Source organism: Spermophilus citellus, assembly GCF_964194105.1.
Source record: "Spermophilus citellus genome assembly, chromosome: 2".
Classification (NCBI taxonomy): domain Eukaryota; kingdom Metazoa; phylum Chordata; class Mammalia; order Rodentia; family Sciuridae; genus Spermophilus; species Spermophilus citellus.
The window spans coordinates 257,778,648-257,844,667 of record NC_138183.1 but is presented as its reverse complement, the minus strand read 5'-3'; the positions used below and the strand labels follow the sequence as shown (position 1 = coordinate 257,844,667).

The 66,020-nt window shown below is 58.4% G+C and overlaps 5 protein-coding genes across 28 annotated transcripts in view; 3 read left to right on the top strand and 2 right to left on the bottom strand.

The window, feature by feature from the left end:
• The window catches only part of CRACR2B (calcium release activated channel regulator 2B), a 6,217-nt gene extending 3,970 nt beyond the window's left edge, over positions 1-2,247 (top strand). For 3 of the 11 annotated variants that reach the window (XM_081282399.1, XM_081282400.1, XM_081282396.1), the window contains exons 5-11: positions 1-136; positions 311-457; positions 552-645; positions 881-973; positions 1,139-1,305; positions 1,470-1,541; positions 1,814-2,247. The exon at positions 1-136 is cut by the window's left edge and continues 26 nt beyond it. In XM_081282399.1, the coding sequence (XP_081138525.1) occupies positions 1-136; positions 311-457; positions 552-645; positions 881-973; positions 1,139-1,305; positions 1,470-1,541; positions 1,814-1,997 (893 nt within the window). In that variant the 3' untranslated portion in view covers positions 1,998-2,247. Of the gene's footprint in view, positions 137-310; positions 458-551; positions 646-880; positions 974-1,138; positions 1,306-1,469; positions 1,565-1,813 lie in introns of all 11 variants that reach the window. The other 8 variants (XM_081282403.1, XM_081282402.1, XM_081282401.1 and 5 more) reach the window with 8 other exon arrangements.
• Positions 2,248-2,939: 692 nt separating this feature from the next.
• CD151 (CD151 molecule (Raph blood group)) lies at positions 2,940-7,293 on the top strand. 5 transcript variants are annotated; one of them, XM_081282407.1, is made up of 9 exons: positions 2,940-3,067; positions 4,164-4,225; positions 4,806-4,943; positions 5,072-5,263; positions 5,556-5,630; positions 5,964-6,068; positions 6,151-6,309; positions 6,428-6,514; positions 6,599-7,293. In XM_081282407.1, exons 3-9 carry the CDS (start codon positions 4,860-4,862, stop codon positions 6,656-6,658), a joined length of 762 nt encoding a protein of 253 aa, XP_081138533.1. In that variant the 5' UTR covers positions 2,940-3,067; positions 4,164-4,225; positions 4,806-4,859; the 3' UTR covers positions 6,659-7,293. The 5 variants fall into 5 exon arrangements, with proteins under 5 accessions (XP_081138533.1, XP_081138534.1, XP_081138537.1 ...); XM_081282408.1 differs by having other exon boundaries at positions 2,990-3,067; positions 4,853-4,943; XM_081282411.1 differs by lacking the exon at positions 2,940-3,067 and adding an exon at positions 3,099-3,645.
• Positions 7,294-8,436: 1,143 nt separating this feature from the next.
• POLR2L (RNA polymerase II, I and III subunit L) lies at positions 8,437-11,054 on the bottom strand. The gene is made up of 2 exons (XM_081282418.1): positions 10,744-11,054; positions 8,437-8,836 (listed from the first exon to the last, which is right to left on the bottom strand). The coding sequence occupies exons 1-2, from the start codon at positions 10,836-10,838 to the stop codon at positions 8,728-8,730; spliced, it is 204 nt and encodes a 67-aa protein (XP_081138544.1). The 5' UTR covers positions 10,839-11,054; the 3' UTR covers positions 8,437-8,727.
• A 106-nt stretch (positions 11,055-11,160) lies between these two features.
• TSPAN4 (tetraspanin 4) lies at positions 11,161-28,178 on the top strand. Of its 6 annotated transcripts, XM_081282415.1 has the most exons (11): positions 11,161-11,696; positions 12,116-12,227; positions 12,502-12,561; positions 14,738-14,805; positions 17,696-17,775; positions 19,714-19,866; positions 24,737-24,928; positions 25,517-25,591; positions 26,508-26,840; positions 26,912-26,995; positions 27,702-28,178. In XM_081282415.1, the coding sequence occupies exons 5-11, from the start codon at positions 17,713-17,715 to the stop codon at positions 27,768-27,770; spliced, it is 969 nt and encodes a 322-aa protein (XP_081138541.1). In that variant the 5' UTR covers positions 11,161-11,696; positions 12,116-12,227; positions 12,502-12,561; positions 14,738-14,805; positions 17,696-17,712; the 3' UTR covers positions 27,771-28,178. The 6 variants fall into 6 exon arrangements, with proteins under 6 accessions (XP_081138541.1, XP_081138540.1, XP_081138539.1 ...); XM_081282414.1 differs by lacking the exon at positions 12,502-12,561; XM_081282413.1 differs by lacking the exons at positions 11,161-11,696; positions 12,502-12,561 and having other exon boundaries at positions 11,755-12,227.
• Positions 28,179-29,700: 1,522 nt separating this feature from the next.
• CHID1 (chitinase domain containing 1) lies at positions 29,701-64,496 on the bottom strand. 5 transcript variants are annotated; one of them, XM_081282393.1, is made up of 14 exons: positions 64,382-64,480; positions 59,355-59,400; positions 57,716-57,868; positions 56,239-56,388; positions 55,620-55,752; positions 54,792-54,857; positions 53,814-53,920; positions 52,858-52,919; positions 49,645-49,737; positions 41,455-41,556; positions 40,577-40,732; positions 30,316-30,496; positions 30,096-30,138; positions 29,701-29,882 (listed from the first exon to the last, which is right to left on the bottom strand). In XM_081282393.1, the coding sequence occupies exons 3-14, from the start codon at positions 57,824-57,826 to the stop codon at positions 29,746-29,748; spliced, it is 1,341 nt and encodes a 446-aa protein (XP_081138519.1). In that variant the 5' UTR covers positions 57,827-57,868; positions 59,355-59,400; positions 64,382-64,480; the 3' UTR covers positions 29,701-29,745. The 5 variants fall into 5 exon arrangements, with proteins under 5 accessions (XP_081138519.1, XP_081138517.1, XP_081138520.1 ...); XM_081282391.1 differs by lacking the exon at positions 59,355-59,400 and having other exon boundaries at positions 64,382-64,496; XM_081282394.1 differs by lacking the exon at positions 59,355-59,400 and having other exon boundaries at positions 30,316-30,396; positions 64,382-64,496.
• Positions 64,497-66,020: the final 1,524 nt, after the last annotated feature.

Genomic DNA, 66,020 nt, shown 5'->3' with positions numbered 1-66,020 from the left:
CATCTGTCAGCCGGCCAGGCGTGATTTCCCGCAGAATTTGCATTCCAGGACAAAGCAGTCTCAGCTTCCGGGAGGGGAGGCACTGGGCATGTGGCTACCCACATGCTGGGCTGTCCACATACAGTGACACTTCATGGTACCCAGCCACAGAACCCGGGCAGGATGAGAGCACTCACACCTGAATGGAATGCGTTGCATGGGTCAAACTCCTGGGTTTCGGGGGTCTCCAGGGATCACCTGGTAGGCAGAGGGGAGCTACCCCTGCCCTCGCGCACCAGCCTGGGCCTCAGTCTGCACTTGCCTGATTCAGGCAGCCGGCTGTGAGGGCACTGTGGGCCCGGCTGCAGCGCGAGAGACCAGAGCTGCTGGGTTCTTTCGAGGAAGTTCTGATGCGAGCGTCGGCCTGCCTAGAAGAGGCAGCCAGGGAGCGCGAGGGCCTGGAGCAGGCACTGAGGCGGTGAGAGTGGGGCCGATGCGGTTCTGGGGCCCCAGTACAGGGGTAGAGGCAGGGCCGGCACGTTCTCAAGGCTGTCTCATCCTGGGCTCCAAAGGCGGGAAAGCGAGCATGAGAGGGAAGTGCGTGGCCTCTATGAGGAGCTGGAGCAGCAACTCCGGGAGCAGCGGCAGCGTGGCAGGCAGAGCCAGGTGTGGCTCCTCTCAGCCTAGCTAGCCTCCCTGGCTCCGCCTTCCTCAAACTGGTCCCTCCTCGAGGGTTCCCCAACTGCGGGTACAGGCTGCCCCAGCGCAGGGTGCCCTGTTTCTCCTCTCCCAGCGGCCCCACCAGCCTTCACCCTTCCATGGCCCACCCTGGCCCCATCCCACCCCTCCGCTGCCTCTTCTTCGAGGCCAGAGAAGGCTTAGATGCCCCGGTGTGTTCCAGAACCTACCCCTGGAGAAGCGAAGGGGGCATCTGGAGCTGGAGCTGCAGAGCCGCGAGCAGGAGCTGGAGAGTGCTGGCTTGCGGCAGCTGGAGGTAAGCAGTTGGACCCCAAATCAAGCCCCATCCCACAGTCTCCCCTGCAGTCCCAGTTTCCTCAAGGGTGCTCTTGTGTCTCAGTGCTGCCAACCCTAGAGATGTTGGGGGTGAGGGGCAAGTGAGGGATCTGGGGGCCTTCACCAGCCCACACCATTTCCCCAGCTGGAACGGCAGCTACAGGCCCGGGCTGCAGAGCAGCTGGAGGCACAGGCCCAGAACACCCAGCTGCGGCAGGCTTGTGAAGCACTGCATGCACAGCTGGAGGGGGTGCAGGAGCAGTTGCACAGACTGGAGGGTGATGCTCGGGGCCGCCAGGAGCAAACACAACGGTACAGGGCTGGCTGGTTGGGGCCTTGGCTTGCTAGGCTCAGGTTGGGCCACTTATATCCCCATGCCAAGATCTAGTGCTGCCCCCAGGGTCTGGGGAGTAGGGGTGGAGGGAGGGACTTCTGGGAGGGCCCTGCCTGCATGGGTCACCATTTCCTACCCACAGAGACGTGGTTGCAGTCTCCAGGAACATGCAGAAAGAGAAACTCAGCCTCCTACGGCAACTAGAGCTGCTCAGGTGCAGTCGGGCCTAGGCCAGTGGTAGGAAAAGGGCTCAATAGAGCTTCGGAGGGGTATCCAAGCTCCCAAATATTCTTGGCCTCCACCTCATCCCACTGGGAGGAGTCCCTCCTCATGTCTACTCTCCCTCCCTCCAGCATCCCTACGTCCCCCAGGCACCTCTCTTCTGGTTTGAGGGGAGCCAGAACCCACCTTCCCACCTTGGGTTGCTCCCTCCTTAAGATCTTAGATTGCTTAGGGTTCTCAGCTCTCCCACTTCCCCCTCTCTAGGGAGCTGAATACCCGGCTTCGAGACCTACGAGATGAGAGAGAGACCTGTGAGGCCAGACTGCTCAGAAGCAGCCACAAGAAGGCTCTGGCCACAGCCCGCTTGCCTGGGCCCATCTGCTGCTGCTGTTGCAGCTGGGCTAGGCCCCCCAGACGTGGGTCTGGCCACCTTCCCAGTGCTCGATAACCAGCTCCAAGTGACTCCTTTGGGCATTACCTGGAGGAGCTGCCCCTTGAAGGCTACTTGTCCTGGGAGGAGGCCTACCGTTCAGGGTGTGGGCTCTAGCCCACAAAGACATGCAGGAACTAACCTGTGGGTGGTAAAGGTCTCAAGGGACTCATGTGCCCCTGCCAGGTGTGCCCTTGCCAATACTTATCCTGTTCCCTTGTCTATCCAGCAAGGGAAAAACAAACAAAACAAACAAAAACTGCTATAACGTCCACTGCGTGTGTTCTTCTTGGTTTTCTGTGTCTGGGAGATGCAGCATATGTGTGCTTCACAATGAGGCGTCCTTGGCACACCATGACATGTGAGAGGTACACAGAAGACACACGACCCTGCTCTTTTGGGGCTGTGGGTCCCCGAGAGCTTGAATGTGTCCTTGGCCATGCTTCAAGCCCCTTTTCGTTTCTTTTCTTTGAGAGAGAGAGAGAGAGAGAGAATTTTAATATTTCTTAGTTTTCGGCGGACACAACATCTTTGTTGGTATGTGGTGCTGAGGATTGAACCTGGGCCACACGCATGCCAGGCGAGCGCACTACCGCTTGAGCCACCTCCCCAGCCCTGAGCAGCCCCCTTTTCACCAGGGAGTTGAGTGGCTTCCTACCAGCCCAGCTGGTCTGCCAGGTCATGGGCCCACTCCGCTAGAACCTCCAGGCTGGGCCAGCATCTGTAAAACCGAGTGGTTCCCGAGGGAGAAATGGGGGTTGGGCCTGGGGACTCCAGGGGGGAGTCTGGCGGGCCGCCCCCACCTCCCGCCTCCCGCCTCCCGCCCCTCGCCCAGCTCCTCTCTCGGGGTCGGGCTGGTCGGGCTCTGAGTGTCCCGGAGCCGCGGCTCACCGGGCCCGCCCCCGATGCCCGGTCAGCACCGCCGCCTCCCGCCCGCCGAAATGCGTCCGGACCTGCCCGGCGTCGGCCGGCTGTGGGCGTGGCCGCAGGCGGGGCGGGGCCTGGCCGGCCTGCGGCCGCGCATTCTCCGCACTGGGAGCCGCCGCCCCCGCAGCCACCGCCCGGGCCCGGACTCCGTCGCGTGGTCGGTGAGTGTGCGGCGGAGCCGGCCCGCCCGAGCGGGGCCCAGGGCGCCCCAGGCCCTTTGTGCTTCTGTGCCGGAGGCCGCCGCTGGCGCCCGGGGGGCCGCGTCCGCCGGACACCTACGCAGCCGGTTCCCAGGCCCCTTCCGGAGGGGGGTCGCTGGCGTGCGCCGGGCGAGGGAGGGCGCCTCCGGGGTTCTAGGACAGGCACGGCAGTCCCGGTGTGCAAGGACACAAAACGTGCAGCCCGAAAGCCCTACTCCTGGTCCCTGGACCGCGGTCTCCTTCCCTCGGCTCGCCCACCGCCCGGCGCAAGTGGGCGGGGCCAGTGGTCGCGCCTGGGCTGGGGGCGTGGACGGCAGCGACTTCTTGGCCGTGACGCGAGGATTCCTCCCGGTCGGCTGGGGCCGAGTCCCGGCTCCCCGAGTGTGGCGGGACTTCGAGGGCCGGGGGAAGTCCCAGGCCGGGTTAGAGCAGCCCTGGCCGGCCGCAGGAACTGTTTCCGCTGGCCCCGGCCCCGCGCCGGCCCTTTCTCAGGAGGTTCAACAGGCACTCCTGGGAGGAGGGGCCGCTGCCCTCTGCCGGTGCGGGCGGCGTCAGCCCAGAATCAGCCGCCCCAGGAAGCAGGGGTCCCCAGAGCCCGGCCCAGGGCTGGCACGGCTGCTGGGGTTGTTTACACCACTCTCCAGGGACAGAGCCTGTGTTTGGGCCCCAGCTCAGTGGCGCTTTGTGTCACCGTCCCACAGCTCAGAGGTGGAAGTCTGTTGACACCTCCGCCAAACCCAGGGGTGGAGATCGGTGGCTCTCTCCGTCCGCAGCTGCTGCTGCCTGGTCGGGGAGGGGCAGTGACCGGTACGGAGCTAAGGCCCAGGGTGGGGCACCTGGAGACCTGAAGTTCCTCTCAGGACCAGACTGCCCAGAAACGTCCTCTGCCCTCACATCCCACCCCGCCCCTTCCCAGACCAAAATACTGGGCCTGATCTCCTCCCTCTGCCCCTGGAGTAGATCTGACCCACTATCTGAGCCGCCAGGAAGAGTCTGGGCAGGATCCTGCAGTGAGGGCAAACCTGTGACCTGTGACCTGTTCTCTGCTCCTCTCTAGCTCGGCGTCCTGGGGAACTTCTGTACACCTGTCCTATAGAGGAGTCATTCCCAGACAGCCTGGTGAGTGCTGGGCGGGGCAGAGACTGCAGGTAGTGTCTGGAAATTTGGCAGTGGTGCCCAGCTGCTGTCTAAACCCCAGGCTCTCCCTGTGCAGATACTGGTGTGAGCAGGGCAGGTGTGCCTGGGCCTCTAGGGAGGAACATGGCCACTTCTCTGTTCCTTCATTCTCCCTGTCCTGATGGGAGCAGAGGCTGTGCAGAGCACCTCTGTCAGGGCTGAGTTCCCGGATCCTTGACTGCCTCTGGGGACTTATCTCTAAGTGTTAGGTTCCTGCCAGTCAGTCTGTGACGTGGAGCCCGGGAATGCTGGGGGAGGGGTCAGCTGGGGCCTCCTCCCCTGGCTGCCAGCAGGGGTGAGTCAGTGAGTGATGGGCTGGGTTTCTCTGCTGCCCATGGGGTCTGCCTTGGCTGCTTGAGGGTCAAGTCTTCTGAGCTGTGATCCAGGAAGTGATTCATGCCCTGGTTGCCAGGGAGGCTCCTCCCCAGGCCTCCCAGGACAGGTGGCTGGATCAGCCTCAGCTGGGCCTGTGCCTCTCAGTGCCTTCTCCCTCATCCCCACTGGCGCGTGGCCACCCTCCTAGTCAGGGCCTGATGCTGCAGGCCCTCTGACCCCTTCACGCCTCCCCAGCCCCAAGATGGGTGAATTCAACGAGAAGAAGGCGACATGTGGCACTGTCTGCCTCAAGTACCTGCTGTTCACCTACAACTGCTGCTTCTGGGTGAGTTGGGTGCTGTGCTGCCCACCCAGCACTCCCTGGGCCTTGAAGGCACCTGAGCCCTGGCCTAGGGGCTCAACTGGGGCTCTCAGACTTGGGCTAGGTGTGGTGACTGGTGCACATGCCTACAGCTGGCTGGACTGGCTGTCATGGCAGTGGGCATCTGGACGCTGGCCCTCAAGAGTGACTACATCAGCCTACTGGCCTCAAGCACCTACCTGGCTACTGCCTACATCCTGGTGGTGGCTGGTGTTGTCGTCATGGTGACCGGTGTCCTGGGCTGCTGTGCCACCTTCAAGGAGCGGCGGAACCTCCTGCGCCTGGTCAGCGGGGCATGGCAGCATTCTCGTGGGGTGGTGGGCACAGGGTCCTGGCCAGGGGCTCCTCTCTATAGTCTCCTGGGACCGTCTCTGGGGCCCTGATGGTTTAGTGGCACTGTGGGCTGGCTCTGCTGTGCTGGCAGGGGGCCACAGCCCCCACCCCCAGCTAGACTGAGACACCAGCTCCACCAGGAATGCTGGGGAGCCTGGTGCCTGGCCCACACCTACTGCTTGGAGCTGGTAGGTGCCCTGCTCTGTGGTGCCTGGTGCTGAGCCCCTCACTGGGTCCCCCCAGTACTTCATCCTGCTCCTCCTCATCTTTCTGCTGGAGATCATTGCTGGTGTCCTGGCCTACGTCTACTACCGGCAGGTGAGAGGGGCGTGGATAGGCCTTGGGAGACATGTGTCATCTCTACCCCTGCTATTCCAGCACTGACCAACTTGCCATTAGGTCCTGGAGGCAGGGTTTAGGTTTTTAGGGAAGGGTGGCCACAGGGGCAGGTGACCTGCCTGCAGTGCCCAAGGTGTCCAGGTATCCGGAGATTCCCTTCTACCCATGACCCCTTCTAACATGATACCCGTGTTCCTCCAGCCAGCTGCTGTTGAGACCCTAGTGCTTCCCTTGCATCCTGGGGCCTTTGTCCTGTCCTGGGGTCTCTCAGCTCTCTACCTTTGAGGTCTTAACTGACACTCCCTCCCTCAGCTGAACACAGAACTCAAGGAGAACCTGAAGGACACCATGACCAAGCAGTACCACCAGCCAGGCCATGAGGGTGTGACCAGTGCTGTGGATAAGCTGCAGCAGGAGGTGGGTGTTGCCTGCAGGGGATGTGCCTGTGCCCTTGGGGCTGTCCCTGGCAGGCCCCCGAGCTCAGCTCTTCTTGCTGTAGTTTCACTGCTGTGGCAGCAACAACTCCCAAGACTGGCGTGACAGCGAGTGGATCCGCTCGGGTGAGGCTGGTGGCCGTGTGGTCCCCGACAGCTGCTGCAAGACGGTGGTACCTGGCTGTGGGCAGCGGGATCACGCCTCCAACATCTACAAGGTGGAGGTGGGTCACTGTGAGCAAGGGGCTGGCCTGGTGCAGGGTGGTGGGGTTGTTGGGCCACACCTAGGACACGTCTGTGGGGAGCTGGCAGGGCTCACCTTGAGTACCCCCACTCTGACAGGGTGGCTGCATCACCAAGCTGGAAACCTTCATCCAAGAGCACCTGAGGGTCATCGGGGCCGTGGGCATCGGCATCGCTTGTGTGCAGGTTTGGGCATAAGGGCGACTACGGGGAGCTGGGGGAGGGCTGCTAGCCTGAGGTGCTGTCTCATGCCTGCCTGACCATCTGCAGGTCTTTGGCATGGTCTTCACGTGCTGCTTATACAGGAGCCTCAAGTTGGAGCACTACTGACCACCAGGGTTTGGCCTGGCTACTCGCCTCCTGCTGCATCCCACCTAACTACTGAGCTGACTACTGAAGGCCAGGACAGAGCCCATCTTCATGTCTGTGCCCTGCATGCCACCACCATCACCTCTGCTGACCCCACCCTGGGGGTGGCTTCAAGTGCCTTTTTCCTGAGGTGTGGGGCAGGGTCCCTCCCCCAGCATAGGGAAGATATGGTTAGTCTACCTGTGTGGGGCTTGGGGCCCAGGCCTGGCAGGTAGGACGAGACCTAGGTTCTGGTAAGAGTACCCCCTCCTCGATGCCTGGGTAAGTCTGGGAAGAACCTAGGCCCACCCTCTACACCATGGGTGGTCAGAGGCAGGTGGTAGGGGCCCTGCTGAAGGTGCCAAGAGGTACAGGGGCTGCAGGGCGGGACCAGGAGCCCTTTGTGCTGCCCTGAGAGCTGTAAGGCCCAATCAGCCAGAGCCTGGCTTAACTCCTGCCACTGCTCTTTAACATCGCGTTCACAAAGTGTGCTGCATCCCAGTTAGAACATCCCTGCGAGAGTAGGGTATTACTGGTTTTATCCACTGCTGTATCCCAAATGCCTATAACCATTTCTGCCACATAATAGGTGCTCAATAAATGTTTGTTGAACAGCTGGGTCAGCTTACTGTTAGCGACAGGATAATCCTGTCCTCAGTGCTCTTATGTCCAGAGAGTGGAGACACCTACCTGCTGTGTCCAGAGGGCAGGAGCCAAGAGCCTCATACCCAGGGTCCAGGGTGGCCAGTGTGTTCCTGGAACACACTGGAAGGGGAAGCCCAATGGTAAGAACCCCTTCAGGAGGAAACAGAAGCAGACTGTGTGGCCTGAGTCTTGCCTTCTGGCCACTTGGGGGAGCTTGGAGGTAGAGGCTAAGGATCAAGTCAGGCCTACTGGGATCAGAGGGCAGGAGAGGCCCAGGTCTGGCAGAATGTAGGGGGATGCTCCTCCACTATTGGGGCCACCCTAGCTCCTGTCCCTAAGGTCCCCAGAGGCCCTCATGTCAGATGTCTGGGTAGCTAATGACTGACCCAGAAGGAGACGCTTAAAGAGCTGCTTCCCATACCTCTGCAATCACATACCCTTAGCCCAGACTGGCTGAGGCATCTACCTGTCTTAGCTCAGCCTGGACTGATGACCAGAAGCCCCTGGAGCACCAAGTGCCAACATCTGGGTGCTGGGAACTTCCTCAGAGCCCCCTACGCCAGCTGTGGACGTTGGGTGCTGTCCCTCCCCTGGCTTTTGGTGGAGCCTGAGAAATTCTGGAGCAGAACCTCAGGTGCAGGCAGCACAGGGCCAGGCAGCCATGACTGTAGCAGACACTGTCTAGGTTGGTTGACAATAAAACACCCCCTCCCACAGGCCAGAAAACCTGGTTCTTTAGATTCTGGGAGGTGATAGGGTCTCTGTGCCTGGAATGTCAGGGTGGAACACCAGGTCCCCCGAGCTCTCTTGGGTGTCAGGCTATGGGAAGCTCTCCCTCCTCCTGGGCATCAAGGAAGGAATCCACCCCCACCCACCTGGAACAGGAAGGAGGAGAGGCACCAGGTGTGTGACTATTGGAAGGCTTGTGGGTCTGACTTGCCTAGTGGTCAAAGGGGCCAGGGCCCAGCCAGCCAAGGGCTCCGCGCAGTGTAAGAGGGTGGGCTGAGTCTTCACACAGGCAGGAGACAATGACAAAGGGACCTCCCCAAGCCAGGCCAATCAGCATGACACCTGGGTAATTCTTTTTTTTTTTTAAAGAGAGAGTGAGAGAGGAGAGAGAGAATTTTTTTTTAATATTTATTTTTTAGTTTTCGGCGGACACAACATCTTTGTTTGTATGTGGTGCTAAGGATCAAACCCGGGCCGCACGCATGCCAGGCGAGCGCGCTACCGCTTGAGCCACATCCCCAGCCCCCTGGGTAATTCTTAAGACCTTTACTGAACTTTCCTTCCAGCATGGGGGGCATGTGGCTGAGGCCACGCATTGTTGCCACCCAGACACCTCAGCTTGATGAACTTGGCGTGACACTGTCCATATCAGTAGAGCAGGAATGCAGCTCCAGTGGCTACTTCTCCAGTGGTGCGTAGTTGAGCAACTTCTCAATCAGGTCCACGTGTGCCAGCAGCATTCGGCGGCAACAGTAGCGCTTCAGGCCCAGGGCATCCAGGGCGTCCCTGTGCCAAGGGGAGGAGTGGTGAGACTGTGGTCCCCACAGGTCTGGAGCCACAGCCAACCTCTCTGGGCACTGGTGCCTGCTCATTTTACCCTCCTGCTAAACAAGGTGGACAGCTCCACCTGGACTGGAGCTGAGACCTTGCAGCAGGATCCAAATGGGCCTCTTCTCCCACCTACTCAGAGGTCACACCCACTCCACCTTTACCTGCCTTCTGCCTGTTTCTAAAGCTGGTACCCAGGACTGAGGCAGCTCCTGGGGCTTCTGAACAGCTGGGGGGGAGCTTTGTGGACCAAGGCCCTAACCAAGGTGCCAACTCCTCATCTAGCTCAGGCCCCACAGGGCAGGTTCTGCGCAAGACAGAGATCAGTGGCCCTGTCGAGCTCTGCGCATCCTGGCAATAAACTGTGGAATCTCTCCCCAGCCCTGCTCCCCAAGTAAGAGAGAAACTACCTCCTCAGGAACCCCGCTCTCCCATTTCACAGCCCAATACAGTTTCCCCAGGACTTAGTCATTCTCAGGCTTTGGAAAACTTCCCACACCACTGGCTTCAATGCACAGAGATGGCAGCTTGGGAAGGGGCAGGCCTCCGCCATACTTCCATGCTGGTCACTCTAGCAAGCTTTTCAGCCTGCACACTGACTCTTGTATGACATGCAGGCACAGTGAGCCCCAGGGCTGTACAGGAGACCACAAGGTGGCAGGTGGTCAGACTCTGCCGCAAAAGTCAGGGATGGCAGTTAAGGACTCAGGAAAAAAAATCTGTTTTGCATCTTAATGGATCAGCAAGGTTTACAGGACAAGAAGTGGGCTCAACAGAGAAAGAAATCTTTGCTGCAGATGAAAAGGTGCTTGTGACCTACAGGGAGATACCTAAAAGTCCCCAAGACACCTACTGCTCACCCCGCAGAGGGCAACACTCTCCAGAGAGGAGATGGACCGCTGTTCTGAGAGAGCCAGAACCTTGAAATCCTGACAGGAGCTTCGGTCGCCCCGCCCCGCCCCCTCCCGCCCGTTCTCCCCCACAGGCCCCTCTGCCCGGGTCGCTGACCCCGCCTGCCTCTCCCCTCTCTCCCGGTCTCCGGCCACACCGCCCCGCTCTCCCCCGGTCTCCGGCCACACCGCCCCGCTCTCCCCCGGTCGCCGCCCCCTCTCTCCGGGTCGCCGGCCACACCGCCCCGCTCTCCCCCGGCCGCCGCCCCCCGCCCCGCTCTCCCCCGGCCGCCGCCCCCCGCCCCGCTCTCCCCCGGCCGCCGCCCCCCGCCCCGCTCTCCCCCGGCCGCCGCCCCCCGCCCCGCTCTCCCCCGGTCGCCGGCCACACCGCCCCGCTCTCCGCCGGTCTCCGGCCACACCGCCCCGCTCTCCCCCGGTCGCCGCCCCCTCTCTCCGGGTCGCCGGCCACACCGCCCCGCTCTCCCCCGGTCGCCGGCCACACCGCCCCGCTCTCCCCCGGTCGCCGCCCCCCGCCCCGCTCTCCCCCGGCCGCCGCCCCCCGCCCCGCTCTCCCCCGGCCGCCGCCCCCCGCCCCGCTCTCCCCCGGTCGCCGGCCACACCGCCCCGCTCTCCGCCGGTCTCCGGCCACACCGCCCCGCTCTCCCCCGGTCGCCGCCCCCTCTCTCCGGGTCGCCGGCCACACCGCCCCGCTCTCCCCCGGTCGCCGGCCACACCGCCCCGCTCTCCCCCGGTCGCCGCCCCCCGCCCCGCTCTCCCCCGGCCGCCGCCCCGCTCTCCCCCGGTCTCCGGCCACACCGCCCCGCTCTCCCCCGGTCGCCGCCCCCTCTCTCCGGGTCGCCGGCCACACCGCCCCCTCTCCCCCGGTCGCCGGCCACACCGCCCCGCTCTCCCCCGGCCGCCGCCCCCCGCCCCGCTCTCCCCCGGCCGCCGCCCCCCGGGCGCCCCGCGCCTCACCCCTCGGTGTACTCGGCCTGCAGCAGTCCCAGGTAGGCCTCCCACTTGTTGCCCACGATCTTGCCGCAGGTGAAGCAGCGCACGGGGATGATCATGGCGGCGGCTGGCGGGCGGGCGGCGCGGCGGTCCTGCAGGTCCCGCCCCGGGCGCGTCCACTGCACGGGGCCCCGCCCCGCCCAGCCCCGAGCCTTCGCCCGCCCCCACGGCCCTGGCGCTCTCCGCCACCGTCCCCGTCCCAGCTGCGACAAGTTATCCCCGCGCGCCAGCGGCTTCTGGGGCCCGCGCGTCCGAAGCAGTAGCACGTGGCGTCCCCGCACGCCACAGTGGTACCTTCCGGCGCTACGGCGTCCCAGTGCGGCCGTAAAGGCTGCGGCGGCGGCGGTTCGCGTTTCTCGTGCCCGCATGACTGACAGCTGCTCGGCGGGAGCGGCGTCGAGCGGGAGACTGCGCGCTCAGGTACGGCGCCGGCTGCAGGCCGGGTCCCGCGTGCTCGAGCTCACCCGGGAGTGTGACTCCAGCCCCACGCGTGGGTCACGACCAGTGGCCGGCCCGGACCAGGGGTTGCCCGACGGCGCGCGGCCCCGCCGGTCTTCCCGCGGCCCCGCCACGCAGCATCCCCACTTGGGTCCTGCCGCAGCGCCCCGAGGCGCTTGCGGCGGAGTTTGCACGTCCCCAACCCGCGCCGTCGCAGGACCGCCGGCCGCCCGGCGACTGGGTCGGACGGCGGCAGGCAGTTCCTCGCCGCACACCCTTCCCTGCCCGGGAGGGGAGCGGGACGGCGGGCTTGGTGAACGCTGGACGCCCGCGAGCGCCTCTGAGCAGAGTGCGGGGGAAGTGGTCAGGGAGGGCGTCGTGGAGCGGGCGCGCTCTGAGCTGAGCCTCCACACGGCTCAGACCCCGGGTTGTGGCTGCAGGACCTGCGGGCCACTGAGGACTTCGAGGACATTGATGGGGTGGGGCGAGCTTGGACTCAGCACCTTCTTGCTGTGATGGGACTGCCTGGGAGGTGGGAGGGACCGGGTAGAGGGGGCAGGGAGGTTTGATGGTGGAGGTGCGCTTTGGGATCTGGGGGTGAGGATTTGGAGGCAGATTTTTTTGCCCGTGGAGTTTGGAGAGAAGCTCTGTGGAGTCCCAGGCATCTGCCAACTGCCCTCTGGGGCAAATGTTGGACTCTGGCCTTCGTTGTAGGGGAGGGCTATGGAGGGTCTCCTGGGTTGGGAGTGGAACACACCCGCTGCCCTGCCCGTTAGGTTTTATACCAACGCCCTTACTCTGGACAACCTCCGCAGCTGATTTCACCATCCCCCACAGGGCCACGTGCAGAGCCACGAGCTCTGGCTACTTACTTCCCTTTCCTGCCCCCTCTTTCCAGGCTGAGTGGACAGAACATCCTGCCCTGGCCATAAGGGCAGCACAGCGGCCCTGAGTCACAGCGGCCTGGGGTCTGGCCCATGCTCAGCTGCAGAAGCTGCTATTTACTGGAGGTGAGGGAGGCAGGGAATAGGGTCCAGAATGTCAGTAGGGGGACCCTGGGGATATGTGTGGACCAAAGGCTTCCTGGAGGAGGGATGGCCTGTCCCACCCCTGCTCTTGCCTGGAAAAGTTGTTTACTCTGGGAGAGACTTGGGAGAGAGGCCTGAGCCAACTTGACATTCCCTGAATTCCAAGTGCATGCATGCTTGGGGCCCTGGTTGGGGGGTACTGCTTTTGGGGGCAGTGGCATCCTCCTCTCTCCTACCCTCTACCTCCTCCCTCCAGCTCTGACTTTCTAGGAGAGGACCTGGACCAGAGAATCCTGAGGCCGCCCCCTTTCAGCCCGTAGGCCTGTCCCTGGGCACTTGCCCCTCCCTGGCTCTGTGTCTCAGGCCTGTCCTTAGCTCTGAATCAGGCTAGACCTGAGGACCTTGGAGAGTTCAGAAGTCAGCCCTGCTCCGTGCCTCCAGCCTGGTTGATGTGTCCCTCCGTGTGCATTTGGGGGCAGAAGTAGGCTGGGACCTGGGCCAGCTCAGGCACACACAGAGGCACAGGTTATAGTGCCTGCCAGCTGGCCAGCTCAAAAAATCCCTCTCCCCTGGTGAGCAGTAGGTGGGACCCAGGCTTCCAGAAGGGTGCACAGTGGTGCCAGGAGCAGGAGGTGGTTATGCTTCTGTGTGGGGTCCAGGCACCAGGATGTGTGGTTTGCATCCTGCTTGGCATGGTTCCTGCCAGAGGAGGGGTCACTTCTGAGTAGGGAACAAGGGAAAACTGTGATTGAAGTTCTGGCTGCTGAGCCCCTCCCCACCCTGGGCATTGCCCTGGAAACAGGTCAGCTACAGGTGGGAGGGTGGTGGAGGCCAGGGAGCAGAGCACTGGGCTGGAATTGAACTGGCTGTGCCTCTGGCCCTGGATCACAGTCTCAGTTTCCCCATCTGTAAAGCTCTGATGGGACCAGAAGCTGTCATCCAAGAATGGCAATGGTGACTCTCTCCTGGGGACCCCAGCCTCACCCTCCACATCTGTGCCTTCTGGCTCAGCCCATCTGGGACAGATGGGTATTGTGGGTGTGCTCGGTGGGGAGTATGCTGCACGGGTCATACCTTGCTGGCATTGCACACACCCTGCCCATCTGGTTGCTAGCTGTGTGCTGAAGGTTCCAGTGTCTGCTATCCAAGTGCCTCCTCACAGTTATGGGGGTCCTGGCAAGTGGGGGTGTGCAGTGGTGGTGGTGACTAGTTGGCTTAACCCAATGACCCTTTGGACACATACCTGGCTGGGAGCATTTGGAACATCACTGTCATCCATCCCAGGTGCCCAAGAAGGATATGCTAGCGACTGTTCTGTAGGAGTGCATGGCATGGGGGCACCTGGCCTGGGTTGGCTTAGCTTTGTTCATACATGGGCACCCCAAAGGTTTAATTGTGTCTCCTCTACCCCCATTCCCATGTGACCTCCAGTAGAGACACCTCAGGGTGAAGGGGAGGAAGCAGGGGAAGGTGCTGAGCTCAGGTGTTCCAGGAGGAGAGACCGGGGCCCTTTTGATGACCACTGAGATACTTCCCACCCAATTCCTGTTCTTGTCCCTCCCTGAAGTGGGTGGGGAAGTATGAGGGGTGTGTCCAGTCTCCAGGAGCTCAGATTAGGCTGGGAGGGAGATGGTCCTACTTGGGCTGTGTGCAGCTTCTGGTCCCTGCTTGACTGTGTGGGGTGTCACCCTGCCTGGCCAGGTGTCTGCGGTGCCCTCCCTGCCTCCTGCTTTGCTGTCTCCCTGGGCCAGCTGGGCTGTGTGTGGAGCCCCGGGCTCTGGGCTCCCGAGCCCGGCCTGTACTACCCTCCCACTGAGGGTCTCAGAGACGTTGCTCTGCTGCCTGCTGCCTGCCCTGGGCTGCTGTGGGCAGCCTTTCTTTGGAGTTTGGGGAGGTCCTCTTTGAGTAGGATGTGTTCTGGACAGGTAGGTACCGTGGTCTTCTGTGGCTCACCCCCCAGAGTTTCCCACCCATACCTCCTCCCACGTAGCGAAGGGCATTCTGTCTGGGGACCCTGATGGCAGATGGATGAGCTTCATGGGACATGGCTGGCTGAGCAGGCCCCTTCCTGAGTATGGGTATCAGTCTGCTGAGAGTGAAGAGGGGTGGGGAATGGGTATACCTGGTGGGCAGTAGACGATGCAGGCAGCTCTCTGGGCACTGGCCGTGGGGTGGACCCCACTGCATGTCCCCACATGCATGTCCTGGCCGTGTGCCTCTGCATGTCTCTGAGCACGTGTGTTCCTGCCCGTGTGTTATTTGTGGGCCAGTCTGTGATCCTGCTTGAGTGTCTGGGAGGCTGGGGTGGGCGAACTTGAAGAACAGTCCCTGTTGGAAAGCTGCCCTGGTTTGGGCCACTGGTCAGAGGCCTGGCCCTGGAGTCCGGCTGTGCACCCCTCTCTGCCCCCGCTGGAACACCTCCCTCATGGCCTTGGGCACCTGCAGGGGAAACCACTTGTAGTGTGGCCTGCATCCTGCCCTCTCTCCTGCAGAGCTCCACCCTGCCCGGCTGTGCTGACCGTTCACCAGTCCACTGGTCTCTTTCCCGTGGTGAGCCCAGGTAGGTCATGGCTGGGCAGTGTATGGTGGGCAGTGCGGGGCCTGCCTCTTGGTCTTCCACACCAGGCCCAGAGGCCCGGACTGCTGGCTTTCAGGCTCTGGGAGCGACATCCCCACACTGTGGAGGATGGGACCCTGGTGGTGAGGGGCTGGGCACTGGGCCAGGAAGGCATGGTGTCCGTACCCTGGGCCCTGCTGTGGACAGGTGACATGCCACTGTCTGAATCCAACTTGGCAGCAGAAGTGAGCCCAGTCCTTGCTGGACTGCCCTGGGACCCTTGGTTGGGTGTCGGGTTTCATGTCAGATGGGCCTCATCTGCTAATGTGGGTGTGGTGTGCAGGGTCTGGGAGAAGGGAGAGCAGGGCAGGTGCGGGCACACTGGGGTGGCATCCTGAGTGCTGGTACCGGAGCTCGGACCAGGTCCCTTTTTTTCTCCCTTTTCCCCAGACCCTCTGGCACCTCTTGGGGCACCCTGCCCATAACTGTTGCCCTTCCCGTTTCTGCCACTTGGGGTGCTGGGAAGCTGGAGCTCAGGATTGCTGGGCTCCCCACTCAGCTGGCCGTTCCTGTTCTTGGTCTTCAAGGAGGGGAAGCTGACTGCGTGGGCACTGCTGGGGATCTGGTGGTCCTGTGGTTGAGTCTGTGTGTCCCCGGGCTGCAGGGCCACCTAAGAGGGAGCCTAGCAGTTGACTCTGGAGCTGGGGGGAGTGTCAGTGTGTGTAATGTAATGTGGGTGGTGATTTCGGTTCTAGAGGTCAGCATCTCTGGTCAGCCCTAAGCCTTCCCTGGAACCCTGTGGCTTCTGCCCTTCTTGTGTCCACAAGTGCATTCACTTCCCGCAAGCCCTGTGTGTCCACCCTCGGGTGTGCAAGGCTGGCTCTTGGGCAGGGGGTAAGGGGATCGCCAGGGGTCTTGTGGGGTCATTGTCTGCTACCTGCTCCCTGGGCCGAGCTGTGGGCAGTGGTCTCTGCAGGGCCTTGAGGGAGGACTCTGCTTCCTGCTTCTCAGCTGGGCTCCTGGTCTGTGAGCCCAGAACACCAGAGAATCCTTAGGGGGTGAGGGGGGTAGTGGGAAGCCTCAGGCTGGCCATGTGGTAGGCGGAGACCTCCTGATGGGCTTCCTGTGCCAAGGCTGGGGCTGCAGATCCTCACAGAACCCTCAGGGGGCAGCAGAAGGCTGGTGCAGGGAACCCTCCAGCCTCCAGAGGGGTGGACCTCACTGGGTACCCACGGTTCCCAGAGGCCACGTCCCACTTTTAAACTTTTTTGATAGTTGTAGATGGACAGCATGCCAAAATACACATTATTTGTGTATTTTTTTTATGTGGTGCTGAGGATTGAACCCAGTGCCTCCCATGTACAAGGCAAGTGCTTTGCCACTGAGCTACAGCCCCAACCCCATCTCTTTCTTTTTAAAGGCTTTTAGATCTGGTCAGCCCTGCCAATGGGCACCCCTCCTTTCCCTCTGTTGGCCCTTCCTCATTCCTTCTCCTAGCCTCCACTCTGCTGGGGACTGTCTGGGAGCTTGAGCCAGGCCTCCCTCTTTGGACTGAAGTTTCCGGGACTGTCCATGGAGTGGGCACCACTATTATGACCATCATGGTGACAGGGAAAGCCAGGGTGCAGAGCACATTTGTGGCTGCTGTGGTCCCCCTGCCTCTGCCCAAGCCGGCTGGAGCTGCAGAGACATGGGGTGGTGCATGGGCCCACATCTGTCCTCCACCTTTGTGGGCATGTGATGGGCTATTGGAACTTGGGCTCACCAGTGCATGGTCATCCATGCCTATTCCTGTTTGCTGGTGCCTGGGAGGGGTGGGGCCTCTGGCTACAGGCTGAAATTCAGGACATCTTGTTCAGAAATTACAGAGAATTTCAGATGGTATCAGTAGATTCTCAAGACCAACATTCACTGTTTGGTTGCTTGTGAAGCAGGCCCTGCTCCCCAAGTCTAGGAGATAGGACTGGGGAAGGAACCCAGCCTGAGCACCCTGGGTCTGTGGAGAATTGCTGGTTTCTTTGGGGTCACTCCTGTGCTCCTCTGTCCTGGTCCCTCCTTCAAAGTGAGTAAACCTCTCAGGCAATCCCTCTGGGGCATCCAGGGCTCCCCAAGGTGCCTAAAGCTGGAGCCACGTTGCCACCAACAGCAACGGGGTCACCCCTAAATTTGCACAGAGCTTTGCACATCCTTAGCACGGGTCGAGGTTGCTCTGCCACCGTCTGGTGGCGGGCAAGTGTGGGGTGAGGTGGGCCAGGGGCGTGGGCTGGGGGATGAGCTGCGGGGCTTAGTATCTGCCCCCTCAAAGGCTCCTCTGGCCTCGGTGGGCCGCTTCCTTACCCCGCAAGGGTGGGGGCGCGCCCCGGGCCAGGCGATTGGCCGGCAGGGCGGGGCGGTGCGGCGCAGGATTGGCGGGCGGCGCGGGGCGCGGCGGCAGGCAGGTGTCGGGCAGCGCGGAGCTGCGCCCGCTGCCACCCGCCCGCTGCCACCGCGGGGCCGGGCCAGGGCGGGATGGGGCGGCCCGGGACCGCGAGCGCAAGGCGCTGACTGCGGCCAGAGCCGGTGCTCCTGGCGGCCGTGGCCCCGGGTGCTCCTGGCGGCCGTGGCCCGGGCCACCCCGGCGCAATGCGCCGCTCGAGCACGGACGAGTCCACGTACCGGCGCAGCCCGTCGCCGGAGGGCAAGGAGCCGGGCTTCACGCGCGGCGGCCCCTTCCGGCGCTGCAGCAGTCTGTATGGGCGCGCGGGCACTGGGGACGCTGAGGACGCGGGCGGCAGCCCCTTCTTCGGCCTGCACGCGAACCCCGGCCCCAAGGCGGCTCAGGCCCGCTACACGTCGCCCAAGGGCAACAAGTACGTGGTCTTCTATCTGGACCTGTCCTTCATCTTCCTCCTAGAGCTGAAGCGCTGCAGCATGGCGCGCGGCTGCCTCCAGGGTGTCAAGTACCTCATGTTCGCCTTCAACCTGCTCTTCTGGGTGAGTGCGCGGGCAGCGCCGCTGCTCGAGGAGGGCTGGGGGCCAGGACCTGGGGAGGGCCAGGGGCTGCTGTCTGGCTGACCAGCCGCGGGGTGGACCTCTGCTTTCCTGGGCTGCCGGCCTGCCCCTCCTGCTGAGACAGGATGTGTTGCGCACGTGCACACCGGATGGGGCTGGGCCATCCCGACCCTGAGCCTCTGCTGGGGTGGGGGTTTCAGTCCTGGTCAGGGCCAGCACTGCGCGGGCAGCTACCCTCTGCCTCTGGGCCTCCACAGCCTGCGTCCTTGCCCCGCCCCCTTCTACTGTAGCGCCAACCCTGGGACTCCTTCCCCAGGACTGCCCTGAGGAAATTTTGCCAAGCCTAGGTGGACCCCAGTCACCCAGAGGGCCCCAGAAATAGTGTGCACGGCCTGAGTGAGCGGCAGGACCTTAAGGGACTCCTGGGCGAGCTGGGGAGGCGCTGGCTCCCGGCCTCCCTAACTTGTAGAGGTGCAGCGGGGATTGCTGACCAGCAAGAGCGGCAGCAGGGGTTGGGACTTGCCTGCTGGTGGAGCAGAGGGTGACCCCCTCCAGCCTAGAACACCTGGGAGGACCGCCACGGCAGGTTCCACACCTGGCTGCTCTGGAGCAAGCTTGGCTAGACCCCCCCCCCCCCCCCCCCCCGCAGAGCAGCTGGGGGCGGGGCCTCCCATTACCTGAGCTGGGCCTGGGGCTTCCCTGGCTGGGCTGGGAAGGATGGGTGGAGAAATGACACCCAAGGTCATTCCAGGCTCTGTCCTTAGTTCCTGTGGGGACTCTCCTTTTACCACTGAGTCAGGAGTGAGGAGACGCAGCTGAGCGCAGACTTCGGAGGTGCTGCCATATGCATGTGGTTCAGTTCTGGCACATGCCGTAACCTGGGTCCACCTTCTTGCCTGGCCCTGGCTTGGGGCAGGGGCTGGGGGTCACAGAGAAGGGCAGCCATCCTGGGCTGCCTGTGAGGAGTAACTCCAGAAGGGGTCACCTCAAGGGTTTGTCCTCTGCAAGAGGGTTCTGGAAGGGGCAAGGCCCAGGCCTCAGGCTGAGCAGTGCCCTGCAGGCCAGGAAGTGGGCAGCAGGGTGGGTGTGTGGGGAAATGTCTTCCTGGTAAGATTGGGCAGCTTCAGTGGGCACCAATGTGGTCAGTGCAGGGTCAGCAAGTCCCCAGCAGTGGGAAGGGGAGTGGGTGATGGTGTGAAGAGACAGGCAGCCTAGTGGCAGGACCTGGGCAGGAGATGGGGACCTGCTTACCCTCTCTTCCCTGACCTGGACACCTGTCTGCAGGGAAGAGATGAAGGGGGCCTCAAAGGGGGCCTCAGAGAACAGTTTGGGCCCCCCCGTGGGACCTTGCACCCCATAAGCACCCTACAGCTGCAGAGCAGGCACATTCTGCTGTTCCCTAAATGATGTCCTCCACCTGAGAAAGAAGAAATCAGCAGTCCCTGGGGACCTCCTAGGCTGGAAAATCTGATTCCCTTTTATTATCCAATTATACTCCCCAGCCTCAGACCTAAGTCCCTTGCAGCTAGTCTCACACACCTGCCTGCCACCCTCTCCCCAAGTGGTGCCCAGTAGGTCTGAGGCCTGGGACCAGAGCAGGGGTCCTGGGCTGGAGGCCACCACAGGGGAGTACGCAGGGCTGTGAACAGGCAGGACTGTGCAGGAGACACTGTGCTGGGCTTAGGGGAGCTTCCTGCCTTGGTCCTGGCAGGTGTGATGTCCACCCTGTCTTTTCCCTGAACCCCTTCTGAACGGTGACAGGCTGTGGGTGGGAGAGGTGGGGCTGGTTCATTCCTGACCTGGGACCCTGTGCCCCTTGTTGCCCTGTAGGAGGGACTTGGCCCCCACTCCATTTCCCACTCACATTGGGAGATCAGCTGACAGGACTTCCCCTTCTGTGTGGCTTCCTTGACCTCCCAGCTGGAGCTAACCCTGCAACCAGAGTTCAGAGGGCACCTACCCCGTGACCCCTGCTGGGACACCCCCGGCAGCTGCCTCCTCCAGCCGACTGGCTCTGTGGGTAGCAGTGGCTTTGCCCAGCCTTCCTTTGAGATGTGCACAGTGGAGTGGCAGGTTAGACTCGGGGTCCCTTACCCGGGGTGTCCCCCGGCAGGCCATCCTGTGGGAGAATGAGAGTGCAGGGCCCATGAACGAGGTGGGGTGGGCTGTGGTGCCAGTGGTGGTGAAGGGGTGGGGATGGTGTGGCCCCGGGGACCCCTGTGTTCAGGCCTGAAGCTGTGTCATCAGCTGGGTCTCTGCCAACAAAGCTCTTCCAGGTCCCCAGGGGTGGAGCAGAGCATAGCAAGCTCTTCCTGCCCCTCCCCACCCCTGCCCTAACTTGGGGCGCTGCCCACGGGCGGTTGCTCCAGCCCAGTGGCCAGTCTGAGTGGGGCCGAGCCTGCCAGCAGGATGGGGAGGCTTCCCTAGCTATACGTGGCCGGGGCTGGCCTGGACCTCAGCCACGCAGCTTTCTCCCAGACAGTGGCCCCTCCCCACTCTGCTCAGGAGGCCTCCCTCCTTATGCCCTTCCAAGCCTTTCTCAGCAGAAGCCCCCAGCTGCTCCCTGCATGCTGTGGTCAGGGACTATCTAGGTGGCCAGAGTAGGGGTCGGAGCCCAACCTGCCAGCCTGTCTCCACTACCCAGACACCAGGACCTCAGCAAGTCCTGCCTTGCTGGGTGCATCAGTTTCTTCCTCGGCACCCCCTGGGCGCTGTGCCTCAGGTAGGATCAGGACCCCAGAACAGAGATGTGGGAGGACCCTCATCTGCCCATTGCCTGTGCTGACCCCAGGTGGGCAGAGGCCCCAGGTTGGAGGAGGTGCAGGGTATAGGCTCTGCCTGCCATCTCCGCTGGGAGGAGGCCTGGGCCGCTCCCCGTGGTAGCCTTGGAATCTAAAGGAAGGTCCTGCCAGTCACCAGGCAGAGGCCTTGCCTAGCCCTTGGTGAACTGAGATGATGTTTGACAGTGGCTCTGTTGCTGGCCCTTGAGGAGGGTGTCCTGAGTCTGATGGAGGAGGGGACAGCAAAGGGCAGAGCCAGGACACTGAGGGAACCCTCCATTTACTGCCTGTATCAGCCAGTAGCGGGATGATGGGAAAGCACACCCCAGGGGGAAACCACAGTCCTGCCTGCCCTGCACAGTAGGAGGCTCCCTGATGGGCTGCTGTGGCAGGGTGGGGGTTGCCTGCCCAGCTGTGGGTTCTAGGCTGGTGCTCTGCTGGGTGGGCAGGTCTTGGGACTGGACAAATTACATCCAAGTTTAAGTAAGAAAACTCACTCTACCTGGTGGCCAACCTCCCAGCCAAGACCAGTCATGTTTCTGCCAACCTGGCAGGAGAGGGGCTTCTGCAGGGACCTAGCCTTCCACCCTGTTCCAAGGACGTGGCCAGCTGCTTGTCCATCTGCTACACTGTGCTTTGTGGCCAGAGGGGTGGTGGGTGGAGGGCTGGCTGGCTGGCTGGCACCAGCCCCAGTGGACCTGGAGAGGGCACATTTGATGGATGCCAGGCACTACCAGCCTCCTTGAAGCCAGGGGCTGCCATGGGTATCAGTAGTCAGCAGAGCTCAGGGGCCAGGTAAGCTGCACAGATAGCACCCAGAAGTCGGTCGTGTGTAGCCTCTCTGCGTACCCCTACTGCCCAACCCATCCCTGTTTGACTTCCAGTCTTCAGATCTCTCTGAAACTGCTTGTGTCAAGATCACCAATGAAGTCTGTTACTAGATCCAGTGATCTCTTCTCAAAGCTGGGCTGGGGACATGGACGGCAGGAAGCCCCTCTCCTTGTGTCCCCTCAGCTGCTGTCCACCAGGATGCCTGGCCCCTCCCCCAGGCTGTTTAGGGGTCCTGCCTCCCACCCACAGTGAGAGGCAATCTGTCTCTGGGGGCTGGAGAAGGAGTGCTGGACCCCGGAGACGACCACTCCAGCCTCCCAGCCCTTGAGCTCTGTCTTTTGCGTCTGTCTCTGAGGCTAATGAGCCCATTTCTCCTGTACTACGAGGCTGTAATTTTTTTTAATCAAAAATTTTAATTTTTTTATCAGTTGTTGATGAACATTTATTATTTATTTATATGTGATGCTGAGAACTGAACCCAGGGCCTCACACATGCTAATCAAGTGCTCTACCACTGAGCCACAACCCCAGCCCAAGGCTGTAGTCTTCCTGCCAAAATGTTTTAAAACTGCATGTGCAGAAACACTTTTGAAGTGACAGGTTCGGTGACTTTCCTTGTCTGTGTTGCCCATGCCTGCTGTTTGTGGGAGGGGTGGGCCCCAGGGGACAGTGGGCTTCAGGGTGTAGTATCATGTGACCATGTGAGTGTACTGTCGTGTGGTGTGAAGAGTGTCTGGTGGTGCGGGCTGGTGTCGCCTGTCAGTGTGGGCAGTGGCCAAGTAGGTGGGCAAGGTGTCTGTGGAGTGCTCAGTTCTCAGGGTGGGGATGAGGTGTAGGGTCCCGACCTGCCCAGGCTGTCCTGGGGACTGGCCCACCTCCTGGAATGAGCACTCCTCCTTGGGGCCAGCCACTACCCTTGGACACTTCTCCACGGTAGTGTCCAACCCATGACCTGTGTGTCCCGTGCCAGGGCTGCCCCAGCAGCCTGCTTTCCTGCTGACACACGTTGTCTGCTGCCCTTGAAAGGCAGAGGTGGATGGTGCAGGCAGTGGGGCTTTGAATGACATTTCCCTGTTGTGCTGGTACCTCCCCTCTGCTCGGGGATTGCCCATCACTGGCCTGGGTGCTCAGCCCCAAGGTGCGGCCCTCCCGGTGTGACTGGCCACAGCCAAGGCTGCACTGAGCCAGGCGTCAGGCCTGGGGTCAGCCCTGTGGGTGGGCCAGACCCTAGGGCATCTTACTTCCCTATGGTGTCCAGGCTCCTCCACGCAGACCCAGCGGGCCTTGGGGAGCCCTGCCCTCCACCCTCCCTGGCCCTGCTAGGGCAGTGCTGGACAAAGCTGTGTGTGTCTCCCCCTGGTGTCCCTGCACAGCAGCTAAGGTGCCCGTTTTCCTCGTTACCCAACTGGGTCCTGGAAGACCCACCAGGCCAGGGGACTGCTTTAGGCCATGAACATGGCCTGGGGCACACCAGGGACCCTGTCTGTCATGGCTCGTGGAAGCTTTGTGTTTGGGGCATGATGCAGGGGACATGGTCAGGGGGAGTACGAGGTGAGCAGGTGCCTGGCCATGCCTCCCCCACCCCCAGAAAACAGCAGTACCCACTTGCGCAGCATCCAGCATCCAGCCACCACCCCTTGCCTTGCTTGTTCAGCACCCCACTCCCAGCTGCTGGGGCCTGGGGGTGGAGGGCTTTCCTCCATCCCATGGCAGAACTTGGTCCCACAGCAAGGGGACATTTGTGCCACCTGAGGCACATGCACCCTTCTCCATTCGCCAGGGTCTCCTCTGTGGCAGCCCCTGGCCAGGTTTGCTCAGGAGCCATCTGAGGGTGTGTGGCAAGGCCTTCTGCCAGGTCCACAACAGCCCCTCCCTGGGTCCAGAACATAGGGACCCATGCTTTTCCTACGCTTGCCCTGGCCTGGCCTGGGAGAGTCCCACAAGCACAGTGACCAGTCTCAGGGGTCAGCAGCTCCCAGGTCAGGCTGAGTTCACAGCATCTAGATGTTCTGTTGCTGAATGCCAATTGCAAGTGTTGGTTTTTAGCAGGAAGTACAGGACAGAGAAAATGGCTGCACTCACCCCGGAAAGATTGGACAGGCAAAGTCATGGGTGCTCAGCAGGGGACTGTCCCGTCTCCCGGGGTTTGACCCAGAGGGGCCCGAGACACCAATGAGGGGTCTGGGCAGGAGCTTCATGCCCCGACTTTGTTGCAGGCTCCTGCCAGCTGGGCTTGACACAGGAAGTGCATCATGTGTCTTGGCCAGCTAGTACTGAGGGAGCAGTGGCTGCCAGCCCTGCCTTTGACCCTGCCACCTGGGCTGAAGTCTGAATCAGGAGGGTCCAGTGTGCAAGTGGGGATGGGTGGCATCTCCCTGCACCCAGGCCTCTTGGGGCAGGGTTCTGTCTCCTGCAAGGCCCAGGCTCCGTTTCTTTGGCCATCAGGGCTCAGGAGCCTTTTGTGGGGTGGTGAGGTCCCTGTGGCCCTGGGTGGATGCTGCGTCTCCTTGGAGCTGTGCACATCTGGGTTCGAGCCTGTCCTGGGGCGTATGCGGTCTCCAGTAGCTCCATCCCAGGAGTGGCTGTGGCAGTCCCAGAGCCTTGTAGCTGTTGGTGCCTCCCTACCCACACACCACCTTGCACACATTCTCTGCTTTTATCCCAAACCACCAGAACCCAAGACCTCAGTGGGGACAAGGGCTGAACTGTGGTTCCTAGCTCCCAACCCTGCTCCTGAGACCCTGTTGGTCACCATTGCAGGCCACCACCATGCTTGCTCTTACTTTATTGATTCTCGTGATGATGGGCAATGAGGGAATTCAGAGTCCCCCTCTTGAATCCAGGGAGGAGATGAGGTCCAGGTGGTTGGTGCAGAGGCGAGACTCTCCTACTTCCAGTCTCAGGGGTCAGCAGCTCTTGAATCCAGGGAGGGCATGAGGTCCAGGTGGCAGTGATGAACCATGACTTCATCATGAGCAGATGCACCAGGAGTCAGGTTTTCCCTTCTTGGGGTAGCAGGGCACAGACACCTGAGATCCAGGGCCTGGTGTCTGGAATCCTTAGGACCACCCACTGAAAAGCCTGACCACCTCATGTGGTCCAGAGGGGTGGACCTGCCTGTCCTGGCCTCCCCATGGTGGGCACTGGGCTTTGGTGTGGGAGGACCTGGAGGACAGCAGAAGGGACAAGCCGGGTGCTGCTTGCAGGCAGCAGGAGTGGGGGTGCTGGGAGTATCTGACCCTGGAGGCCAGTGGGGCTGGTGAGGGTCGGGGTGGCAGCTCCCTTGGGGGTGGGCCTCATCCTGTCTCTCTTCCTCGGTACTGCGGCCCCAGCTGGGAGGCTGTGGCGTCCTGGGTGTTGGTATCTGGCTGGCTGCTACACAGGGGAACTTCGCCACCCTGTCATCCTCCTTTCCGTCGCTGTCAGCTGCCAACCTGCTCATCGTCACAGGCACCTTCGTCATGGCCATCGGCTTTGTGGGCTGCATTGGGGCCCTCAAGGAGAACAAGTGCCTGCTGCTCACCGTGAGTGTGCCTGGTCCCAGGGCTGTGTGAGGTCTCGGCCAGCTCCACCTCTGTCCTGGCCGGAGGGGCTGTGGGGTGCTCTCAGAATGGGGTGCAGTGCAGTGGCCTGTCAACAGGACTTGGGCACGCCCTGCTACATGTGCAGCTCTGTTGGGCCTGGACCTGCCTTCAGGACCCTCCAGAGACCCTCACCTTGGCCTTACCATGTTCCCGGAGGGATGCTTCCTGGCCTGGGAAAGTGAGCTCCAGGAGGAGGCGCTGGGTCCTCCAGCAGGGCTAGGGGGAGTCCTGAGTCTCGGGGTTTCCTGGGTAGGGCCTGCTCAGGTCTTTGACTCCCTCCCTCCGTGCCCTGCCCCGGGGAGGGGGCAGGAACACTCATGGGCCCCATAAAGTCCCAGATGAGTAAGTGGGTTTGGACCTATTTCATGTCCCAGTGAGGACGTCCTAGAGGCAGCGGAGGGCCAGAGCCTAGCGAACCGGGCTTCTCCCACTTGAGGTGTCCAGAGTGGCTGAGGGTGGAGGTGGAGGGCGCTGATCCGGGGCTCCGAGGCAAGGTTGGGGCTGAGGCCCTGCTCCCACCCTCTGCAGTTCTTCCTGCTGCTGCTGCTGGTGTTCCTGCTGGAGGCCACCATTGCTGTGCTCTTCTTCGCCTACACTGACAAGGTATGGCTGCTGCAGTCCAGGCAGCAACACAGGCTGGTGGGGACTCTCCTGAGGCACAGTGGCCCCTGGGGGGGGGCATGGTCATTCAGGTGGCAGAGCAGCACTGCCCACTCGTGGCCAGGCTGCTGGACAGCCTCTGGCGAGTGCATGCTTAGAGTGTTGGGTCACATGGTGTCGTAGCCACTGTCCCCAGCTGTGGGTTGTTTTCTTCCCACTTGCTGCTATTTGTTGTGGTACTGGGGAATGACCCCACAGGTGCTTTACCACTGAGCTGCACCCCCAGCCCTTTCTACTTTGAGACAGTCTCAACAAGCTGCTGAGGCTGGCTTTGAACTTGCAATCCTCCTGCCTCAGCCTCTTGAGTCACTGGAATTACAAGTGTGGCCACTGTGCCTGGCTACCCATTTCTAGCAGGAGGGGCTGATAGCCAGGGTTGTGGTCCTAGCTTCGGTGTCTCTCTGACCCCCAGCATAGGCTTCTCTGTGGAGACCTCCCTGACTCTGGCACTACAGGATGCTCAGGGCCTACTGTCTCTACCCTAGCTGGTCCTGGAGTCTCTGCTTCCCCAGGGGCTCTGGCTCCTTCACCAGAGAATGACCTTGAGGTCAAGACCTGGGCATAGTAGCCAGGCTGTCAGCTTCAGAGCAAACCTGTCTATACTAAGTGGACATATATGCCTCCACTCAGCCTGTGCTCTATCCCAGGCCCTTCAAGGCCCTGCCAGCCTGGGGATGAGGCCCTGGGGCCCTTGAGGGCTTCCAGAAGGACATAAGGCTGGGAGCTGTATCCTTGGGCACGATGGGGTGGGCTCCAGGAAGTGAGAGCAGGACAAGGGCAGGGCAGGGTCTGGCTGAGGGAGGCAGTGGAGCTGGAAGGCACCCACTAGAGAGTGCTGTTGACCCCACTGCACTCCCAGATTGACAGGTACGCCCAGCAAGACCTAAAGAAGGGCCTGCATCTGTATGGCACACAGGGCAACGTGGGCCTCACCAACGCCTGGAGCATCATTCAGACTGATGTGAGGCATGGCTGGGGGAGTGGGGGGGGGCAAGGGCTGGAGTGGTGCCCCCTGCCTGCCCTTGCCTCTCTGGCCAGCCCCAACACACTGCTTTCCCAGTTCCGCTGCTGTGGTGTCTCCAACTACACGGACTGGTTTGAGGTCTACAATGCCACCCGTGTGCCTGACTCCTGCTGCCTGGAGTTCAGTGACAGCTGTGGGCTGCATGCGCCTGGCACCTGGTGGAAGGCGGTGAGTGCAGTCTACCCTCTGGGGCCTGGGGATGGGACAGGCAAGGCCTGGCTGACTCCACTCTCCCACAGCCCTGCTATGAGACAGTGAAGGCCTGGCTCCAGGAGAATCTGCTGGCTGTGGGCATCTTTGGGCTGTGCACAGCACTGGTGCAGGTGCGCAGGGCAGGGCCTGCGGGGGGGGGGGGGGGCCTTTTGAGCCCAGGGAAAAGCAGCAATGGCCTTACCCTGGGAGGGCTTGGGATTGGGGTGGCCCAAGTTTCAGGTGCAGACTCTAGGTGTCATGGGCAGATGTGGGTTCACAGAGCATGGTCAGGGGTGACAGTGGGGGAGGTGACCTTTGGTGTTTCAGATCAGGTGCTACCAGCACTGGTCTCCTAGCAAGGGAGGCAGCGTGGTTCCTCAGCCCCAGGCTGGCAGTCGTAGGACTTCCCAGTACAAGATGCATTCTGATGCCTGTGGCCCCAGCTCTCAGTCCAGGTGGGAGCCCTGAGCATCAGCACCAGAGTGCTCCAGGATGAGGTCAGACCTGCCACCAGGGCAGCTCACCCAGCCTGGGTGACACACTCCGAAGTAGACACAGCTAGGCTGAGGCACAGGGAGCAAGCTGCAGGGGCCTTGGGCCAAGCAGGGAGGGTCATGTGACCCAAGCTGCAGAACACAGTCCTTGAGTGCTGATGGGGGCCACGTGGCTGAAACTCTACAAGATGTGTGTCTCTGGGGCCTCACAGCTGATAAGCAGGTGCTGTGCAGGAGGCTCAGAGAGGTACTGCTGCAGCAGGTCAGGGAGGGCCAGTTGCACCTGGCAGCAGAGGTCTGTGGCTCCCTTTAGCAGCCCTGCCTATCTCCTTCCTGTCCCTAGATTTTGGGCCTGACCTTCGCCATGACCATGTACTGCCAAGTGGTAAAGGCGGACACCTACTGCGCTTAGACCACGGGCCACCCTGCTTCTCTGCCAAAGGACACCACCCACCAGGGACAGGGCTGTATCCAAACCTGCCCCACACATCGCAGGACTTGGTGCTCTGCTGGGCTCAGGGGAGAGGCTGGTGCCCTGAACCCCCAGGACCCCATTCCTGGAATGCTTCAACATGGGCAGCTATGGGGTCTCCTGCCTACATGGGAGGGGCTTTGACACTTTTTTATATCTTCCAGAGCAGTGTTCACGTGGGATGGGGGTTCCGGCCATGGTCCCCTTTGCCCAAGGACAATGGGGGAGTAGGTCTGACCTCTTGGAGACCCCACACAGGTCCTGGTGCTCCAGACAGGCTGGGCCCCCATCATCCATTTCTGAGGGGCTGTAGCTCCAGGTGCATCCTAATAAAGTGTGTGAGCAGCCCGTGTCTCCCTGTACGCCTGCAGGATGGGCAGCCACAAGCCAACACCAGGGAAGCTCAGCATCAGCTCAGGAGGTGTGGGGCGGGGCTGGGGCAGGGGCGGCACATCCCCACCTGCCCAGCCTGTTCTATTTTGTCCAGAACTCTGACTGACAGTATTAAGCTTATTTGAGTTTTGCAAATGAAGTGGGTTGATGGAAAGACAGCCATTGTCAAAGGGCATGGAGTTAGAAAAATGGTCAAAATGTTTCAAACCACCTCCAGGCCAAATATCCCTCTAATGGGGTGAGAAGGAACCCCTGGCTGCAGGGAGGATGGCCTAGAGTTCAAGGGGGGGGGGGGGCTGAGCTCCTCCAAGGAGCTTCAATTGCAGCAGAACATCCAGCTCCTAAGCTACTCCCATAATTCCCTAGCCCCTCAGCACTGCCTTCTGGGATCCCACCCTCCCTCCCTCACCTACATACCCCCAATCCTCTGTCACCCACCTTCTGGCCATGACCTGGGAGGAAAGAACACCACCCAGGCCACTCGCAGTGCTGACACCAACCCCCCTCACCCCATGTCCCAGCTCAATGTGACTGCTCATATCCCACTGTCCTCCCTCCAGTGGGAGCTACAGGACCTCAGGGAATCTAACCAACATGGACTTGGGAGATCTGGACACAGCTAGCCCCCAAAGCCGCCTGTTCACACACCTGGGGAGGAAGTGAGAGCTGTCTTCAGTGCAAACAAGGATATGGTACCCTCCCTTTTCCCAAGGCCTCAGCCATGCCCTGGGGTCCAACTTAGGACCCCTCTCTGCCCATTGTGCTCGCCCCCAAACCAAGGACACCCCTACCAGACAGTTCTTGGTCACTGCCTGGCTCCAGACCCACCAATCTCCACACCCTGGCTAATACTGGATCCCACTGACTCGCCTCCCTCTCCTCTGCCAGTCCCCGTCAATTCTGAGACAGCATCCACGTTACTTATTCTGGCTCTGGGCTCCGTCCCCAGCACAGGAAAAAAGAAACCAGAACCAGGTGTGGCTCACTGTCACCACCCACCCCCATTCTCAGTGGCCCCAGGGACCCACCCTGTTTCCACACCACCCCTGGTACTTCACCTGCTCACGGGGACAGGTGTCTCCCTGTGCTCATCTCTGGCTCCCACGTGCACACAGGGTGATGGAGCCCACCCAGACTCAGCGGAAGGTCTCGCTGCCCTCCACTGTGACAAGTGTAGAGCTGGGCCAGGGCTTCAGAGGGGTGCCCCACATCGAATGCTGCAGGTAGCAGGCGCCTGGCCAGGTGACCAGTGGAGGTGCAGGCTCTCACTGCTGCCCTGTGGGAGCCATCCCCACAGAGGCCTCGAGTGCAGTTGTGGGGCAAGTGTGGGACATCCACATCTAGCCCGAAGCCTGGGAAGTGCTGGAGAGACCCAAGCCCTGAGCCCACAGCAGGCTGTGGCCAGGGCCCAGTTGGGAGGGGACAAATTCTTGTCCCAGAGTTCCTGCCAGGACAGGGATCACAGCAGACACTCACAGCAAGCAGCAGAGGCCTGTATTTCACTCAACCAGTTGCTCTGTGACTAAGAGAGTCCATGCTGCCTTGGAACTGCTGCCCAGTCTACAGCAGGTCGTAGAAGTAGTCCAGGCCCTGGCCCAGCTCCCAGATGGAGACCCCGACACCCAGCTCTCTGGCCAGCTCCAGCCGCACCTGCAGGGACTGTGGGTACAGACAGGTGTGGGCCTCGCCTAGCTCTGCACCCACACACTGGGGCAGCAGGGGAGAGTGGCCTGGGCTCCTGGGCTCCAGAGCGGGCTGGCACTGCAGGCAAGGGCCCTCATGTGGGAAGAGCTAGCATTGTTGCATCCTCCGTGTCTGACCAAAGCTTCTGTCCCACCTCCCTGGGCAGCAGCCAGCACACCTGGCACATACCTTTAAAGTTGGGTAGAAGACGACATGCCTTCCGCCACGGTTCCTGCAAGACAAGAGGAACTGTCCACCTCCCTGGCTCTAGCCAAGGCTGTGGGGCTGTATTCCCCACACCTGTAAGGTCTGGGACAGACACCTGGAAGTGGTCACTTGCAGTCTGACACTGGTCCCCACTGTTCTCCCATTCTACCCTCTCCAGACTGGCAGTACATGCCCCACTCACTTCTTGTACTCGAAGAAGTGCTCTGCAGCCTGGCTGTCCCACACCATACGGGGCCTGTGGTCCTTCAGCGTCTGGATGTACCTGGAGGAACAGGGTGTGGGTGCAGGAGCCAGCCAGCCTCACAGCTCCCAGGTCAGAGTGCTCTGTGGGAGGCCAACCTTGGGCCAGACCCACAGGATTGCTGCAGATGAGTCATACATTTCAAGAAACACCACTGGCTCCAGAGCCACCTCAGAGAAGTCACCCCTGAGCCTTCCAACACCCTGTTCAAGAGAGGGACAACCAGCCAGGTGGGCCTCAGGCAGCCCCACTCAGCTGCAGCCCCAGGGCTGAGGGACTGTGGGCAGTGGTTTCAGGCCTTCCAGAGATGGCCTCCCTCTGCTGCCTGCCCACACTGTGGACAATGCTGCCCATATCCAGAGAAAGCAGGCCCTCAGAGCATCAGAAGCCAGTGGTTTGAAGACCAACGTCTCTACCCACACTGTGAAGGCTGCTCCTGAGGTGTGGGGCCAGGATGAGGGCTTCTAGAAGCTGGTGGAAGATCTAAGTCACAGTCTAGCCCATACTGCACCTTCAAAACAGGGCAGGTAGCCCCACAAGGCTGGGGGCCACCAGCACCAGGAACAGATGGCTCTGGAAGCTTCTCTTCTCTCTGAAGTTGGTAGTCTGTGCAGGAGGAGGACCCTCTCTGGTCTAGATGGCAAGATCAGTGCTTGCCATGCGAGGACACAGGGCACCTACCTGGGCTGCAGCCGAGGGAGGAGCCCGTGCCTTGGGCTATGGGGAGTGGACATCTGCAGGATCTGGGGTTGGCTAGCACAGGGGCTGCCTTGTGACCCTGAGGCTCCGACAGGGAGGCTGTAGTCCTGAGCAGGTTGGAGGCTTGCTAGCCTCCAGGGACTCTTCCAGACCACAAGAGCTGTCATATTGTGCAGCAGTGCTCTGAATGCCAGAGCCTGGCAGGGTGTGGCTTAGAAGCCACTGTGGGGTCAGGCCTCCCAGGCCCCAGCAAGACATGGGACAAACACTGGGAAGGGTGGGTACAGAGTATGGGTGGGTCCAGACCACTGACATACCACAGCCTCCCAGACCCAAACTGAACCTCCTCCAAGTGCCTGTAGCCAGAGCTCCCCCTTCCTCCAGAAGGTCATCCTGCCTGGTGGCACAAGCAGCCCTGCACCACGGCTGTGGGCACTCACTGTTGTTTATCTGTGGCCTGAGCCCAGAGTGCTTCACCACTGGGTTGCACCTGCAGCTCTTGAACTTGTGGTCCTCCTGCCCCAGCCTCCTGAGTAGCCAGGATGACTGGTGCATGTGCCACTGCACCTGTGGGCACTTTTTACTCAGTCTGTGCAAAACCGGGCCTTTCTGCTTCTCACTGACCTTTCTGGAATCCCTTCTAGTTCAGGCCCTGACAATGTCTAGCAGCCACTGGGGGGATGGGGTGCCTGGGGAGTTGAGGGGTTTGAGGGGTCTGCTCCCATGAGCTGTAGCAGGCGCGGCCTGGGCCCAGCACACAGCTCTGCCTGCCTCATTTCTACCCCCACCCCCTTAATTACAATACCACGAAAGCACTGATGCAGCTGACTGCCATTGATCTCTGTCTCCTAGATGGCTCAGAGGGAGGAATCTGGGATGTGTGGGGTCACTGAAGGACAGGTGGCTCTCATGCCTGTGCAGAGCTGTGGCCACATACTGCTCCTCTTGGGGGCCTCTGTGGCCACCCTCGCAAGATCTGCTACCCCCTGGAGGAGGTGAGTGGGCAGCCAGGACCCCTGGGAGCACTAGGTTCCTCCTATCAGGAGGTCACAGTAGAAAGACACTCCAAGAGGGCTGCAGGAAGATGCCTGGAGCAGGGGCCACCCAGACTTGTGGTTCTTGAGCCAGGGCACCCCTGCCCCCAACACTGCATAAGCAAGGTCTGGGCTTGGGGTCTTGTTCACATGAGACCCCTGAAGAGCATGGTCAGCATGGAAGATGAGCCCCACCTGATGGGCCAGGCTCCTAAGAGGAACAGAAAGGGTCACACATGCCTTTGGGAGGCAACAGGTGCTGGCCTGGCCATAGCGAGGGGGGTGGGGGAAGCCAGGCATGCTGGGTGAAAGGCCTGCCTGGAAGGAAGGAGTGGATGGATGGAGGATGCAAAAAAGGCAGAGGAAAAAGATGCCCAGAGGACAGGGGTGAGGAACTGTGATGGGCATCACTGGAAGCCCCCAGGAAGGGAAGAGTAAAGGGACAGCAGATATCTAAGAAGCAAGCTGGGTACAGTGGGAAACAGCACTCGAGAGGCTGAGGTAGGAGGACTGTTGGAGCCCAGGAGTCAGAGGCCAGCCTGAGCAACACAGCATGGCTCAACTCAAAAGAAGTGAGGGTTGAGCATTTCCCTAAACTATGACCAAAGGCCTCAGCCACACGTTGCGTCCACTCATGGGCAATGTCCGAAATAGGCAAGCCCACAGGGACAGGATACAGGCTAGAGAGTGGCAGGCTGGGGTGAGGAAGCCTTCAGGAACTGGATGGTGGTGGGGGTGGCACAGCCCTGGGATGTACTGAGCACCCCAGAACAGCACACTTCAAAACGGGGATTACACTTGGATTACACTCTCCCTAAGCTACAGACCTTGCATTCAAAGGGTGAGGAGTGTCAAACAGATCTTACTGCCAGAAAACCTATCTAGACAGGCCAGCGGCCCTCAGTGATCACCAGGGACAAAGAGGATACCCTACATGTCCAGGGAGAAAGACATGCTTGGGCCCCCCATGACCCTGGTATCTCCATGGAGACCAGCTTAGGGAACTCCTGGAGAAAGCTCTGCAGGAAGGGAAGGCTGGACCATGGACAGAGGGCTCAGCCCAGAGCTTGGGGATTCCTCCATGGTCTGCAGGCAGACAGAAGACAAGAAAACCAGCCTGGGGCAGTGGACGACCACCCAGGACCAGATCCACAGCAGAGTCCTGGGCCTCCCGTGGTGGGGCCTGTAGCTGGAGCACGGCTCTGGGCTGCAATGGTGGCCCCAACCCTTCCTAGCCAAGCGGGGTCTCAGCAATCTCGATCCCACAGAAGTGGAGAGGGTCCACTGGGGGCTGACCTGCTGCTTGACAGGCCACCAGGACTGCACCAATGGAAAAGGGCTGGGAGTGCCCCAGTAGGGCAGGGCCAGACATCTCCAATGCCCTAAAACTGGCTGGGGCCAACTCCATGGCCTCGGTCCAGTGGGAGCCCTGGTCACCCACTAAGGCATCCCTTCTTGGTGATGAGATTCTGCTCAAAGGAGGCCTTGATGAGGCCAGCGCCATGGGCTGTCCACGTGGAGCTGGTGGGCAGCAGGTGGTTTTCTCTTTGGATCTGCCCAGGAGAAAGACAGAAGCCAAGAAGCAAGATGACTGACCAGGATGTAGTGGGACATCATGCCCACATGCAAAGCCAGCTCAGGCTGAGCAAGGAGGATTCAGGGTGGCATCAGGATCTCAGCAGGCCATGGTTGAAGACTCCCCTGGGCCAGGTGGGAGGGGGCAGAATGAAAGCCACATGCCTCCCCCTCACCTGTACCCAGGAGCAGAACCCACACCAGTGGTAGAAACTTCTTGCCCAGGATGGAAGTGGTTACCAGGTAGCTACAAGGAAACCTTCCTGGGGACATGGTGGATAGAGAGGAGCCAGGTGGTACTTCCCTTAGGGCTGCCCCTCTCAACTACTGCCTGGGCCTGCTGGCTTCCACAGGATCATGAAGTAACTGCTGACTTCTCCCTGTGAGGTGGGCATCAGCAAGGCTGCCCGGAGGATGCCACACTTCCCAGCCAGCTGGCTCACCACTGGGAAACAGCTCCATATCCAAGGGGTGGAGGGCTACCCCACCTAGGTGCACCTTCCTTGGGGCAGGGGTGAGTGGATAGCCGTCCAGGAAGGGCCTGAGAACCTGTGGGTATGGTGATGTCACCAATCTGGCTATGCTGAGTCAGCCAAACATAGGGACAGGCAGGAACACCTGACCCTGTTTCTCCTTCTCTGAGGGACATTCCCAGCTCAGAACACACAGCCCCTGTGGGAGGAGACAGGACCTGTGTGGCAGGATGGACCCTGGTGCTGCCAGCCACCCTACTCTGCACCTGGGCCTGGTGGGAGCCAGGCAGAGCCTCTGGACAGTGGGAGACATCTCAGCCCACCAGGGTAGTGTGGGGCACTTGGCAGCAGGAGATATACAAACTGGCACCAGACCCACTCCTGGGGGACATGGATTCTCAGTGGAGGAAGCCCAGACCACTTTAAAGATAGGGAATGACCTATCTTTAAAGTGGTCTCCCCCAGGAGCTCTGACCACAGTCACGGCTGCTGGCATGAAAGAGCTGGCCAATTGCCCCAGCATGGTTCCTGGCTCTATGGTCAAGCAGATGGCCAGACAGCTGACCCTGATACCCTGGGAGGGCCCTGGAGCCAAGCTGGAGGCCAAGACAGGATGGCAGATCATCTGAGAGGCTGCCTGGACTATTACCAAGAGGCTACTTAATTCTCAAAGAATTGGGGGACTCATGTTGATGAGACTCGTCCATGCCTCACGTCTGGCTGTCCCCTGTATGAAGGGGCTGTGGGCTGCCTCCTGGTGAGCTGTTTGGGTAGGGGGACTGATCCTTGAGCAGACATGTGCCATATCCCCTCCCTGCCCTCTAAAGAGAGAGATGGCCCTCCCCTCACAAACGACATCTGCCTGTTTCTGTTGACCTCTCCCATCTGGATTTGCCTCCATCAAAAGGACTGGCCCAAGGGGGAAGGCTACTGCCCACTGTGGAAGGTTGTGACTTATGACTCTAGGTCCCCAGCTCCTGCCTGGAGGAAATCAGGTAAAGAGGGTCCATGGAAAATTCTAGTTGCCAGCAGGGCCCTACCTGCAATGGGCTCCCCAACCCATGCAAAAGTCTCAGGGGAGTCCACAGCAGATGGGCAGTAAATGAGGGTACACTGGAAGGAAATAGGAGAAGCATCATTGCCCACTTGCTCACTATGACTGGGAGGGTCAGGGCTGCTGAGTAGGGTGCACAGGGGTGCATGGCACCGCTGTGCCAAATCAGAGCTGGAAACCAGTGTACAGAGCAGTCTGCTGCGTCACCAACTCCCATCAACTGTCCACCCACAGCTGAGGCTGGCACTGGGGTCACTTGTGAGTCCTGTCAATAAGAGCCAGGCTGCACGAAGGCCTGTGGGCAGAGTGATGGCAGTGGGTGACCACTACCTGAGCCTGCAGGGCTGGGCCTGAGGATGCCTTGCGGAGGAGCCCTACTACCCACCCTCGTCCAGGGCCTGTTTAGGCTTAGGAGTGAGCACAGGACTCTGGAGCCAGCCCAGAGCTGCTGGTGGGTGCTGTTGAGACCCTCCCCATTCACAGGCCCAGGTCTTCTCCCAGGGGGAGGGGGCCAACAACAGCCACGCCCCAATCTCACCCTGTAGAGTGCAAAACCTTGGTTCAGATGCCCTTGGTTTCACAGGTTTAAACAACTCCTCAGGCCTGACAGCCCTTCTTAGCAGAAGCCAAGCCCTCATGTCTGAAGTGTGAGGTCCAGCAGTATCCCAAGAGGAAACCCCATGGCTCACTGTCCTGCTCCAGAGACGGGATGACCTAAGGGACACCCACAGATGCATGACGACTGGCCCAACCCACCACCTGTCTGGCAAAGGACATGCCCAAGGCCTCTAACTGGTTAGAGGAGGCCAACTAAGCCCAGAACGCCCACTCATGGGCTACAAACACTGAGGGGACGGTGTGGAGGGCATCTCATCCACATCACTGGCTTTGGGAGGACATAATAAGTAGAATGTGCAGAAGCCCAGGAACATACCCACAGGACAAGGGGGTGAGCTCCTGGGAGGCAGTGGGGGAATCTGTCACGCATCCAAGGCTTTTATGGTTGAATGTTCTCAGAGTAAAAGACCAGCAAGAATGGGAAGAAGAAACGCCCAGATCCACTGAGTCACTGTGGTAGGGACAGGGTCACATGCACTGGATTTGTCTCGTCCTGCTATCTGCCTCGCAGACATTCTTTTTTTTTTTTTTTTTCCTAGCCAGGGACTGAACCCAGGGACGCTTAACCACATCCCTAGTCCTTTTTATATTTTATCTAGAGACAGAGTCACATTAAGTTGCTGAGGCTGGCTTTAAACTGAGGCTCCTGAGGCTTCTGGGATTACGGGCATGTACCACAGTGCCTATCTACAGACATCTTCAAGGAAGGTGACAGAGGCCGGATGAAGGGCTTTCCACTCTGGGAAAGTCACGCCTGGGTGGGGGCCTGGTGAGCAGTGTTGCTAGACAGTACTTGGCCTTGCAGGGAGGAGGGTGGGCTAAAGATGTCTCCCTGCCCTGCCTGGGCTACTGCAGTGGACAAGGGGGACTTCACTGAGGAACAGGGTCTTGGTGCCAGCAGCAGGAGAGGACAGAGGGGAGGGAAGGCTCTGAGCTGGTATAGCACTGCAGCCACCAGAGCTAGACAGGAGCCAGAGGAGGTGCCAGGCTGTGCAGTTGCTCCAGAAGGGCAGGGGGAGGAGCAAGCCCAGCTGTGGGGGCTGGAGAGGAGGACCCCCCAGGACACCCCAGGACAGGAGGTCTGTCTGACCCTGTGCACTAAACGGCCAATGAGTCCTTGGGCTGAGCTGTTGAGGGGGATGCCATCAGGCTGGAACAAGACCATGAGGGCCTGGAAGGACAAAAGAGAGGAGGTGTGGGCAAGGGTGCAGGTGGTAACAGGCCATGCAGAGGTGAGGAAGAACATTCTCCTTAGACCTGTGGCGTCCTTAGAGGGGACTCAGAGGGGACTCCAGCAGTGAGCCAGGAAACTCCTACAAAAGGAGCTCCTGGCGGTGGTCAGGTTCCCAACGCCTGCAGGCAGCAGTGCCTGCCATATCTGCCTGTGTCCCCTGAAGCCTTCTTTGCAGGACCGATGCACAGGCCAAGACTGAAGTGGAGGCACACCCTCTGCAGTGTGTCCTTCAGGGGAGTTACAGCTGGGCAGCATCAGCACTCTGCCTGGCACTGTAGTCACAAGGAGAACATGAGGACACGTCTCCTGAGCTGGTCATTTATCCCATAGTTGCAGGAAGCACCTTACTGAGCTGGCACATGTGCTGCTGCCCTGACCAAACCGTCCTTCCCGTCTCCCAGCCCACCTGCTCCCCTTGAGTGGGCCCAAGTCCAGGCCAGCAACTGCCCAATGCCTAAACCACCACTCTGCACCACCTAGGCCTAGAGGTCATTAGTAAGGGGCACTTTGGGTTGGGGACCGAGGACAGCACCCTCCCTCCCAACCTCCACAAAGCCAGGAGGCCTGAGGGCATCCTTGTGTATGTGCATACACACCCATGCACACAGCCCTGTGTGTCCACACTCACGCATACACCTCTGTGATCAGAATTTCTGAACCTCCAAAGCCCCCAGCCCTTCTCAGAACCATCAAGGGCAGGTACTGTCCAGAGGAAGCCACCAATGCCTTCTGTGATCTGAGCAGACTGGGTGCCCTGTGTTTATCCCATCAGCTGGGGTAGGATGGCTGTAACAACCCTCTCTGTCTCCCTGGATCATCTCTTCACCCTCAGGTGGCATTTCGGGCTAAGTGTATGCCTCCAAGTTCATCATACTCTAGAGTCTGTGAGGTTACTCCTACCTCAGAATTTATCCACAGTTGGAAAGACAACATTTAAAGAGGTGATTAAGTTAAAAGCAGGCCATTAGGATGGATCTTGATCCAATGGGACTGTCCTTCCAAGAAGACATCAGTCTGGTGTACAGCTCAGTGGTGTGAGCTTAGGGGGAGCAAGGCCTGGTTCAATCCCCAGTACCATCAAAATGAAAAAGGAGAGGCCATCAGGACGGATTTGCAGAGGACCACGTGAGGACACAGGGAGGAGACACTGATGGACAGGGAGGAGAGGGGCCTTGGGAGAAGCCAGCCTGCCGCACCTGGACCCCAGACCCCAGAGGGCGAGAACACTGACTTCAGTGGAACGGGAGATGCCAGCCCAAGTGGACAGAGATGGCAGCTCGAGGCCAACACCTCACCTCCTTTCAAAGCCCCACCCAAGGAGAAGCCTGGCAGGCCCAGGAAGAAACTCGTGGCTAGTCCACTGAGGATGTCTGGGCAGCTGGTATCCCTGCCCAGCAGGAGGAAGTGCCCACACAGCAGGTGTTGTGGTTGGGCTTCCTGAAGATGCCAGGGCCTGGCACACACACACACAGAGCAACACTGATCAGAAATAAGACAGAGGGGGACGGGGATCCACCTCAGCACCAGCCTGCCCTAGGGGTGTCCTTGGAGGAATGGGAGGAGCCCTCACTGTGCAGCAAATTCACGTCTTCCAGCACAGGACACAGCTATGAAGCTGACCTCTCTCCATCCTGCTGCAAATGGTAGGTGCGGGGCCACTGGGCCTCAGGCTGCTGCCCAATCTCCTGTTACCAGTGCCATCTTCCCAGTGGCCTGACCTGCCCTGTCTACAGAGTCTGGCTAAGTTCAGTGATACAGAGTAGACCCCAGGGGTCAGGAGAACAGCAGTCGGCTTAGGTCTGTGCTGGACCCCAGACCCTAGGGCCAACCTGTGGACACAGGGGAGTGTGGGTTTAGAAGGGGAAAAAGCCCACCAGTGGGACCACCCCTTCCCACCACTGCCTTGGAGCATAATCCACCCTGACAGCCCACCACAGAGGGACCAACAGGGGAGATGGGAGTGAGGTGGTCCTAACAAGCATTCCTCCTCCAAGCAGGAACAGAAGACCGCAGAGAGGTGTCCCGCCTCCTCTACTGACTGCTGCCATGCCCTGAACCTGGGAGTCCCACCACTGGCTGACCCCTGGTCCCAGCTGGAGGGAAACACCATAGCAAGGGCCCAGCCAGGACCTCAGCATTCAAGGCAGGGTGATGGCCTGCCTCTGCTCACTGCCCTGGGTAACACATGCCTTGCCCTCACAGAGCAGGCCTGGGAACCCTGCAGAGAGTCCCAGCAAGCAGTGACACCACACCTGTCTCCAGACACCAACCATCCTCAGGGAAGGAGCCACTAGGAATGTGGGTGGCCTAAATGAGCTCCGCACAGCCAAACTGTTTCCAGAACAAACACAAAGACTCACAGGAGCACTCAAACACCCGACTCCCAGAGGCAACATCTGCGACATCTGGTACCCAGTCCAACTCCGGGTCCACAGGGCTGCACCCCAGGCCCCTGACCAAGGAGACGGTCACGTGCAGGCTGACCAGAGCCGACCCAACATCAGGATCAGCAGAGGAGGACACCGGCTGTCATCACAACGGAATCCCACACAAGCACACGTTTAGCAGAGGCCCAGAGGATGTAAAATGAGACCCAAACCCTGACACATGGGACCTACAGCCTGTGAGATGAAAGAAAGCCTGAAGGCAACTAATGGCAGGGTGGGCCTGGCAAAAGAAGCCACCAGCAGTCTGTGCCACCAGTGCAGACACAGCAAGGAGGAACAACCGAAACGAAGCAAGAACCCCAGAAGTGGAACCAGGCCCAGGAGCTGCGGCTGGGCTGGACTGCCCTGACACAAGCACCCGCTGGCGGTGCCTGAGGTCAGGAGCCAAAGGGAGGTCCAGAGAGTTGAAGGAACCATGAGACCTTCCACATGTGACAAGCAGCATGTGTGCAGGACCCAAGGGAGCACAGTGGTGATGAAGTACAAGGAGCACCTGGACACGAAGGACCATGTGGCTCAAAACCCAGTGGCAAAAAAAGAAAATAAGTTCTAAATAAAATTATATGATTTAAAAAAAAAACAAAAACAACTCAGTGGCAGGTGCTGAACCTGATGGCAGTAAGGGGCCACAAGCACAGGGAGGTGCAGGGGAGACGGGGGCAGTGGATTCCAGGACAGACAGAACTGGGCTCCACACCAGCAGAACCACACAGCAGCAGACACTGGAGACCCTCAGAGAAGGAAGTGACAGAAAAGGAGCAGGTCTTCCTCGTCCACGTGGCGCAGGCCAGCTGACAGCCCTTCACACATACACTAGCAGCCTTGGCCTACACTCCCACTCCTGAGGTCAGGAGAGGTCAACACACTCAGGGACAGCAGTGTGGCTGCATCCCCAGTCTACTGCATCAAGGTGGTAGCCACCCCAGGCAGGAGCTGAGGTGCAAGGATGCCCATATCATCAGCCCCAGAGCCCATGAGCCCAAGGGGCCAGAGCCCCCACCCTCTCCAACCCCACACCACTGTGATTGGTGACATCCTGGATGTGATGAGGAGGGTCCTGAGCTTACCTGGCCCCAATGACAGGCTCACGGGCATCCTTGGAGGCTGCGTAGTCCATGCCATAGAAGTTAAGCCCCAGGAGAATCTTGCTCCGCCACTTGGACTTGGGGTCCAGAGCCTGGACGCAGGCTCGAACCCAGGACAGCGGGGCGTTAGGGCCAGGCCTGCAGGGTGACAGGGAGAGTTCCAGTGCAGGCAGGAAGCCTTGAACCTGACCCAGGGCTGTCCACTTGGAGTGCATCCCTTTACTGTGGCCCATGCCCCTCAAGAGTTGGGAAGAAGCTGGGTGTAGTGGCACACACCTATGATCCCAGCAACCAGGAGGCTGAGGCAGGAGGATCACAAGCACAAAGCCAGCCTGGGCAATTTAGCGAAAATCTGTCTCAAGATAAAAAATAAGAAAAGGGCTGGTAGCTCAGTGGTAGAGCACCCCTGGGTGCGATCCCTAGTACCAAACAAACAAAAACCAGAAAGAACCAGGAATGACAGACCCTGCTGTAGAGGACCACGGCAAAATGGCTCTGGACCCCTCCACTAGAACCCATGGGTGTCCTACCCAAGGCAGCCTCCCAGTGCCCAGCTTGGCAGGCAGCAGTCCTAGACCAAGGCAGTGAGGGCTCAGCAGATACACAGCCTCTCAGGTGTCACTCCTGCTACTTCACATGGTCTTCCAAGAGCCAGGTGACTCAGGCAAAGGTCTGAGGACAGAGGCAAGAGCAAGGCCATGCCTATTCCACCCCAGACAGGGCCCCCCACAGGTCACCTCTCCTGGGTATGGACATGCTAAGCAGCAGGTCCCATAGCAGAAGTGTGCCTGCCTGGGAGGCAGGAGTGGGCCTGCAGCTTCAGAGACCTGGTTGTGCCCGCAGCACAAGGCCACACTTACTGCTGCGACGTGGAGTAGTCGTAGGTCATGAGGCTGAAGCCATCCAACACCGGGGCCAGCTGCTCAAACTCCTTGTGGGTGAACATGCCCAGCTGGTCGGTCCTGGAATGAGAGAGCATGCTACCTTGGCCACCACACACAGCCCATCAGCCAGCCTCTCCTTAGCTGCTTTCTGGGCCCAGCCAGAATCAGAGCAAGTTGGATATAGGGGCTCCTAGCCCACACCCCTCCATCCCTGCCATATGGGGGTCAGTTTCCTTTGAAGACAGGGATGGCCTGCTGCATGGCCAGGGTCACACTTCAGAGACAGCAGAGATGTCCAGTTCTCCTTGCCCCTGGAGGGCTCAGAGGAAGAGGGGCAGGGGCTGGGCAGTTCCAGATGCTGAGTTCCAGGACAATTCCACTGGTGGGCATGGGTGGGCTAGGCCAGCCTCACAGAGGCCTCTGCTGCCCATAGGGACCAACCAGCGAGGGATGCTCACCCTTACAGGTTCCTGTAACCACAGTCTACTATGCATTTCAGCTGTTGGCTTCTTCTGACCCTGCTCCCAATCCTAAGGGCCCATCTGCCTCTAAACTCAGCCACACCCCAGGCTCTCTGCTCCCCCTAGCAACGTGAGTAAACAAGACACTGCCTCTTCTCTGAAGAATGCTGGGCTGCTCAATGTTCCTGCATAAGCCCAAATCCAGCTGGCCAGTGCCCAGGTATCCCCAGCCCAGAGGTGGTCTCATGGTGGGGACCTTAGACATGGTCACCCGAGTGCCAGGGTGAACCCAGAGGGCGGCCTGCTCACAGGCCCAGTGCAGCCCTAGCAGAAGGGACAGCAGCTCAAATATTCCCTAGAGCCCTCCAGACAACAGGCTCTGAGGATGCACAGAAACAGCTTTTGGCTCCAGGAAAAGCTTTCCCCCTGTGAAGGCTCCTACCCATGTGGGACGCTCACTTAGGAACCCACGAGCATCCACCCTTCCTAACCCTGCTTGTGAAGAAAGGCATGTCCCCGTCCCATCTCATGTCACAGAAGCATCTGAGGCATTTTGTCTCTGACTCCTCCCCTGCTCAGCTGGGCAGGGCCAGACAGGGAGGGAGAAGCCTGGCTGACAGCCAGAGCCCAGGCCAGCTGCACTGAACAGGGACACAGGGAGGGAGGCCCAGCTGCCCCCCCCCCCCCCCGGCCCTGCTTGCCTCACACAGGGCACTTTTGTTCACCTGCTCGGGCACATAGGGCATATTTTTACTGGCTGGTTATTCCTTGGAAGTGACACTCTTAATAAGAGCCGAGGAGTGGGGGACAGTATCTTGGGAGATTCCTTCTGCCCTTCACATTGCTTCTGAGAAGCCCAGAGCTCAGGTGGATGGACAGAGGAAGGGCAGCAGTGGCTATGTCCCTGCTCTGGGATACCTCCTGCCTTACCAGGGATATTGTGATTCATGAGATGGACATGCAGACCACAGCAAGGGACAATGGATGAGGGATGACCCAGATACCACTGAGGACATGATGGAGCTGAGAACAATGGATGTGGAGTGGGAACAGCAGGAATCCTGGGACAGAGACCTCACAGAGGGACAAACTGAGCTAAGCACTACTGCAGAGGGCTGGGACCATCCAAGACAGGGCAACAGGAGCACCGCCCACCCCCAGCTCTGCACCAAGCCATCTGGAGCTGCCCAGCTGCCAAGGCCCTCACTGGATCTCAGCAGGGAAACAGGAGGCACAAATGCCTGGCTTGCAGGAGAGGGCAAGGCCCTGTGGGAATATGTCCAGCCTAGCTCAGGAGGGGGTGCCTGAGCAGGTGGCCAGCTGGGCCCAAATGCTGTGTAGACAAGGCACAAGTGGCCTAGGTGCCCGTGGGGGCGCCTCTGCCTCCTGAGGGCTGGTATCAGACCACCCATCCATCCATTCTGCCCTTCTGGCCCTCTCTCATCTCTGGAAAGCAGCACCTCCCTCAGGCACTGGCTCCTTCCTGACCTAGTTCACCACAACCAGTGTCTTCTGGGGCCGCCTCTCCTGCCTGGCCCAGTGACAACCCAGTGGTGCCAAGCCATAGCCTACAGCCACTCCACACTAAGGCATGTGAACTGGGGAGAGGATGGGAAGAGCGAATGCTGACACCCAAGGCTGACGGTGCAGTCCCATGGCAGCCAGCGCACTGCAGGGGAGGGAAGGACAGAGCCTCGGCTTCTCTTTAAAACTTCCTTACTTTTGGAAAAAGACAGATCTTAAGCCAGCATGTTAATGCCACATGTTAGTGCTGGGGTGGACCGAGATGGGGTGTTTCGTACAGGGTTTTCGTTCTTATCTGTCCTTTTCTTTGACAGAAAGAGAGGCATCCTCAAACTGGGGAATCCTGGGAGCCTGCAGGCCCTCAGTGAGTGCCCACGGCCAACACACCTGTGGCCTGGCTGGTTGCTTGGAGCCTAGTCCCTGAATCCTGCCCAAGCCCTTGGGGCATCAGGGGTGGAGCTATCCACGAGAGACTGCAGGAAGCTAGAGGCTAAGTGAGGTGCAGTGAGAGCCATGTGGGCAGGCAGGAGCTACCAGGCACTGCAAGGCTCTGGGCAGAGAAGCTACACCCTACAAAACCCCACACAGGGTTCTGCAACAGCCCCTGCAATGCTAGGAGAGAACATAGGGGTCTCTGCAGCTGTACAGCAGTGTTACCCATGCCCTGAGCGTCCACAATGGAGAAAAGCAGGCCCCTTCGGATGGGATGTTTATGCCTAACCAAGGGATGTGGCACAAATTCTGCCTGGAGGGTCCCAGATGAATCCCTACCCTGGTATGGTCAGGCTGAAGGTAGCCTGCACCCCCAGGCTAGAAGCCCACAGGGCTGCAGAGGAGAATGGCTAGTGCAGCTAGGCCAGGTACTGCTGCCCTCTAGGCAAACTCTGGCCCTGCCCGTTCTCTGGCCTCCAGAAGACACTGGTGGGGCCCAGGCATCAAGCAAGCTTTCTGGGTTGGGGGCCTGCACCCTGATCCCACTCACATACCCACCTGCAGTAGCCGGCCAGGCTTGCCCTGAAAGTCTGGAGCATGTGCTCCTGCCTGGGGCCAGGGCAATTCCATTGGTGGGCATGGGTGGGCCAGGCCAGCCTCACAGAGGCCTCTGCTGTCCATAGGGACCAACCAGTGAGAGATGTGAAGTAGCAGGAGTGACACCTGAGAGGCTGTGTATCTGCTGAGCCCTCCCTGCCTTGGTCTAGGACTGCTGCCTGCCAAGCTGGGCACTGGGAGGCTGCCTTGGGTAGGACACCCAGGGGTTCTAGTTTCCAGCATCTTGTATCCACTGCCAGCTGAACTTCCAGCTTACACTTTCTAGGGCAAGGCTGCCACAGCAGCTGCCCTCAACTAGGTCACCAGAACATGGCTTGGGGTGGGGAGACACAGAAGCTAAGGTCAAAAGTGTGAGGAGCCCCGAAGCCCTGAGAATGGAGAGCCAGTCAAGAGGCCCTGCCCCAGGGGGAAGCAAGTCCAGCTGGGAGCGGGCGGGTTGGGGGGAGTATATGTGACCCTGTGGAAGCTGCCTTTCCTCAGACATGTCAAACCAGGACCAGAGATGGAAGGTGTCTTCAAGTAGGAAAAGCAGTCCCTGTCTTGTGGCCTAAGGTGGCCACTGTGGTCTGGCCCTCTGGGCAGCATGTTGCCCCCACCCTTGGGTAGCCACATTTTCTGCTGAGTCCAGCTCTGCTCCTAGAAGCAGCAGCTCACAGCCAAGGCTGTAGGGGAGGAATACAGCTGGCAGAAGCCAGGACCCCTCCCTCTAGGGGCTGGTGCACAAGCAGAGCAGCTCTGGAGCCCACTTCTCACTGCTACCACTACCAACCGGCCTCAGGGACTATGAGGCCATGGGCACTAGCCTCAGGGACTAAGACGACCTTCTGTCCGCCAGGTGTGGTGGGTGTAGGCCTGGAGCTGTGTGGGGCAGGGCCTGTAGAGAACTGGGGCAGCCACTGCCAGATCCCTCCTGGCCAGAAGGACTCCCCTTCCACACATGGAGGCCTTTCTTTAATGTGAGCTGACAGAATCGCCACTGGCCAGGCATTTGTGACCCCACATCCTCAACAGGACAGCATTTGGAGACGAGGCCTCAGGGTGGCAATGATGGCGGCGCTATGAAGGGTGCCATCAGAAGAGACTCAAGAAGGTGCCATCCACACTCAGGGAGAGGCCCTCCCAGAGCACAGCCCTGCTGGCACCCTGATCCGACTTCCAACTTCTGGAACTGAGACCATGCATGTCTGGTCGAATGGGTCCCTGTCTGGTGCTTTGCTGTGGCGGCCAAGTGGAGACAAATGTCGGGTGACTGTCAGAGGGCTTTGGCTGCACAGGTCCCTGGGAACCTGCCACAGCCCTACATGCCAGGTCTCCTCTCTGAGAAGAGTGTCACAGCCACAAAGGCTCTGTGCATCTGTGCATGTGCTGCAATGGGGCCACCAGACAGCGAGTAGCTGAGGACCACCTCCATGTGTGTCAGACTCTGCTCGGCCCCACCTTGGGGGTGTGAACCCTAGAGTCTGCCTGGCCTGTGCCACGTGCCCAAGATACATGGTGCCTTGCTAGGTGTGAGCAGTAGTCTCCCCAGGGCTTCATGAAAAGTAAGCACCTCCACCTGCCCATGGGCTCCTTGCATGTGCCCGTGCAGACCCTGCAGTATGTGGGTCCTCCTTACTGTCTCACCACTGTTGGAGCATCTGTTACCACCTCTTATGCAGGTGTTACTCTGTTGCTGATAAGGGTTGCAGGCTTCAGCTGCCTGTGGAATCTGAGGTGACAGCGCTGGCCACAGCTGCTCTACCCTCCAGCACAGCAGGTCCTCCTTTCTTGCTTGGGTCCTCACTTAGCCAGCCCAATTCCTGGCATGACTCTATCTGGTGCCCACCAGCCCTCACAGAGACCTCAATACATGTCAAAACCCACTGCTTGCCCTGCCTCCTAGGCTGCAGGAAACCAGGGGCTTATGCACAGGGCAGCTTAAGGGTCCAGCAACCAGCATCCCCAGGTGAAAGACCTCACCCACCCATCACCCTCCCTCCACCACTGGACCAACACTGAACCATGGTCGGGGGTTGGAGAGACAAGGCAGGATGCAGGATCCAGCCAGGAGCATCCTCCACTTCAGGGGGGTCATAGCCTACAGCACACCTTCCTGAATGGGCACACCAACAATGTGGGGAAGGAAACCAACATCTGGTCTGTGACCAGCACCCTGAGCTGAGGGGTCACAATACTAACAAAACCCTAAAACATGTAGAACTAGCTGGAGACTAACTCAGATCCTGTGGGGGATGGTATCCTCCTGTCCCTGCAGATGGGGGGATATGGTTAAACCAGGTCATCTGTAGAGGCTGACCACATTGCCTTGGTGGCAGGGCTCAAGGTCAGCACAGCACCTTTGCCAGCAGCTTCCCAGGTCCAGGAATAGACCCTGGAGGTCTACAGTGCTGTGGCAGCCCCAGTAGGACTCTCCCCGGCAGCTCTGAATCCAACCTGCCTTCTCTGTATTTGGTGAAAGGGAGCCACCTCTCCCCACAGCTGCATCAGACTTCCCTCCTAGAGCTGTGTCCCGCCCAGCATAGCCTGTGAAGGACCTGAGGAGCTGATGTCCATCTGCAGAAAGACGCAAGGCAAAAGGCACTGACTGCAGTGACAGCTCTTCAGCAAGGGGGAGGGGAGGACACATGGGGGCAATAAATAAACTCCCTCAGGGATTGCGACAGCCAGCTTTATAAGGAAAGCCTCATAGCCCCACGTGCACCCGGGCAAGTTCCATACCAGCAGCTCCCAGGCCTCTGCTGGGCTTGGGGTCCCGCTTTTCCTGAGCCACCTACCCACAGGTTTTGGCACCCCTCTCAGCCACTGCCCGTGGTTCTCTCTCCCTCTGGGTACAGGTCCCCTCCCCATGCAGCCATATGAAGGAGCTGTGTGCCTTGGTCATTGAGAGTGAGGGACGACAGCAGGCCTCAGCTCCCATTCTACACTCCCTGCCCAAGGCTGGGAACTTGGGTGACGATGCTGGGGCAGAGAAGGCGCCCCTGGGAAGCCATTTCCACTCTGACTTTAGAGGGCAGTGTCCCACCAAAGGTTGCTCTTGTGTCCTCTCATGGGTGACCCTCTAGCCACCAAGGACAACCTGGTCTCCACCTGGCTGTGGCACCCCAGCCACACCCAGTCACCCATCACCAGGGGACTCTGAGCAACCCCCTGGGAGTGTCTGCAGCCCCCGGTCTCCTCTTCTACCCCTAGGTCTGCAAGATGGGTCCTCACAGCCTCATCCTTGCCACCCCTAGGGAAACCCTGAAATCGTGGGTCACACATTCGAGGTGCATCTCTTCAAAGACATAGACTCAGCATAGGAAGTGACACAGATCAAGCTGCAGACAAGAGCAAGATCCCAAGCCCCAGACATGGGCCCCTCACTGGCATGGGTGGCGACGCTGGGCTGTAATACGGGCCCAGCCTAGGAACCGTTGAGGCAAAGCCCGTCACCTTACTGCCCATGGTCTCACGGATTAGCTCAACGGGAACACTGAGGTGGAAGACAGAGTCGAGGTCTCAGGGTGCCATAGGCACCAGATAGGAAGGGCTCAGGGTTCAGTCTGGGGCAGGACCCTCACCTGTTCAGCAACAAGCATTAGGAGCTGCACCCACACTGAGTAAAAAGCCAAGACCAAAAGAACACAAGAGCCCCACTACACCCATGTGTGCCAGACGCATGGATGCACCATTTGCAAACACAGGCAGAGACACAGGCAACCCTCAGGCCCTCCACTTCCCATGACTACCCTCCTAGGGCAGCTGGCCTACTGGGCCCTAAGTAAGATTCTAGGACACAGGCCTGAGACCAGTCTACAAAGCCTGAAGCTGCACCCAACTCAGATTGAGGGCCAGAAAGTTTGGGAAAAAAAGTCAGGAAGGAGGCTGACACCCAGGCCAAGCAAAGGGCCCTCAGCTGGGCAGGAAACCACCCCAGCACTTGCAGTGGTGATGGCATCTGTCCTGGCTGTGGAGCACACTGAAGGCTCTGTGAGAGCCAAGTCAGCTCTTCTGTGTGACTCTACAGCCTGCCAGCATCACCTCAGGCCCTCGAGGCACGTTCAAGCACATCCCACTGAGAGAGGCTGCCACCCTAGAGAGTGGAAGGCTACAGAGATGTGAGATGGCGGCAGCTTCTTCCCAAAGTAGCAGCTGTGAGCCAGCATTCGTCTGAGGGCCACATGCACAGGGCTGCCCCCTGGAAAATCCCCAGGGCCCTGGGCAGACCCCCAGGAATCCCACCCCAATGGCTCTGAGGCACCCTTCGCTCCCCACTCTTCCTGCCTACTCAGCCCCCAGTTCTGTTCTCTCATTGTGATTCAGCCTTCTCTGTGTCCCATGAGCTCGCTAAACACCACATTCCTATGTGAAATGCTTCTGGCAGAGTGGACATGAGATTCCAACTTCCCTGGCTCTTGTAGTACTGTCTGGGTCACTCCTTACTACTCCCTGCCTCATACGGCTTGGGAGAGGGCCAGCCCCAGCCAGTGGCATCTTGGTGTAGATACGACTGCACAGCCCTGTCCACTTGGCCTAACTTCTCATGGAACACAGCTCACACAGATTCACCTAAAGCACCAAGCACCTGGGCCTCAGAGCCTCTTTGAGAATGAAGGAAAAATAAGTTTAAAAAACATTAGTTCTCAGCCAAGCATGGTGGTACACACTTGTAACACCAGGGACTCAGGAAGCTGGGGCAGGAGGACCACAAGTTTAAGGTCAGCCTCAGCAACTTGGTGAGACTGTCTCAAAGTGAAAAACAAAACCTGGGGGCTTGGATTGTGGCTCAGTGGTACAGCGCTTGCCTAGCATGCATGGGTTCAATCCTCGGCACCACATAAAAATAAATTTAAAAAAAGATATTGTGTCACCTACAACTAAAAAAGAATAACAACAAACAAACAAAACCTGGAGATGCAGATCAGTGCTCAGTGGTAGAGCGCCCCTAGGTTCCATCTCCAGTACCCCTGCAAAAAGGCCAAGGGCATACTCAGAGATAAAGCACTTGCCTAAGCTAAGAAGAGTCCTCCCCTCCCCTCCCTGCCCAGGACCCACACTGAAGGGGCAGGCATAGCTCCTGTTGACCAGAGGCCTGGGCCCTTGACTGATGCCCATGTTTGCTCCCCCAACCCTTCAAGAGAACTGCACTTACCCAGGGGTGACGGCAGGTGGAATGACCAAGATGGTCAGCAGCCGGGCCTGATGCAGTGCCTCAGCCAGGTGGGTAAGCATGTGGATGAGGCCCCTGCAAGAACAAGAGGCAGTTGTTGGCTCCAAGCACTGCAGGTTCCCAGTGGTCCCAGCCTGAGACCCTCCATCGGGCCTTCTCACCCCACCCTGGGTACAGCACCATACAGAAAATGGCACATGTGGATCTGTAGAGAGGGCTAGGGAAGAAGGGGCTCACACCCCCAACCTGTCCTTATCCATTATCCAAAAGACCCCTGTCCTTCCTCATACCCAGGGGCCCCTGCAGCTGGAGTCTCAAGAGCACCCCAGTGGGTGCTCAGAAGAGAGGAGCCCAGATGAAACAGCTCACATGTCTATATCATGCTCCAGAGCCCGAGTGCACCAATACACTGAGTGGCACTACAAGCCTCAGGCTGTGAAACATCACAGGACAGTCTGAGGGCCACACAAGTGGGGGCTTCAAAATGGGGCAGGCCATCAGGCATGCTGGGGCCACCAGATGAGGGGACCAGAGGGGCAAGTGGGGTGGTGTGCCCAAGGACAACTATTGACCTCTCTCCCCATACAAGCTGAGAGGACCTACCCTGTAACTCTCGATCCACATGGGCAGTGGGTGGACAGCCCACAGGGCACCTAACACTAGCTGGGGTGGAGGCTCTGCTCATAGGAGCTGGCCTAATGCTGCTGTTCCAATATTGATGTGTCTACTCTGGGCCCACTCTCCCTGGACACAAGGCCCTCACTCTTCTACTCCAGGCCCTTTAGGAGCAACCCTGTATGGAGCAACCCTGTATGGACTGCAAGTCCCACCTTGATGGGCACCAAGCATAAGGCCAAGGCTTCCACTGGCCATGGGAATGGAAGTCTGTCCAGTTGCCGAGTGTGGAAGGCCAGGTCCTCTCGGCAACTGGCTGTGGGATGGTGGTGGCTTCTCAGTCTCCCTGATGTTGCCCCATCGAGGCTGTCACCTTTCAAACTGAGTGCCAGTGATGCCAGTGTGAGAACTCTGTGGTCACGAGGAAGCTAAGGCCAGACAGCCTTCCTCTCTTGGCCCAGTGCTAGCTTTGCAGGTGGCAACCCAAGTACAGACCAGGAGGGACAAAGTCTTGGGACAACCTGTCCTCCCACTTTTGCATCCAGAACTAGTCAATGCACCAGTGGCTATTACCCACTTATCACTTAAAGGTCATGGACAAGGAGGACACTGCTCAGGCCCCTGAAACACCAGAGGCCCGGGACTTCAGGAAACCAATCCTACTTGGAGAGGGCCTCCTACTAGCCCCAAAGGTTATGGGTTCTGATCCCCATGACATACGAGACTTGAGGGCCAAAAAGGTGGCCAAGGCCGCTCTCTAAGGGGCCCAAGGAGTCTGGACATGCATCCACAAGGGCGTAGCCTGAAGCTGACTTTGTGGGACAGGTGTAAGCTCATCCCTATCTGCCAGCAACGGCGGCTCCCAGGGGCCCACACTGCAGCCACCCTGGGTGGGACTGGCAGCAGCAACTCTCTGCTGAGAGCTTTACCAACAGACCCTGCAGGCTAGATAGCCTCTGAGCCTGTGCTAGCAACAGCACACAAGAGAACCCACCGAGCCCAGACTCAGGTCTGGCATGTGGGAGACAGCTCCAAGTGGGGGCCAGCAGGGCAAACCGGTACCTGTCTGGCAGTCTCATCTCCATCTTACCAAAGAACTGGCCTCTCCCAGGGGCAGGCTGTAGCATTAGCTACAGGGCTGACATCCCCAGATCTGCTACCTCCAAAGTTCACCATAACACCTATTACCCTTAGTGACTTGTGTACACTTGCCACAAAGCTTTCCAGACCTTGAGGAGGTACTACCACAGGCCCATTGAGTCTGCTGGGATGTGACCAGGAGTGCATTACTATGAACCAAGTTGAGACTTACAACCAGGGCAGACTAAGGTCACACGCTGCAGTAGTTCAAACTGCTTCAGGTTTCATGAGGAGAAAGGCCTGGGAACCCTGGCAGAGCTGCCAGCTCAGCTCTTCCTACCATGCCCAGCAGTCTCTGCCCAGGGACAGTCACTCCAGCCAGATGGTGCTCTGAAGAGGAGTTCTCATAGCTGTTTCATATGGCTCCCAGATAACCTCTCTGGCCCATGGGAGAGCTGCTATCAAGAGGCTGGCACTCCAAGCCCATGTGTTACAGACACTAGACCCCACCAGCATACCAGCCCATACCACGGGCCTGCATACTGGGCCAAAAGCAAGTGCCACATGCCTGCCCAAGTCTGCCAACCATGGTATTGCCAGGTTAATCACAGTCTTGCCAAGCCAACCTGATACATCGAATTCAGACTAGATGCTGGGGGGGGGGGGGGCGGGTGGAAGGAGACCCATGTAAATATTCCTGTGTCAGCTCAGTCAGGTTTGTCCTGGGAGGCAGCTGTCCTGGAGGCAGCTCAATGCCCACTATGGTTGGACCAACTGGTCTTTGCTGCTCAGGAGCCTGATCACTGCCCACACCATGGCCCTGACATCCCCTGAGGACAGCCGCCCTCCACTCCCTGGGTACAAGGGCAGGCTATTCCTACCTCTGCCTCCCCTGCTGCAGTCTCTCACTTGGCTGGGCTCTACAACTCCCCCCACAGCCCTCCTGCTCCAGTATTAATGAGCCCCAGGGACACTATGAGGCCATGTCTTACTGCCTACTTAATGCACTGAAACAGAAACAAAGTAAGGCAAACCTCAACAGATCTATGAGGGTACTGTGTGGCCCCCTCCTCGTGGCACATTGAAGAGCCCAAAGGACACCAGGGCCATCACACCTCAAAGTCCCACATGTGCTTGGCTAGTCTCTTTTCACATCCCAGGAAGTTCCTTCCTGCTCACTGAGGAAGCCTCTGCTTGTGTCTAGTGAGACCTGTCACACTGTCCTGGCCACTCTACTCACAGAGTCCCTGTGAGGGAAGGTCCTCTGTGCCCTTTACCACACATGAGGGGCCTCCAGGCTGGCACTGCAATGTGGTCAGGATAGGTCTCCTGTCCTGGGGCCATTTCTGGCTTCTCCACCTCTCACAGGGCCTCCTCTCCACCTCAGACATAGGAACGCAGGAGGAAGGCCCTCCCAAAAGCTCCTCCTCTCCCTCGGTCCTCCCTCTGGCTCCAGCAAACACTTGAGGTCCAAGCAGCCACCTGCTGCCCCAAACTCACACATGCTTCTGGCTCAGCAGCTGGCTCCACACCTCCACCACAAAGCCATCAAAATGCTGGTTCTGAAAGAAACAGAATCAATGAGGAGAAAGACCCAAGAGGGACAGGTGAAAAGACAGAACTCCCACCTTATCCAATAGCAAAGTTACAACCTAGTCACCCACGAGGCAAGGTCCAAGGCTAAACTGCACACCCAGAAATCCCTCTGAAGGGGGTAGGAGGGGGACCCCCTACAGGAGTCAGAAGCAGGACTTGGCACCCTGCATTCTGTTTATCCAGGATCTTCTGTCCCTGCACCATAGCATACAAGCAGCCAGTGGAGATGGGCTTCCTCCAAGGGACTCAAGCTCTGACCAAAGGAAGCTTCCTGGCCCTGAAGACAAGTCTCCCACCCTGGGACCCCCAGAGGATCCCTGTGGTCAAGAGGAAGCATGGGGGGGCTGGGGCTGTGGCTCAAGCGGTAGCGCGCTCGCCTGGCGTGTGTGCGGCCCAGGTTCGATCCTCAGCACCACATACCAACAAAGATGTTGTGTCCGCCGAGAACTAGAAAATAAAAAAATTCTCTCTCTCTCTCTCCCCTCTCTCTCACTCTCTCTTTAAAAAAAAAAAAAAAAAAAAAAAAAAAAAAAAAAAAAGAGGAAGCATGGGATGTTCTGGAGTGGGCTGACATTGTCCTGCCTGGAAGACCTGGGTTGCACTAGAAGGTGCTTAAGAAGAAATCCAAGCAAGAGGAGCCCAGTGGAGGCCCTGTGGGAGTCCCAGGCAGAAGGAAAGGCCAGGAAGACACAGCAGCTGGTGTGGGAGGCAGGAGCTGATCTGAGAGGTGGGGTGGGTTTGGGAGGCACAACCTTCTCTGAGAGAAAGAGACCATCTGAGGAGGCAAGGCCTGGCGGGGAGAGGCAGGGCCTTCTGGGGATGAGGCCTGGTGGCCTGTGAGGACAGCATACAGGTCTCACCTTTGCCACCTGGACCACAGTCTTGCTGAGCTCTTCTATTTCATCTTCATTGTCTAGGACGTTGCGGAAGTCATCGTAAGTCCAGCCCTCAAACAGAAGCCGAGGCGCTGATGGGAGACGCACACAGAGGTTGTGACCAGGAAACAATGAATTACACTCCTCTGCTTTTTGTCCCCAATAAGGCGTCTTCTTGGGCCCCAGAGCAGAATCAAAACTCAGTGATGGGAAGGGAAGCCATCCAAGGCAGACACAGCTCCGGCATGGACATCCCACACCCATGTAGGCTGGCAAGAGTGGGTCACATCGGGAAGGAGCAGGTGACGCTGCCAGTCCTCCTCCCTCACCAGCTCCCCTAGGGGCCTGCTTTCCAGGAAAGGTGGCTGGACAGACTTCAGCTTTCTGGCTCCTGGCTGGTCTGTCCATAGCTGTCTCCAACTTCAATCTATCCTGATGGCTCCCACTGGCCCTGAGTACAGGTCCCCTCCTGGCCCTGCACAGGCCCCTGTGTCCTGCCCACCTCCCAGTCCCAGCCAAGACCCCCACACTCCTTCAGCTCAGCCCTGTTGCTGCTCCTGAGCCTTCCAGTAGAGTCTCCCCTCAGCCCAAGCCCCACACTCATACTGGCTGCCCCCGGGCACCTGCTGCTTACTGGAACATGTGGTGCTCCCTCACCAGCTGTGAGCTACAGGAGCTCCGGTGGAGCAGAGCCAGTGTTGCCCTCAGGGACTCAATGCTGGACGGAGAAGGAAGAAATGGGAGGGAGAAGGGGCAAAGCCACTGCCAAGGAAGCACTGGCCTTGGTGCTATGGCCCAGTGGGCAGGAGAGCCCAGGACTTGGGCTGGATCATGGGCCATGAATGCCAGGCTGTGCTGGACTCAGAGCAGGAGGAGCGGCCTACACTCACACAGTGCAGTGAACTGGGTCCACAGAACCCCCTCCACCATGATGTGACATGGATGTGGTTCCTGAACACTCACCTCCAGGCCTGCTGGACTCACCTATGTGTAGGCCCTTGGCATGCTTCCTGACAGCTCGCATCCATCCTGTAGGACCGGATAGGACAGTAAGCACAGGGCCAGGAGATCCAGTCCACTTGAACTAGCTCTTCCCAGGTCCAGGGGTCACCCTGCATCACCCTCCTCCTCTAGTCTCACCTCCTCCTGATGGCCCCAGCTTTCAACCCAGCCTCTCCTGCCCCTGCAGAGCAGTCTTGAGCTTATTCTTCCTGAACAGAGATGGCTTTGAGCCAAGGGAACAGGTGGCCCCACCTTAGGCCATTCCAAGGGCTGTTTCCATGAACCAAAGGCAGCCAAAACCCAATGGGAATCCCTGGACACCAGCTAGAAACCACCAAGGGAGAGACAGAGCAAAGGACCAATGGCCTGCACCCTTCACATCCCAGCAGCTACCTTAGGTGTCCTGCAGCCCGCCTGGCACATGCTCACGTGCCACTCAGATGTGCAGGGAAGTCCTGCCCACCATCCCCAGAACACTGAGGCAGTGCTGGGTCTGCTCTGAGGCACTGACCAGTGACACAGAGGGTCACACAATGGTGACCACCTCCTCCTGGCCCATTCTGCCCAACTCTGCATACCAGCCCACACCATAGGACTGCGCTCCGGGCTCAGCAAACTCACTCCCACACACTTATATGCACACTCATGCTGACAGTCTCAACATTCATGGCACACACACCCAGTCACACATTCTCACGAGTCATGCGTGCCCACTCACAATCACACAGAGACACATTCTCACTCTCCTCATCCCTGGGATAAGCACAGGCAAGCAGGCAGTGTGAAAACCTTGGTCCACGTCGTGGAGGCCTGTAACCTCAAACATCTCACGGCCACGTCTCTTCAGCTGTAGCCAGACTGGTGAGATATGCGTGAACTTGCTCCCAAAGACCTTGGCGATGTCATACCCATGGCTGTTCCACTGGTAGAGAGAGGGGACAGCAGGCAGAGGACAGATGAGTGCACACCTGCCTTGTGTGATTCTGTTTCTGGCTGCTCAGGTCATGCCTAGGGCCCACATCAACCCTGCCTGTGGTGATGGTGGGGCCCAGCACTCCGCGGAGTTGTCGGGACTGATGCCCATAGCCTGGCACCCTGGCAACAGCTCCTTTACCAGGGTGACTGCTGCTCGTCCTTATCAGCCCCATACACCCACGCTTCTGCAGGCTGGCAGCTGGGGCCAGACAGCCAGGGAGCACTGACCAGAGTCACTTGCAATCAGGAGGTGCAAGCCCCCAAGAAATTCCCGGCACCCTTTACTCTGCCATCTCCAGGTTGGCATCTCTCCCACTTTGCCTCACAGCCCTGACACCTGGGAGAAGAGAGCAGGAGGTCTGCCTGCCATGGAGGATGGGGCAGCCCATCTGCACCTCAGGGCCTCCCTGTGCACCATGAGAACCCAACTTACCGGAGTGACATAACCTAGAACGTCTCCAGCAAAGTTTCGCTCCCGGGCCCTCGCTGAGCAGTAGCTGCGATGCTCAAGAACTACGACCTCAGCTTTGAGGTCCGTCACCACCAGACCCCGATCTTGGACAGGCTTATCTGCAAACTGAGTCTGAAAGGAAAGGAAGGGGAGGAAGCCATCACTCACTGTCCTGCGTGTAATGTAGCCTCCCAAGCAACAGCAAGCCCATCCTGTTTAGCCATGGACTGTCTCTGGACCAATGTGACTTGTTGACCTGGAGACCCTGCAGGTAGAGGGCACAGGCCAGTGGACAACTCAAGCCAGAAAGGCTCTGGCCTTTAGAGAAGATGTGGTGGCTGTCAGGGGCTGTCCCTTGCTGGGGACTGAAGAGCAGACAGGAAGGTAGGGTGCCTCCATCCACATGATGGATAGTCAGTACCCACTTGGGACTTGAGACTCACCTGGGCACAGGGCCATATATATTGAGGACATGCCAGGCACATGCCACCTCACTGACCAACTTTGTGCTCCCAACACAGGTCTTCTCCTACCTGTGGCCACACCTCTTTCCCCTCCTCTGCTTCTAGAAGTTCTTCTTTTTTTTAAAATTTTTTTAGTTATAGATAAACACAATATCTTTATTTTATTTTTTTAATATTTATTTTTGGGTTGGACACAATATCTTTATTTATTTACTTTTATGTGGTGCTGAGGATCGAACCCAGGGCTTCGCATGTGCTAGGTGAGCACTCTACTGCTGAGCTACAACCCCAGCCCCTTTATTTTGTTTTTATTTATTTTTATGTGGTGCTCAGGATTGAACCCAGGGCACCACATGTGCAAGGCAAGCACTTTGTCACTGAGCCACAACGCAGCCCCCTGTCAAAGTTCTTTTACAAGTTCTCGACTTGCCTGCTCAGTCCACACTCTAGGGCCCAGCTCACAACATCACCCCCATCATCATTCCATACAGGAATGACCCTGTAACTGCAGTCTGGCCAGAGGCATGGGGACTGCAGGAGCTGCTGGGACTGAGGGATAGGCTAGATGGGGACCTATCTTTGAGTTTATAATTCCTGGGACCATCCCAGAAGAACAGCACAACATCCCCAATACAATGCAGCTTAAGGGCATCAATATGAGAAAGAATAACCACCGTGAGACAGGAGTGCAGAAGAAAGATGGAAACTCATAGGGGACAGGCCCTGAATGGGCAGGGTGAGACACAAGACAAAGCCTGGCACCTCAGAACCTGGCTCCAGAGGTGGCATACTCAGAGCCTTAGCCAGTAAAGTCCTAGAAACACACAAGCCACCTGCCTAGCATCCCACCCACCTGTCTACTGCTGGCTGGTCAGATGGCCACATGAGCAGCCATGCCCCTGCAGAGTCCTGATTCCCCCAAACAGGAGAGACAGGAGTGTGAAGGGTCAGCCATTGGCCAGTACGGTCACCTCAAGTTCCCAGGTTATTCCTACCTTCTCCAACAGCGTCTTTGAAGCAGCTTTTTTGGCATCTGACTTTGACAGGGTAGTGTGCACAGAGCCACAGGCCAGCATAAGCCAGAGGATGTGAAGGAGCATCTGCATGGTGAGTGTGTCACATGGGGTCTGGCCTCTGGGTCCAGAGGGCTGCAGAGAAAGAAGGCATGGAGACGATGAGCAGGAGAGCACAGGCGTCCTAGTACAGCCTGGGCCCCCAGGACAGAGCCCAGCCTCTGCCAGCCCTGGTAGCTTGAGTCAAATCCCCAGCACTTCTCGGCTCCCTTGACTGGGCCACAAGTTCCTCACAGACACCCAGACAGCTTCATCCCCACTGGCCATGGAGCCCTCCCCCTATCGCCCAAGGCTGCCCTGGCCACAACCAGCCACCTAATAGAATGTTGGTCCCCACATCCCCCCCAGATCCAAAGAAATCCTAGTCACACTATGAATGAAGTGTAAAACAATGGAGCCAACAGAAGGTACTGGGAGAAAATACGAATACCCACAAAGTTTACCACATAAAAATGTAAATATTGGGGCTGGGGCTAGGGCTGAGCAGTAGCGCACTTGCCCGGCATGTGTGAGGCACTGGGTTTGATTCTCAACATCGCATAAGTAAAAAAAATAAAAATAAATGTCTATCAACAACTAAAAAAATATTCAAAAAAAAAAAAGTAAATCTTTAGCCAGGTGCAGTGGCGCACACCTATAATCCCAGCAGCTCAGGAGGCTGAGACGGGAGGATCACGAGTTCAAAGCCAGCCTCAGCAATAGAGAGGCACTAAGCAACTCAGTGAGACCCTGTCTCTAAATAAAATACAATAGGACTAGGAATGTGGCTCAGTGGTCAAGTGCCCCTGACTTCAATCCCTGGTGTGTACACACACACACACAAAAAAAATTATGTAAATCTTTAAAACCTGGGCATGGTCCAGGTGCAGTGATGCAAGCTTGTAATCCCTGTGGTTTTGGAGGCTGAGACAGGAGGATTGAGAATTCAAAGCCAGCCTCAGCAAGGTGAGGCATTAAGCAACTCAGTGAGACCCTGTCTCTAAATAAAATAGAAAATAGGGCTGGGGATGTGGCTCAGTGGTGGAGTGCCCCTGAGTTCAATCCTCAGTATCCCCCCACCAAAAAAAAAAAAAAAAAGCAAAAACTGGGAATGATGGCATGCATCTGTGGTCCCACTTAGTTGGAAAGCTGAGGCAAAAGGATCACTTGAGCCCAGGAAACAAAAGAGCAACTTTAGAGTCAAATAAGCCAGAAAAACATATTCATAATATGCTTAAAAGGTTTCTGCCGGGCTGGGGATGTGGCTCAAGCGGTAGCACGCTCGCCTGGCATGCATGCAGCCCAGGTTCGATCCTCAGCACCACATACAGACAAAGATGTTGCGTCTGCCGAGAACTAAAAGAAAAAAAAAAAAAAGGTTTCTGCCCATAACCTATCCACAATATGCAAAGAAATCTTGTAAATCAAGAATAAAAGCTGGGTGCACAGGTACATGCCTGTAATCCCAGAAACTCAGGAGCCTGAGGCAGGAAGGTTGCCTCAGGGCAATTTAATGAGACCCTGTCTCAAAGTAAAAATCAGAAAAAGGGCTGGGGACATAGCTCAGAGAGAGAGCACTTACCTGTTGTACACAGGCCTTGGGTGGAAACCCCAGTACTGCACATACACTGAAAAGCAAATATGCTGGCAATTAGGAATTGCTGCTCATTTTTTTATTTCTTTACCTGTATTTTGTGACTTTTTTCTGCAATAAACTCTTTTAAAAAATATTTTTAGGGCTGGGGATGTGGCTCAAGTGGTAGCGCGCTCGCCTGGCATGCGTGTGGCCCGGGTTCGATCCTCAGCACCACATACAAACAAAGATGTTGTGTCTGCCGAGAACTGAAAAATAAATATTAAAAAATTCTCTCTCGGGCTGGGGATGTGGCTCAAGCGGTAGCACGCTCGCCTGGAATGCGTGCGGCCCGGGTTCGATCCTCAGCACCACATACCAACAAAGATGTTGTGTCCGCCGAGAACTAAAAAAAATAATAAAATAAATATTAAAAAAAAAAATTCTCTCTCTCTCTCTTTAAAAAAAATATTTTTAGTTGTAGTCAGACATAATGACTTTATTTTATTTATTTTTCAATGTGGTGCTGAGAATCTAACCCAGTGCCTTGCACATGCTAGGCAAGCGCTCTACCACTGATCCACAACCCCAGCCCTGCAATGAACTCTTATTAGTTGTACAGTTCATTTTTAGGTTCCAGGCAACCCCACCCTTTGGCCTTCACTCTGAGGGCGACTGAGCAACAAGTAGAGCCTGTTTGGGCAGCTGTCATAGGCTTCAAGACATTGGATATGCAGAAGCTCATCCATCTAGTCTCACACCCTCCAGAAGAGCTGAGAGGCTCGCACAGCCCAGGCAAAGGGAGGTGAGCAGCTGGAGGCTGCGCTAGCCCACTGCCCAGCAAGTTGGAACACAACCTTCCCTGGAGGCCACAGGCACCTCTAACACCCAAGCCCAGGATGAGAAAGCTCCAGGAATACCAGGCCAGACAGGGAATATGCATCAGGAGCTGCCAGAACCAGGCCCACCACAGTGCCCACCCTCTCGTTCCTCTGAACCCCTTGCCAGGACCTCTTTTCACTTCCCTTTGCAGAGGAACAGATTTTCCTACCCTGCCATCATCTCCTGGGTAAGACCTACTGCAGCAACAAGCTTCCATCTTTGTCACCCAAAACAACCATGTTCCCAGCACAGAAGGAAGTTCCCTACCTGAAATGTGGGCCACCGTGAATTATTTGAGCTTCAAGTCTTCACTCAGCCTTGAGCCAGGGAAATTTAGGTTTGGCATTGTAAACTATCTTGTGGCTCCTCCCACTCAATGGATTGAGTGATGCATGAGAACTGGGCTCTCTCATACTTGTGTGTGTGACACTGGAGATTGAACCCAAGGCCTCATGCATGCGAGACAAGCACTCTACCAACTGAGCTATATCCCCAGCCCGCTCTCTCTCGTAGTTCTGGAATTGGGCATAACTCACTGGAAACTGGACAGCCCACCTCCTACCTTATTTGTCAAAGAACATTCCACAGGAAACCTTTGATGCTTCCTCCATATAAATAAAGCAAGCGCGGGCTCTCTTGCACACTCTCTTTCCAGTGTGGAAACTTGATCCCTAAGATCCAAGAGCCAACCCGTACCATCCCCACTGTCTAAAATTACTTCCTGTGTCCTGTGGTTTCTTCTGTTTTCTCTCTTAGCTTTTATTCTGCAGCCAGCCCGCTATATGCAGGGGAAACCCAAATTCCATCACCTGCCTGGGACGTGGGTAAGACTGGGAGGCAAGGAGACCCCATGGCCTTCAGGCTCTGAGGAACTAGGAAGGGAAGCTGAGGGTACAAAGAACAGCACGCAGTGCTTGTGGCCTTGGAGAAAGGCAACAGTTGCTCTAAAAGTCATCACAGAGCCAGGTACGTTTGGTGGTGAAGCCTATAATCCCAGCTGCTCTGGAAGCTGAGACAGGAAGACTGAAAGTTCAAAGCCAGCCTCAGCAACTCAGTGAGGCCCTAAGCAACTTAACCAGATCTGTCTCAAAATAAAATGTGGCTCAATGGTTAAGCCCCCTGGGTTCAATCCCTAGTGCCAAAAATAAACAAAGAATAAATATGCTTGGTGCAGTGGCACATGCCTGTAATCCCAGCAGTTTGGGAAGCTGATAGAGGAGGATCATGTCTTCAAAGCCAGACTCAGCAAAAGTGAGGCACTAAGCAACTCAGTGAGACCCTATCTCTAAATACAAAATAGGGCTGGGGATGTGGCTCAGTGGTCAAGTACCCCTGAGTTCTATCCCAGTACCTAAACAAATAAATAAATAAGAGCCATCACAGTTCTGAGGAAATAAAAAAATCCAGGCCCACTCTAGATAGGGCGGAGAAGTGGGAGGGGAATTGAAGGGGCATGGGGTTAGAAATGATGGTGGAATGTGATGGACATCATTATCCAAAGTACATGTATGAAGACACAAATTAGTGTGAATATACTTTGTATACAACCAGAGATATGAAAAATTTGTGCTCTATGTATGTAATATGAATTTTAACGTATTCTGTCATATATAAATAAAAAAATTAATAATTAAAAAAAAAGAAAATCCAGGCCCAGAACACCTTCCATCGCTGGCTCCCCACCAAACCAACCCCTCCTTTTAGCAAGAGAAATATGAATCAAAGGGCAGCAGCCTCTTGCAGCCTTATCTCACCCTAACACTCTCACTGCTGCACAATTCTGTCCATGGGGAATTCTGTCCATGGGTTGGGGCAGAGTTTGCCTGGCCAGGCTGAGAATGCAGCTCTCTTAGCTCCCAGGTATCCTTTTTTGCAGGGGAGAGTACAGGGATCAAACCCATCAGTTTCCTTTCTGAGCTCATCCCCCCAGCCATCTTTGGTTTTGAGCCAGTGTCTTATTAGAGTTGCCCAGATGGGCCTTGAACTTGGAATCCTCTTGCTTCAGCCTCTCAAGTAACCAAACACCCATTTTTTACCCCAGTCCCTTCCATGATGAAAGAAGGAAATTGAGGAGAAATCATGCAAAAGGATGGCCTCCAAGGAAGTGATTATGAGTGATCGTCATGGTGTGCCCTGGTAACCACCATTACTTTGGGTCTCTTCTCTTCTTGCAGCCCTGCAAACCTGCAGCAGGGCCACTGTCCACCCACTTAAAGGTCCTTTTATCACATCCTTAACCCAATTTGATTTCACACCTTCAGGAAGGAAGGAAGAGAACAGGTGAAGCTCATATGCACCTGTGGAAGAGGAAGATGGACCTGTCAGCTTCTGTACCCAGCCAGGGTACTGGGAGAACCAAACCAAACACAAAGCCAGGGCTGGTGCTACCGCTGACTGCCAGTAGCTGGTCACTTGGCTGTGGGATGAAACACTGGGATGCAACCTGCCACAGTGCAGCGGTGGGGCAGTGATGCACATGTGAGGGCACATCCAGGCTGCCGCACCTCCCATGGCTCCCCACTGTCCACGGCTTGGATGCCTATGAGGGCTAACTCTCCACTGTGCTCTTCACATTGGTGACTCCTGGGCTCTCCCACACAGGGCTTGTTTGTTTGGTACTGGGAATTGAACCTAGAGGTGCTTTACTACTGAGCTACATCCCCAGCCCTTTTTATTTCTATACTTTAGACAAGATCTCATTACGTTATCAAGGCTGGCCTCAAACTTACAATCTTTCTGCCTCAACCTCTAGTTGCTAGGATTACAGGTGTGTACCACTGTACCTTGCTCACACACTGTGCTCCTGCATCAAACCATGTTTCTTTCCCAAACACTAAAAACCCTCCTTTGGGCAGAAGGGCCTCCATAGTGTGGTGTGTTATGACACTGACTAATCCAAGTCTCAGAATCTGCTGTTTTAATAGACTATTTTGGGGCTCTGAGCCCCAGGACACTGGAAGGACAGTCACAGGAGGGCTGATAGAAAGGAAGTACAGAGATTTTCAAATGCTTTTCATGCCAACCCACAGCAAGAAATGCACTAGTGCATGCATCTCACGTGTGCATGTCAGTTGTGCATGTGCAGAGTGAAAGAAGCTGATCAGTGTTCCTCAGATTGTATGGTACTACAGCATGAGATCAGCCTAAGGAGTAAAAATCAGCTTTGGTTTTTTTTTTTTTTTTCTTCTTTTTGATACTGGGGATTGAACTCAGGGGAGCCCTATGACTGAGCATTATTCCCACCCACCCCTTTTTACATTTTCAGACAGGATCAAAATAGACAAAATAATAGAGGCTAGCCACGATCCTCCAGCCTCAACCTCCTGAGTTTCTGGGATTACAGGCCTGGATCACGGTGCCAGGGCAAGTTGACTCTCAACAGAAATGCAGCTCCAATGCCAAAAACACTGGGCTACCCCATGTTTTCACTTTTGAGCACAAATTGTGGAGCCAACCATGTTCTTATGGTGAGGACGGAGTGTATGCTATGCTTGGAAACGAAGGTGGTGTAAGAGGCAGAACGATAACGACCCCGCGACATTTATTGACTTTGTGCTGCGTGCCAGGCCACAGCTCAGCACACAGGCACACTTGCTAGCACAGTTCACACGGGAGGAGACCCCGGGGCGAGGGGGACAGCCCTGCCCAGTGCTGGGAGAGCCATGGGAACACTACACTGAGGTGGCTCAGGTCCGGTTCTGTCACCAGTCTGCTGCCCTTCACCTCCGTGGGCTGCAGTCTCGGGACCTGTGAAGCAAGGGCTGGCGCGTGGCCTCGGGTGTGGACATCTGCGGCCCCGATGTTCAAGGCATGGGGTCTGCGCCCGGGGAGAGCCGGCGCGCCCGCCCAGCCCCGGGACCACCGGCCCGGCCGCGCGCCCAAGACCGCCTGGTCGCACGCTCGCTCACATGCCTCCCTCGGCACCGCCGTCGCTGCCTCGGTCCTCTCTCGCCCACGCCCCCACTCCCCTTCCACGCCCGCTCCGCCGACTCGGCCACGCCGGCGCACACGCCTGCTCCCGGCGCTCGCGCTCCCGTAAGCCCGCCCGCGTCGCCCGCGCCCCACAACCGTCTGGCACGGGAGGAGTCACTTCGCGGCAGGGCGGCTGAGGCCCGGCCAGAAGGAGGAACAGGCGCGGCGGCCGCGGGGCTCACCTTCATGTCAGAAGCCGGCAGAGCCCTCGCGCTCGGCCGGAAGGCTCGGCGACGCGCCGGAAGCCCCGCCCATGGCCGCCCAGCCACACCAGCCTCCGCGCCGCCGCGCAGGGCACGCCGGGGCGGGGCGGGGCCTTGGCGCGAGGGGTGGGCCCAGGAGAGCGGGCGTGGCCGGTGCCTGTTCAACTGGGAAAGAAGTTTGACAGGCGTCGCTGCGTGGCCCCTATGACAGGTCTTGACCGGCTAGTGCCCGACACGACGTCTGGGGACCCAGGGGGCTTGGGACTCCAGGGCCCGGCCCGGACTCGACAGCTCCCTAGGCACTAAGCGGCCAGTTCCACTGCCTCGCCCACCTCCCGCAGTCTTCCCGCCCGGTCTTCCTCCAACCCCCCCTCGTGGCCGCCTTGAACCGGGCCTGGTCGAGCGCGTCCTGGTCGATTCAGGGCCCACGGTGCCCGCTGCAGCGTCTCCAGAAGGGGACGCCCTGTGGCCTTGTAAGCGGTGCCTGGGGATGGCCGTGGTCCAGGAAGCTCCCGCTCTCCCCGTCCTCCTCTGGGAAACCTCTCCAGCGGGCAGCCCCCAGGCGACGCGAGCACGACCGCGGCCTGCTGCGTCCCCAGGGCCTGGCCCGCTCGGCCGGCCTGCGGGGGTTCCCGGGGTTTCCCGGGGTTTCCCCCAGAAGCCGCGGGGCCTGCCCCACCCTGCCACACTCACACCCCGCCACACGCCCACACACACACACCCACACACCTCACACCCCGCCACACACACCCACACACCTCACACCCCGCCACCCCCATACACACACACCTCACACCCCACACACACACCTCACACCCCACACTCACAAAACACACCCCCCACACACACACCTCACACACACCCCCCCACACACACCTCACACCCCATCACACACACCTCACACCCCATCACACACACCTCACACCCCACACTCACAAAACACACCCCCACACACACACACCTCACACCCCGCCACCCCCATACACACACACCTCACACCCCATCACACACACCACACACCCCATCACACACACCTCACACCCCACACTCACAAAAACACACCCCACACACACCCACACACCTCACACACACACCCACACACACACCTCACACCCCGCCACCCCATACACACACACCTCACACCCCACACACACACCTCACACCCCACACTCACAAAACACACCCCACACACACCCACACACCTCACACACACACACCTCACACCCCGCCACCCCCATACACACACACCTCACACCCCATCACACACACCACACACCCCATCACACACACCTCACACCCCACACTCACAAAACACACCCCACACACACACACCTCACACACACACCCCCACACACACCTCACACCCCATCACACACACCTCACACCCCATCACACACACCTCACACCCCACACTCACAAAACACACCCCACACACACACACCTCACACCCCGCCACCCCCATACACACACACCTCACACCCCATCACACACACCACACACCCCATCACACACACCTCACACCCCACACTCACAAAACACACCCCACACACACACACCTCACACCCCGCCACCCCCATACACACACACCTCACACCCCATCACACACACCACACACCCC

What these genes read in the sequence shown, in the direction of transcription:
- POLR2L (XM_081282418.1), bottom strand. Translation starts at nt 10,838, where the DNA reads ATGATCATCCCCGTGCGCTGCTTCACCTGCGGCAAGATCGTGGGCAAC. An exon ending in CAGGCCGAGTACACCGAGGG is followed by an intron (nt 8,837 to 10,743) that starts GTGAGGCGCGGG and finishes CCCTTGGCACAG; the next exon opens with GGACGCCCTGGATGCCCTGG.
- CD151 (XM_081282407.1), top strand. Translation starts at nt 4,860, where the DNA reads ATGGGTGAATTCAACGAGAAGAAGGCGACATGTGGCACTGTCTGCCTC. An exon ending in CCAACATCTACAAGGTGGAG is followed by an intron (nt 6,310 to 6,427) that starts GTGGGTCACTGT and finishes CCACTCTGACAG; the next exon opens with GGTGGCTGCATCACCAAGCT. An exon ending in TCGGCATCGCTTGTGTGCAG is followed by an intron (nt 6,515 to 6,598) that starts GTTTGGGCATAA and finishes GACCATCTGCAG; the next exon opens with GTCTTTGGCATGGTCTTCAC.
- CHID1 (XM_081282391.1), bottom strand. An exon ending in TTCTAGGTTATGTCACTCCG is followed by an intron (nt 55,753 to 56,238) that starts GTAAGTTGGGTT and finishes TCTCTCTACCAG; the next exon opens with TGGAACAGCCATGGGTATGA. An exon ending in GACTACTCCACGTCGCAGCA is followed by an intron (nt 40,733 to 41,454) that starts GTAAGTGTGGCC and finishes GTCACCCTGCAG; the next exon opens with GCCTGGCCCTAACGCCCCGC.
- TSPAN4 (XM_081282412.1), top strand. Translation starts at nt 17,425, where the DNA reads ATGCGCCGCTCGAGCACGGACGAGTCCACGTACCGGCGCAGCCCGTCG. An exon ending in ACAAGTGCCTGCTGCTCACC is followed by an intron (nt 24,929 to 25,516) that starts GTGAGTGTGCCT and finishes CACCCTCTGCAG; the next exon opens with TTCTTCCTGCTGCTGCTGCT. An exon ending in GGAGCATCATTCAGACTGAT is followed by an intron (nt 26,610 to 26,708) that starts GTGAGGCATGGC and finishes CTGCTTTCCCAG; the next exon opens with TTCCGCTGCTGTGGTGTCTC.